The sequence below is a fragment of the Erigeron canadensis genome, chromosome 1 (genome assembly GCF_010389155.1).
Source record: "Erigeron canadensis isolate Cc75 chromosome 1, C_canadensis_v1, whole genome shotgun sequence".
NCBI lineage: Eukaryota > Viridiplantae > Streptophyta > Magnoliopsida > Asterales > Asteraceae > Erigeron > Erigeron canadensis.
The window spans coordinates 33072552-33133499 of NC_057761.1; the positions used below are offsets into that span (position 1 = coordinate 33072552).

The window sequence follows — 60948 nt, forward strand, 5'->3', positions numbered from 1 at the left end:
GAATGAATTCTGAGTGTTTACAAAGGTTTTTTGGAGTTTTAGAGAGAAGATGTGTGTGTTTTTTCTGTGGTAGAACCGAATTGTTCAACCTATTGATCACTTGCCCCTTTTATAGGGAAAAAGTACAACTAACTATCCTAAAAATCCGGGTTCTTGGCAGATTCTTCACTTGACTTGAAGACTTGGCTCTTGAACGTTAAAGGACCATTTTCACACGTTTTCCAGCAACTAACTCCGACTTTGGATGCAAGAAAACACTTTTGCACGTTCCTATATTACTAAGATAAAATAAATAACCGTTAGTAATCTCATAGCTCGTGATCCTGGACATATTTCGGATCTTGACCCATATCTTAATATCCTGACCATATGTTAACTATCTGAACACATCTTAGGATCTTAAGCACATTTTAGGATCCTAAGCATATTTTAAGCATATTTTAGGATTTTAAACATATTTTGGCCATATTTAAGGATTTTATACATATTTTAGGGTCTTAAGCATATTTAATGACCTTTCTCATTTTTCATATTTATGATCCTGAAGTACAAAGTTTAGTCATGAATAGCAGTTATGATCTTGATCCCCCATGATCTTAGATCTGAAAATCTCACCCCAAACAGGTTTCCTCTGAAATTAGAGTTGAGTATATGAAGATACATGTCACTAAGCCTAAATTTGTCGTTAAAAAAATTTAATAATAAAAGTAAAAATCATAAAAATAAAAAGATATTCAAAAGGATAACATTTGTAACCCACATATATACACCTTTTCGTCAAGTTCATTTAGTATGCGGCAAATAGTTGATATATCACGACACATGTCGCTATATCACATTATCAAACACATGATATTTGGGCCGTTACATATCAACCAGACAACAGCTACCTATTGGAGTTACTAGAGCCTAGAGGGCGAACTTTTAACATATCGTGAAGATGATGATTATAATTGCTATATATTAAACAGTGAAATTAAAAGGTTTTTATTTGGAGTAATTCTAAGTTTACAAACAAATCTTTACAAATGTAACTTTCACCAATCAAATCGTATTTTATCTTTTTTCTATCTCTTACTTGATTGGACCATTTTATAAGTTACCATGTTTGTAAAATGTTTATCACTTTAGCATAACTTTTTTATTTGTGATATTTAACATCATAGGTACAATTTAAATATTTATTAATATTTGCTAATAGTCGTTTAAAAAATTACATTTTTGGGATAAACAATTTACCAAATATACCTTTGATGATTTAATTTCACAATGAATTCATTATATTTTAAAATATCTCGACTAATATTTTGTATCAATTACTTTTACCGCTCGTCGCTACCATCACCATCGAAATTCGCCATCACTACTAGTAGTCGCTGCTATCGCATTGCGTTAATATTGTGTTAGTTTTTTTTCCCATTAAATTACAAGTTTAGAAAATCATTAATTACACCAAATTTAATACTATTTCTTAAACTATCCTAAATATGTATATATCAATGATTAAATCTTGACATTATATTATCCATACAATTAAGTGGTTAAATAAGCTAGAGATAAAGTTTTGATCTTTAGTTCTTTACTTATTGTGAGGTCGAAAGTCTTTATTAAGTGTCATATATAATCCGTAAAAAAAAAAGTACTTCTTCAGTCTGTGTGTCTTGTTATATATTTTTAAAGTTTTGTTTTTTGTTTTTATCAATTTTGACTTTAAATAATCTTTTTTGTGTTATATAATAAAGTTATATACATTCATTAAGATTTAGATTTAGATGTGTTTTTATCTTGTGTAATTTTCATTAAGTATTATATAATATACGTAAAAATATTTAAAGTTAAAGTTAATAAAGAAAGATTTTAAAAATATAAAACAAAACATATTTAGTGGGATCGAGAGTATTAACTTAACCGAGTAACATGCTTAAATGTAGATATAGTAGAAAATATAAAAGATAAATATCAATGCAAATACAAATATACAAGCACGTCACGTTATCACTTATATGACCACCGAGTGTCTTTGCCACCTTTTGGTTCACCACCATTTTTAGGAATTTCTCTTCAAATAAATTCACCACCACCCACTCTATTTTCAAATCTATCAATTTCATATTAATATTAATTTTTTTACAGCATTTTAAACCCCCCCCCCCCCCCCCCCCTCTCTTTTTTTTGTTTTTTCAAGATTTGTATATATTATGAAATTATCATATATCTTTACATATCTGGGTCATTGATAGTTTGTAATCGTCGGCGCCGAGATGGGTTCGAGTCCGGTGGTTGGAAACGTCGGCGGCGCGTCGGAGAAAGCGCGGTGGCGCGTGCATGATAATGGCGGTGGCGTGCATTATCTATTTGTTTCGTTTTTATTATGTAGCTCAGTTGGGGTTTTTTATATTTTTTATTTATTTAGTAATCCTAATTTAAATAATTATAATTATAATTATAATCATAATAATAATAATAATAATAATAAGAATTTGATTGGTTGTCAAGAAGATAATGAAGGTTCATGGGGAATTGGAGTTTATTATGGGGATTCACCTTTTTCTCTTAAACCCATTGAACATGTAAGTTTTTATTTTTATTATTTTTATTTAATTTAAATTTATATGTTAGTTTCTATGCAATTTTTTTTAATTTTTAGAATTTACATTGATTCAAAAACTCTCAAGGGTGGTTATTGTCAATTTGTCATGCACAATGCTTTTATGCGTAGTAAATTATTAAAAAATCTATATATATTATAGGTTTTTTGGATATTGGAGATGGGTGTTACTGTTTTATGATATTCTTAATTAGTTTTTTGAAAAAGTTTTGATTTTTATTGTGGTTGTTGTAAATAATCAAAGATATATGGTATTTTTCAACTGGAATTTGTGATATATGAAGTGGGTATTACTGTTCTAGGATATATATTTTAGAAAGTTTGAATTTTTATTCTGGGACTTACAGATAGCTAAAGAAAAAAGTTTTTTTTTTATTGCTTAATTTTGTGAAATATGTACTGTGTCTGTGTTTATGTACTACAGATAGCTAAAGAAAACAATTTTTTTTTTTACCATATATGTACTATGTTTATGGTTTGTTGTTTTGAATGCTTTAACTAATTTGTTAAAAATGGAAATAATGTGGGATCCTATGCCTGGAGTGGGTCATGAACTTTTTTTCTTTTGGGAATTAAATTAATCAAATAAAATTTGATTTTTGCTTGACTTTTATCTATCTATAAAAGAGGAGGTTGGGATACACTCGGCATCCCTAATCTCCTTCCTATATAATAAAAAATGGCTGGCCTGTAATAAAAAAAAAAAATATATATATCACCTAGAAAAAAAAATCTTTATATCTATACTATATTATAAAGCAGATTCCTTCCAGATTTTCAACATTGAGTTGAAATTTTCAATATTGATTTTAAGTACATCCCCAAAATACCCCTCTCATTTATCCTATATTTATCTAAAATAACCATAATACCCTTTCTCTCTCCTCAAATCTCAACCAATCATCTTTTTTCTACTATCCTCCATAAATCATTAATTTCTCCAATTCATTCAAAATCTTTTATCTCAAAAATCATACGTCGATAAATTATAAAAATTGTATGAGTGTTCTTAAAATTTCATGCTCTTTCATTAGAGATGTCATTCGATATACTTTCGACGAATTTTTAAATCCGAGGGCGGAGGCCAGAGGCATTTGACTATCACACTCTCTGACCTAGCTATCACCCCCACCATCTCACCGCCGCAACGCGCGGGTACTTACTCTCGTATATATATATATATCTCACCTAGAAAAACTCCTCACATATTCTCAATCGTAAAAAAAAATAAGAAAAACATACGGCAAAAAATGCTATGGGATTACTAAAACAGGGTATGTATTTTTATTTAACTAAAGTTGAAAAAAAAAGGTAAACTTGAATCAATATTTATATGAAGTTAATTTTCATATGTTTTTTTCATTAGCTTTCGTATTAATTTTTTCAAATTATATACTATACACTTTTTGTTTCTCTTTTTATGTAACTAAAGTTGAAAATAAAAGTAAACTGGAATCAATATTAATATGGAGTTAATTTTCATATTTTTTTCTTTAGCTTTCGTATTGATTAAATTGTTATATTGGTCATACACTTTTTGTTTCTGTTTTTATTTAACTAAAGTTGGAAAAAAAAAGGTAAACTGGAATTGATAATTATATGGAGTTACTTTTCATAGGTTACTTTTTTAGCTTTCGTATTTATTAAGTTGTGATATTGGTCATACACTTTTTGTTTCACAATTGTTATAAGATTTATAATTATATGGAGCACTTGTTTCTTATATACATATATGATAAAAATTTGGCCTTGCTTATTTATGAAGCTTATCGCTTATTCTTTTTGGCTTATTTTTAATGAGTCAAGTTTTTGTGTCATATCTTCTGGCTAATAAGCTTATTTTACACGTTTGTCTAGATACCGTGATACTTGATCACAGAACCTTTTGGTTGATGGACTCCTGATAACCATAATTTCATATTTAATAAACTTATAAACGAAAAAATAAGCCACATAAGCTACTCTTGTCGCTTAGAACAAACAAGCTAAAAATCTAAGCCATTAGCATCGAAAGACCAGGAGTGTGGTATAAGTGTATTATTATGTATGTAGTTGCTCCAACTAAATGTTTTTTTTTTTTATGTATTAATATAGTTGAAATTTGTTTTCTTTTTGCTTAGTTTTGTGATATACAATGTGGTGTACTAGTGGTGCTACTGTTCTATGACTTTTTATATGAATTCTTTGTTAAAATTTGAAAAAGATTTCAACTTTATCGTGGAGTTTCGACTAAATTAAGTGAGTTATGGCTTAAATTTGCAGATGAATATATGGGTCAATAGAAGTGCAGCATGGCCCGTCGCAAACCCAATTTTGACATGTGCTTCAGTTACGGATTCTGGGTTCCCAAGTAATTATGTTGCTGATCCTTTTCTTTATGTTAAGGTAATTTCTTTGTCATCTTTTGTTATAGCAAATTAATGCTGATCAAATTCATTGAATTTTGCTTCACCTATGGATTGTTTGCTATGCTAGCTGCTATAAAATGATCTTTAAGCATGTTAGGCATCTTCCAATTATAACCTCTTATTTCCTTCATCAGTTTTGCTATGTCAGCGTCACATCAAGTCATCAACATTTCTAAACTTGCAGATGATTTAGGAAACTATTTCTTAGTTTGTAGTGTGTATAGAACAATATTAATAGTTCATGTTAATTCTCATAGGCATTTGACCTTGTGTTACTTTTCATAGGCGTTTGACTGTTAAATAGGTTAACATGAACTACATACAACCATAAGAAGATATATTAATCCTCCATCCATACAGCTGAACAGATAGTCATTCGGATACTTGCAACTTATGACTGCTTCAGTCTCATTTTCTTCTTGCACTAATAAAATTGTTGTGGTTTTTATGAATAACATGTGAAAGCTTTGCATTTAACTTTCTTTCAGGATGATATTCTTTACATGTTTTTCGAAAGCAAGAATCCAGTTACAATGCAAGGAGATATTGGGGTTGCAAGAAGCATGGATAATGGTGTCACCTGGGAACAATTAGGAGTAGCTTTAGATAAAGACTGGCATCTTTCACATCCGTACGTGTTCAACTACAATCATCAAGTAAGTTTCTAAAGTGAATTCTTGTATCATATTTTAGTTATTAGTTTGTGTTTTCTATTTAGTAGTTCAACATAAACTTATACACTTGTACGTACAGTCATATTTGATACTTCTGTATAAATGTATTCTTATATATGTATTAACACTGTAAATAGTCAATGTCTTACTACTGATATATTTCTAATATTTTCTATGTTATTAAACATATTCATTATAGATATACATGATGCCTGATGGGAGAGGAAAAGGGGACGTTCGTCTTTACCGGGCAATAGAGTTTCCATTAAAGTGGAAACTTGAAAAGATCATCTTGGAGCGTCCTCTAGTTGATACATTTATCATACAACACAAAGAAATGTATTGGATTTTTGGTTCTTATGATAATGGGCTAGCCTACGAAGATCTCGAAATCTGGTATAGTAGTTCACCATACGGCCCATGGACTCCACACAACAAAAACCCCATTTCAGCACCTCGTAATGGAGGCAGACCCTTCGTTTACAATGGGAATCTTTATCGGTTAGCTCACGATAATGAACGTGTCCGCGTGTTCAAAATTGAAGTTCTTCAGTCTTACAATTACAAAGAAGTAGAAGTTGATTTTGGAATTGAACACCCGAAAAAAGGTAAGAACGCATGGAATGGGGCTCGGTCGCATCACCTTGATGTTCAACGGTTAAGGACCGGGCAGTGGGTTGCCGTTGCAGATGGTGATAGGACTCTCTTTGGAGATGTAACAAGCCGGCGCATGGTTGGGTGTGGTTTGTTTTTGGTTGGTGGTTTAATTGTTTTCCTTGTGTGTTGGCTACTCGGGTTTGTCAAGTGCTTTCTTCCTCTCAAACACAATATAAAGAAGAGAAATGATGTTTTGTTAGCTTTGGATAGGTTGAAAATGAGATTACGCTTGAATATTAACCCAGACACCTACATGGGTAAATTTGTTTTATCGTTCTTTTTGATAGTATCAGTTGTGATATTATGTGTTGGATTTGGATACATATATGGAGGAAATGGTGCAGAAAAACCGTATCCTGTCGATGGTCTTTATTCTCAGTTTACGTTATTAGCAATGACATACGATGCTCGAATATGGAACTTGAAAATGTATGTAAACCATTACTCTCAATGCGCTTCAGTCCGTGAAATACTGGTTGTTTGGAACAAAGGGAAGCCGCCTGATCCAAAGGAATTTGACTCGGCCGTTCCAGTCAGGATCCGGGTCGAGGAGCAAAACTCGTTGAACAACCGATTCAGGCCGGACCCATTGATAAAGACCAAAGCAATTCTTGAGTTGGACGATGATATCATGATGAACTGTGACGATCTTGAGCGTGGATTTAAAACTTGGAGGGAGAATCCCGAGCGGCTAGTCGGGTTTTATCCTCGGCTCGTTACTGGACCATCACCATTGCAGTATCGGCCTGAGAAACACGCTCGTAAACACAACGGTTATAACATGATTTTGACCGGGGCAGTGTTTATTGATCATGACGTGGCGTTTAAGAGGTATTGGAGTGACGAAGCAGAGTTAGGGCGGAAAACAGTGGACGAGGTTTTTAACTGTGAAGATGTTCTAATGAACTTCCTATATGCAAATGCCACACCTACTGGGCCGACAGTGGAGTATATAAAACCGGCTTGGGCAATCGATACATCAAAGTTTTCAGGTGTAGCAATTAGTGGGAATACACAAGCACATTATCAAGTGCGAAGCAAGTGCTTAGAAAAGTTTACGACGTTATATGGAGGATTAACTGATCGGAAAGTTGAGTTCAGACGTAGGAAGGATGGCTGGGATCTGTAGAATTACTGTATATATAAGTGTATAACATCTGGATTGGATGATGAAAGTGCTGCCTGCCATAGTGTTGGTTTTGTTGTCAAATATGATGCAAAATTTTTGGAATGTATTTTTGTACATCAAAGATGGTAGGGAATAAAATATATAATCATTTTAGTTTCCATACAAACTTCATCATCTACCATGAGTTTTCAGATTCTTTCATCGTAATTGAATGTTCCAACAAATAGCAACTATCAATTTGTATAGATTACGCATGCTAATGCTCGTCAATTACACATTTCTCTTTTGCAGTTGAACCCATCCCACTGCACCAGGTATGAGGTATCTCTTTGGCAGTCGAATGCTTATTATCTATTTTGCCATTTCCGTTACCGATTTACTTTTGACAACTATTCTGTACGATTTAACTTGTATCTTAAATTTCATAGCATATTGCGTTTGGTGGAGTTTTAGGAGGCTCTACAACTTTGTTGAAGAATTATTGTGTTGATGATTGACATAGTTTAGTTGCTATTTTTTTTTTTTTATATCTTAATACACTAGTAACCCACTGATATTCTATTCTTTATCAAAAAAAAAATTATAAGCTAAAAATGAAGTGAGCCGAAAGCTGTTATAGAATGCTTATAGAATAATGAGGTTGTAATCACCTCTCGATCTATGTTCACTATACATGTTCAAGATTCGTCTATTTCTTGACTGATTATTACAATATCATGCTGAGTACAATAATGTTTACATTATGTTTTAGGGAGCTTTTCTGGATTTAACTCACATCATTTAGAATTACAATTGTACAGCCATGCATGGCTGAGTATTTGACAAGGAGGCTTCGCAAAAGGATGTTGTCGAAAGAACTCGGCTATGTAATCAGGTGGTTTCAATCAAGATGAAAAATTCAAACAGAGCTATTTGTTCAAGGCTCACTATTGATGCAATTTGGTATGGTTTTATATTTAGCTAGTTTTTACTGCAATATTGGCCCATTTTGCCATGTGCCTTCCTATTGTATAGCTTGCTTTCTTTATATATGAATATTCAGTTAAAGTATTATGTATATCACTTTACTCATCATTTTCGGTCAAAGTATTTCTAGTCATAGGGTTGTAACATTATCTAGTATCTTAGTTATATAATATGTTTATCGTTCACCAGATAGTTTGTTAGAGAGATCGAAGAGTTCTCCTAGCCTGAAATTTGACAAAGAAAATGCCCAAATTCGGCGATACAAATTATTATCATGTGTATAATTTTTGTTTGAACCATTAGTTAGCTGTCCTAATTTCTTACCAGAATGATTAGTTGGCTTAGGTTATGACACACTAAATGTTTTTTGGATTTGTGTTTTACATTCATTATGATTATCAATTAGCAGTTTTTAGTCTTTATACAAACATAACTTACAATCTTACATTATATGTACAGTCCTTGCAATAACAATTGCTTGAAGCTAGAAACTAGATTAACTTATCAAGTTGAATTTCGACAGAGCGTTAGGAGGTTTTGCAAATGTAGCTTAACACCATGGCCAACATGAAGGACAAAATATGTGACAGAGTTTTGACCAAGACATAATGAATCTGTTTGATGCCGCATTCAAAACATACTCTTACTCGGGTCTGAAAGAGCATCAAAGAAAAGGACCTCATTATTATAATAAATGGTGATTTATTATTTATTATTATGTTTAGACTTTAGAGATACTTATTATTACTTACGATGCAATGTTGGTGTTGGTTAAGGTAATACATGTATGTAAGGTTGTGTTTGAAGAGTTAGAATGGTTTCAATTCTATAGAAAACATGTCGTTATTTAAATGGCATGTAACCGATTCTGGTATATGTCAATACTAAGAGTTGTCGTCCTCTTAATTGGTTGAGTTTGGTTGAATTGTATGTTTGTCAGACAAAATCAGGAAAAAAGCATGTGTAGTTGCCGTCTGTGCTTGCTGGGCTAATCAGGTCTCTCTTGCTACAACATGGTTTGGATCAGTGGTATAACTCTAGCCTCCCGAGTCAAAGGTTCGATCCTCATCTACCATGCAAAAGCCGGAGGTCCTTTTCTACTATTTAGATAAAATCTGGAAGCAGCATATCTACCTAGGTAGAGATAAGGTCAGTATATTTTAACCTCCTTACACCGTTGAGGTATTAGGGTCAAAAATCCGTAAAAAACAATAGTGGCAGCTCCATTGAGGAACCCGGTTTTTCATGGTCGAAGTAAGCATATAGACACAATATACCATTTCATTCGAGAATGTGTTGATCAAGGATTGATTCAAGTGGAACATGTTAGTGGTAAGAAGCAGAAAGCTGACATTCTCACGAAGCCTTTGCCAAGGTTAAAGTATGCTGAAATGAAGACTAGTTGGTATGCATGAAGCTGATGAGAAATATCCACATCAGGGGGAGTATGTAGGATGATGTGGTTATTCATGTTGCAAGTTTGACCGACACTTTAGGGGAATAAAACGTGCTTCAAAGACGTTGGAAGATATGACCGTGTATTAAGTTTAGTGGAGTCTTTTTAGAGAAGTTAGTTTCATTAGTTTATTATTTAAAGCATTGTTTGTTTACTTTCCAAAACTCACTCGTCGAAAAGTCTTTATCACTGTAAACATTTGGTTTCTACTTTATAAAATAAAGCAGTGACTTTAGACTACCTTTATCATGTTTACTCTTGTTTGCTTGATTTACCCAACAATGTTGCCGTACGCTAGTTGCGAGCACACATAGAGCACACGTGCACTTTTGAATTGGCAACCCTCTTGTACCTGCCGCATTCACTCCATCCCGAAACCATGTAAATCTTGCAGTGAGATCCTCGACGGCCGGAAACAAAGACTTCGACATACGATATCTCGAACGGAAAATCTCTTCATCATGCATTGGATCATCTATAAAGTACATTCACATCAATAAAAATATGAGATTAGTTTCCTCGAATGTAAGAAACTTTGAACGATTGTCTATAGTAGGAAATAACTAAAGTTGTGTGTATTGTATGTAAACAACTTTGAAATAATGTTTATTGTATGTAAGAATTTCGTTTCAACCAATTAAAATCTGACAAGTGGCACCTGTATATGGTTGTCACGTATGTTTTCTTACATACAATAAACATTTTTTCAAGTTGCTTACACACAATACACATAATTTTAGTTTTTTCCTACTATAGACATTCGGTCAAAGATAGTTACATTCCAGGAAACTTAACCTTTTTCATTGATAGTAGTAAAAATTCCAACCTCTTTTTCTTTTATATGTTTTTGGGATTCTCCTGTTGAATTTAATAATAGTAAAATAGTTGAAAGAATTGATGGTAATGTTTATAAAATGTGTTAATTCTCATAATTTTTGTTAAATCTGATATGGGTGTTGTGAATCTACATATTTGATCATTATTTTGATTTTTTTATAGATAGGAGTTTACATCAGAAGTATAGATCCAAAACAGCGCAAGATAATATAATAGCATTAAGGGATGTTGACTGTTATACACTAAGCAAGAAATTTGGTGATGCCATCAATAGGAGCAATAAAATAAAAAACAGAGACAAGTATTGGGGTGATGAAAAAAATACAAGAATGGTGGTAAAGCTAATACTCGTAAATAAATAATCAAAGAAAAAAATTGTTGATTAAATTTGGTTTAAATCATGATAAGGATTAAATTTGCTCATATGTTTGCTGTTTAAAATAAAAAAAAATGGTCAAATGTTTTGGAAACAATATATGTATGATACATGACATGATATTATTTGATAATTTCATTTCTTACCAAACAAGTTAGATAATAAGAAATGTTTGACCAAATAGATAAAAAATATCTATAAATTTTAGGTAAAATAAAATAAGTATTAAAGTAAAACAAATAAAATAATATGTTTCCCTTCACTAAAGATCACCGTGCATTATGAAAATTATCGCGCATCAATTGCTTCGTGAATCTTCGTTCATCAATTTAACTATGATCTAAGGGTCAAGATCTTATTTTATTTGTTTTATTTTAATATTTCCTTTACAATACCAGACCTCAATATCTATATGTATCTAAATCTAAATATAGACCTTCATTTTTAACCATTTTAATAATTTTTCTTTTGTTTAAATATAATTGATTTAATAAGTAAATGTTAAATATGTAATAAAATTAATATAAATATATAAATATATATATATATATATATATATATAGGATAAGGTTCAATTAAGAACCATTTAAATTAGAATAATCATGAGAACCATTATATTATAACTTGATGTTCATATGCGATAGGTATATGTGAACATATTCGTTCACGTAGGTTCTTTTGAGAACCATTCATATATAAACATAGGTAATATCAAGGTTGGGGAACTCGTGACTCGGACTCGTCTAGGTGAGGGGGTGAGTCAGGAGTTTTTGGAGAATCGGACTCGACTCGGGGAGAACTTGGATTGTAATTTTATATGGAAACATAAGTATTTTTGAATATATATATGTAATAAAACTTTAAAAATATATTTCAAACTTCAAATTTAAATATAATTGTTTAAAAACATTAACATAATAATTCAAACTTGAAAATTAAACGTTAGATTAATTGATAAGATCACACTTCATCATCATCTTGTCCGCATCAAAGTTGGAGAACTTGTGACTCAGACTCGACTCGACGAGGTGGGGAGTCAGGAGTTTATTTTGGAAACTCGGCTGACTCGGGGGAGTTTTACAACCTTGGGTAATATTAGTTATAACTTGACATGTTCATATGTGCATGAATTTGTTCACATAGACTATCCACATATGAACACCAAGTTATAATTAAAAGGTTCTTATGGTTTTTTCAATTCAAATGGTTTTCATTTGAACCTTTTCCTCTCTCTCTCTCTCTCTCTCTCTATATATATATATATATATATAGTTTTCTTATTTTAAGAACCATTTTTTTGTAAGAACCATGAGAACTCTTAGATAATATATTTGTTCACATGTTTTTTTTTTTTGTTTATTCACATGTGAAATTTTATAAAAAGGTATATTGTAGAAGAAACTTTTTTATGAAACCTTCAAAGTAGTTTTTTATGAACTTGTGAATGAATTTGTTCACATTTTCTGTTCACATGTGACAAACGGCTATATGTAAGGTTTTGAAAAAAAAAATTCTGCAACGGATATTTTTATAACGTTTCACATGTGAATGAACAAAAAAACATGTGATCCAATATAAATATTAGGAATTCTTACAAAAAAATGGGTTCTCAAAATAAGGCTCCCCTATATATATATATCTATATATATAGTGAAAAGTTATTTTAAGAACCTCTAAAAAGGCAAGAACTTTTAAGAATTTTTTTAATCAAGCTTAATCCTTAATTATTATTTACATGATAATTTTTTTTGATTATTTTTGAGTTATTTAGATGCAATTTTAGATTTTACAATTATGTAGAAACATAAATTATCATCCATTATGCTATTTTTGGAGACATGAATTTTATGATCACATGTGCAAGAATAACGTTATGATCACATGTATGCAGGTCGATCGTATGTATGCAAGTATTTTTGTAAAATAATATTTTCATGAGATTGGTAATGATCAAATGTATATAGATGGTTATATGAACATTTTTAAGCAATTATATAGCCATTTGAATATGTGTAAGCAATCATATAGTGAATAATTTGAATTTAAAAAGGGTTTTTAAAGATTCTTGCCTTTTTAGGGATTCTTAAAATAACCTTACCCTATATATATATATATATATATATATATATGTATAAAACTGTTCTTTTGAACTTAATATTTACATTTGACGTACTTAACTGTTACTAGCATTGTACCCGCGCGATGCGGCGGCCGTTTGGTGGTGATGATGATGGGTGGTAGTGACGGCGGTCGCGGTGGCGATGAATTGTTGGTGGTGGGTGTAAGTAATTGATGTAAAGGGTAATGGAGATATTTTAAAAGATAAAGAATTGATGATGTAAATTAATTTATCAGAGGTAAAGTGGTAATTTTGCATCTAACACTTTCATGAGAGAGAAAGTAATAATTATTATAAGATAGTATAGATAATAAAGAGATCAAAATTATAAAAATCAAGTTTGAATCCAGATATATTTATAATTTGTTCACATTAGGAGTGCTCTAATGAGTCCATAGATATACAGTAGCTTAGACTTATAGATGAGAAGATGAAGAGTGCTCCATAGTCCATGCCTCTACATATATTATTACGAGTAGGACTGTTTCGTCGGTGTGTAGGAAATGAGAAGGAAATTGGTTGAAAATTAAATTCAGGATGTGATGATATGCGTAGATATAATAATTACATTAGAAGAAAATTATGAGTCGTCGTAGTTGACTATAGCTAGCTTGCATTATATATTGATATATATTGACTTGGCGTGATCAATTTTCTCCGTTAACTATATTCTTCATCAATTATTCATTTATTGGTTGTAAAACTAAAAATTATTCTTGTTTAATTACTAGCTAGTAATTGCATCCTGCTCATATATGGATTAATAATGTTTGCTATAATTTTCTCTATCATTTTCTCTGCTTTCTACTCGCTACTCACATCCAATATATGCTGAATATCCTAATAGTAGTGCAAATCTTTCCACCACATGGACCCCCAATGACACTACTGCAGATTCCTACTATGCATTTAACATATATGGAGAAGCAAAAGGAATTTTCAACCTCATCCTCCTTACAGAAGGCAAGGTAATGAAAACTCGATTCGCACTTGGCTTCTTCTGTCAAGGAGGGGATTTTGAGTCATGTACCTCTCGCCACCTCCTTGCCATCTTCATTTTTATTGAAGGATATTACAGCTCCCCTTCTGCCTTAGTTTGGTCAGCCAACCGAGACTATCCGGTCAAGAACAAGACCGACTGTCTGTTACCTGGCCAAAAGCTGTATCAATTAAGGTCAACAGCTGATATCAACAAATAGTCAGAAGAAAGATATGTTCTCCCTTCAAGTCGCTGATGAAGGTTTGTTTGCTTATATTGAATCAAACCCACCTCAAGCCTACTTTAGTGTTCCTGATCAACAATCTAATGAAATAAAAATAAATAAAGGCAAAAAAAGTTATGTTGGATTTTTAAATGGGAATTTGTCTTTATTCATTCATTCTGCCGAGCCAAATTACCCCGACGGTGTGATGTACGTACATAACTCAAGCATCGTCGGCTCAGTTTATGAAACTGATGCCAGATGGGCATTTGAAATTGTTTGAGTGGCAACTTGACGATTGGAAAGAGGCTCATGATGTACTTACAATTAACCTATATTGGTGGAGAGTGTGGTTATCCTTTGGCTTGTGGGAGGAATTCCCTTTGCTTAAATGAGAAACAATGTATCTGTCCCGAATCAAATGACTCCCCTAGGATAGAATATTATTTCTGAAGAGTAAATGATCGAGAACCTAACCTCGGGTGCTCTGAAATTACTCCTATCACATGTAATGCTACCCATGATCAAGACTTTATTGCACTCAAGAATGTCACCCGCCACTTCACGGTTGTCGCCAACATGAAGAATGTGAATGTGGAGACATGCAAACAAGCATGTTTGAAAAATTGCTCCTGCAAAGCTGTTCTATATTGGTCTTATTACAGCAATTCAAGTGGGGATTGTTATCTACCTTCTGACCTATTTACAATGGCTAGTTTTCCGGATAATCGTAGGATGCATACTACAGCTTTTATAAAAGTCCAGAATGCAAGAGCACCTTCTTTGTCTGTGTCACAAAATAAGAGAAAAAACCTAGTTGCAAAAGTCCTAGGTCCCGCCATTGGAATTTCTCTTATTTTGGTGGTAGTTTTTGTTATGTTTATTGTCCACAAGAAAAGACTACATGCTAAAACGAAAGAAGAAGAAGAAGAGTATCTTCTTCAAGTACGAGGAATGCCCACTCGATTTTCTTATGGGCAGTTGAAAACAGCAACTGAGAATTTTAGTAGAAAGCTAGGTGAAGGAGGATTCGGAACAGTTTTTGAAGGGATCCTGGAAGATGGCTCCAAAATTGCAGTTAAATGTCTTGAGGGTCATGGGCAGGTCAACAAATCATTCCTGGCAGAGGTTGAATCAATTGGCAGCATTCACCATGTAAATTTAGTGAGGCTTAGAGGATACTCTGCATGGAAATCACAACGACTTCTCGTGTATGATTTCATGAGTAACGGGTCATTAGATAGTTGGATCTACCATGGATATCTGGGGCATGTGTTGGAATGGGAATGCAGGAAAAACATTATTCTTCATATTGCTAAAGGATTAGCATATCTTCATGAAGAGTGTAGGCAGCAAATCATCCACCTTGATATTAAGCCTCAAAACATACTACTAGACGACACCTTTCATGCCAAGGTATCTGATTTTGGGTTGTCTAAGCTCGTCAAAAAAAATCAAACCCAAGTGATGACTACTATAAAAGGAACCCCTGGGTATATCGCTCCAGAGTGCTGGAGCAGCTCAGTTATAACAGAAAAGGTGGATGTATATAGCTTTGGGATCGTTGTCTTAGAGATATTATGTGGGAGGAAAATTTTTGATAGATCTCTGCCAGAAGAAAGCTGGCACTTACTAGCCGTCTTTCAAAAAAGCTGGGAACAAGGAACGTTGTTAGATATGGTTGACAAGTACAGTGAAAATATGCAAGCAAATGGTGCAGAGGTGGTGGAGATGATGAAAGTAGCTTCGTGGTGTTTACAAACCGATTTTACAAGAAGGCCTTCGATGTCAATTATTGTTAAGGTCTTAGAAGACGGAATGAGTGTTGAATCGAACTTGGATTACAACTTCACGGATCTGAGAATGCAGAAAACAACAATTGCACAAGAGAAAGAACTGACACAGTTGATGCCTTCTATTCTTTCAGGGCCAAGGTAAGTAGCTAACTAGCTATGTTATTTTTATGCATCCTTTCAATGTTTGCCTATATTAATTTGTTTTGATCAATAAATATATGGGTATTGTAAAACAAGTATTAAAGTAAAACAAATAAGACAAGATCTTAACCCATAGATCATGGTTAAATTGATGCACAAAGATTTACAAAACAATTGATGTACGATGATTTTTATGATGCACGGTGGTTATCACTGTTGAAAAACCTATTGTAATATTTGTTTTACATTAATACTTGTTTTATTTTACCTAAAAGCTATATTGTTAATTGGTTCTAAATGTATAAGATATGTTGGCAATGGATATATGTTATTCTGGTTTTTAGTTTGAATTATCTCGCGGGTATAACAAATTAACAACACCAAATATTTCTTTAGTTAGATGGGTTACTCCCGCGATGCAGCTCTGACAATACACCGCATGTGAGATGTCGTGACGAGTTAATTTTAAACCAGACACTTGTGTAAGAAATTAATAGCATGTTACCTGCGTAAAGTATAGATGATAAATTCATGGGGATCGAGAGCATGCTCTAGATTGGAAATGCAGAAAGAATATTATTCTTCATACAGGTGTAGCTAAAAGTCTAATGGTAATAAATCGTGTTTGGATCAAGAAGGAATATACCTCGAACCCGATAAGAGAAATGGTATTTGAACCCGACCTGATATCGGGACATATGGTTGACCCAAAACCAACCCAATACGAGGTACACATTACCAAACCCGAATTTGAAAAAAAAAAAAAAATCATATCTTTTACATGTGGCTTCTGCTTAGTTATTTAGTGACTGGCAATTAAGTAACAGTTAAGGCTTTGGAGAATGACTGACAATCTGTTATCAACATATATATGAAATTTTTAATAATCAAACATGTAAAATTTTGATCTTCGTTTTTATTACATCTGACCCATTCAGAAGTCTTAAAATAGTAAAACAAAATGGAAATGGATGAAAAGAATGATTCAATATACATCTGCGTTTTGGAGGTAAACTTTATTTGTTTGGCGGGGTAAAAGTGTCGTGATTAGTGAATGTAATTAAAGATGAGGGCTACTAAATGAGTGGGTGGGATTTAGATGGAAGTCAAATAAGAAATAAAAACCTTTATTATCTTTAGTCAACATGCCATATAGCAGTGACGATATGCAAGCACACAACACAGAGGTTGTAGAAATGATTGAAAGTGGTTTCATGGTGTTTACAAATCGATTTTAAAACAAGGTCTTCAAAGTCGAACTAGACTTTCTCTAATGTTTTCGTATCCATAATCCATGTATAAAATGTTAACCACATACAAATGACCAAAGTTTAAAAAATGTTACATGGCTAATTATTTGTTTCACGCACTTCAGATACAGCAGTCCTTTGAAACAAGCCACCTATACGAGCCTCAACATCTTTAACATTGAATCTAACATGTTTCTCGATCGGCATACTTTCCAATATCTAGATTAATTTTAAGAAACCTATCTATAAAATTAAGTTCTTTATTGAGAGAGCAAAGTTGCGTCAATTCCATCGAATACTTAAATTGAGATTGAAATAGCTTAAGCTTCTCTTTGAGATCGAATACTACAAATCTCCTCAAATTGAAATTGAAATAGCTTAAGCTTCTCTTTGATGGCCTTATGCAACGTTTAGTTTTGTCCAGTTTGAGAAACAATTTATTTTTGTTTTTTTATTAACATATATAAGTTAGCCATTTTATGTCATTAATGCATATAATAGTATGAAATGTAGAAATGAATGTTTAAAATACTCGTAGGATATTTATGAGATGGGTGTTAAAAAAATAGGTTTTTGTTAATAAATTTTTAATGATACATTAATATTTATGTTTTGTTATACGAAAAGTCCAAAGAAAATTTTAAAATAATGCTATATTTTGAAAGAACTGGGATAAAAACATATTTTTTCAAGATTCAATTTTTAAAAATAGATATGCTAGAATGACTAACACTTATACAAAATATTTTATACTCTATTAACTTACATGGCACATGATGTGGGCTTCCATGTCATACAACTAACATTAATTAGATAACCATAGTTAAATCATTTCCTTTTAGTTTTACATTTCTTTGAATGACATCTGAACCCTTAACTCTTTCCGTCTTCCTTTTTTTCTTCTTACCATATATGAGCAGAGTTAATGATCAATTATCCCTCACATAATCAAGGATTATAAAAACCAATTATATGAGTATTAGTTACTAGTATTGCTCAGCCGAACAAAACAAGATAGAAAGCATGTATGTACAATCAAAAAATTCTACACCCAGTAACTTCTTCCCCATCAAAACTTTCTTTCCACAAACATATCCATACAATTTCAATATTACCATCATTGTCTCAGTTTAAAATGAATGAGACGAGAAGTACGACTAATTAGTATAAGAAAATCGTGACGGAATGTTAATCAACAAATCCCAACAAAATAAAGAAAATAGATTCATTAAAATTAGATTATAAGCATCAATGAAAATCTAAGAAATAAAAAACTTAAATCAGACAAAAATTATCTGATTCAGAAAAGTTATGTTATGGATGTAAATGTTTGGATTTTTGCCTTTTTGGTGAGCGAAAAGAATTATTAAACTAAAAGAAAAGAATAAATTGATAGATTGATGTATCTCTGATCGTTATTACAAATAAGCATTTAACATGGATTAATTTAATTGTGTTTATTTAATGAAGTTATGAAAGGGGTTAGACCTATGAATGGCTCAATGGAGTTATGACCATAGTTAGGGCAAATGTGTAGTACCAATCTTTTGATAAATTGAAAAATTTTGAGCCAATTACAAGCTGACACATAGCCAAGCAAAAAAAAGCCAAATTTAACCAAAAACTTGCCAAAGTTGAGGCTATAGTGCCGATATGCCGATTTTTTATTCTATTTTATATAAAAAACTAATAATAATTTCCACCCATATACCACTCCCCTTCTCTATCTCTCTCTGTCTGATCTTTTATATCTATATATCTATTTATTTCCAATTAAAATCAATATCTCCATCTAACTATCTATTTTATCTATCGATTATATATATATATGTATATAGGGTAACACTCCGGTGAGAACAGTCTTAAAATAAGAACGGTGAGAACACTTTAAAAATATCATTTTGATGCATTAAATGTCCATAAAACTAACATAGTGCAGAACTAATTATCATCATTTAAGTGTTTAACAACTTATTGATCCGTCAAAATCGAAAAAAATCACGTTTTTTGGTGGATGCTTCATTTTGAATAATATGCATCCAAGATGGATGCACAAAACAAAAAACATGATTTTCTTAATTTTGACAGGCCAATGTGTTGCTATACACTTAAATAATGATAATTATTTATGCACTATGTTAGTTTTATGGACTTTTAATGCATCAAAATGATGTTTTTTAAGTGTTTTCACCGTTCTTATTTTAAGATTGTTCTTATTTGTTTGTCCCCCTATGTATATATATATATATATATATCAAAATCTTCAAATCTATTTTCGTGAAATAGATCGGATCCAAAATTGGTTTGGTAGAAAAGGAGGTCAACGGTGGTGGTGACAGCTGAAAAGGGGTGGCACGCCGGATTTTATAGCCACTTCCGACAATGATGATGAAGACGGCGATGATGGTGGCACGCCGGAGTTTATCCATCTCTTCCCCCAGTTTGATATTCCTTTTTTATATTCCGATATGTGTATGTATGTGTGTGTATTGTGTGTATATATATATATGTACATTTATGATTTTTTTTTGTTGTTTACCTCGATTCACGCACACTCAACGTTCACTTACATCGGCCAAATGTGGCCGATTATATGTGTCGATGAGCCGAGCCGATAGTTGCTGATACATATGCTATAATTTTGCACTTTTGCCGATTGTTGCCGATGGACTTGCCGAAGCTTTTTACCGACTACACCCTTGCCCCTTAGGTTAAATGGAGAAGAAGAAACAGTGGAATGATAAAAAAATAAAATAAAATAAAGGATTGGGTTGAATAGGAATAACTGAATAATCAAAATTCTAAAATGCAAGTTTGCTATAAAGAGATAATGAATTAACTATGGTTAATTAATATATATTAGTTGTATGACATGGAGAGTCCACCTATTGTGCCATGTCAGTTAGTATATAATTTTTTTTTGTAAAATGTTAGTCATTTTAGCATTTTCTTTTAAAAAAACCAAAATGGATACATCTATACTATATTAGGGTCGACGGAGTGGGGCGGGGAGCAAATAGGTACCGTTCCGGTACCTAAGGGAACACCGCCCCGTGGTACTGGTACCTAGTAGGCGGGGAGGGCGGTCACCGGGTTCATCTACACCTAATGTTCCTTTTTCCATATTGTCTTTTGTTGTCTTTTGGCATTATGTGGGTTGGGAGGGGCGGGGAAGGACGGGTAAGCATTTCGTGCAATTAGGGAGCGAACGGGAAGGAGGAGAAAAACATGGGATAGGCGGGGAGGGGTGGTAAAGCACTCCCCTCACCCTTATAAAGCAAAAAGCTTCTAGATTTGCAACATTAAACTTAAATTTTCAATATTGATTTTAAGTATCTTCTTAAAATGACTTTCCATTTATTCTATATTTACCTAAAATAACTATAATACCCTTTTTCTCTCATCAAATTTCAACCAATCATTTTTTTTCTCTCTTCTATATAAATCATTTTATCCTTTTAATTCATTCAAAATCTTTTATCTCAAAAATCGTACATTGATAAATTATAAAAATTATATGCGTGTTCTTAAAATTTCATACTCTTTCATTATAGTAGTCATTCGATATACTTTCGACGAATTTTTAAATCAGAGAACGGATCCCTTACGGCTAAGGGTGGAGCCCATCAGGTAGATCACCCCATCATCACCACTCCCGCCGCCTGTATTACATTACCACCCTTTATCAATCAACTCCATCATCGCCGAAACATACGTGTACTATTCTCGTGTATTAAAAAACCAAAAGAAAAAAACCAATCTACACACACCTCCAAATTTTCATTACATTTTCCAACGTAATATTATTTATTATGATTATTTTTTTAGATTATGGATATGTATCATTTTTTTGTTTTTTAAATTATTCAATTCATGCTTTTGATGCATTTATACAAGCAACACGTGTCCATCTCTTTACTCTCTCTCTACCCCTACTTTCTCGGTCTAACTTTGTTCCCTCCATCTTTCCAAAAGAACAAAAACAAAAATAAACATAAATCACAAAAAAAAAAAAATTAAATAAAATTAAAAATACCTAATTCTTCAATCCCCAAATTTCCCCTTTAATTTCACTTTTCTAGGGTTTTAAATTCGTTAATTTCGAGACAGAAAACAAACAATTATACATACTGAACATATACATATATACATATACATACATATGATTGTATAGATACAGATATATATACATAGATACAGGTTGGTATGGGTATGGCAGGGTTTGAAATTGGGGGAAATTTATGATTTTGGAGAGAGGGAAAATGGAGAAAGATGTTGAATCAAAGCTAAATATTAATAAAAATGATGATAATAATAATAAAGGTAAAACCTTTAAATTTAGAGCACCACAAGAAAATTTCACAATTCAAGATTTTGAAATGGGCAAGATCTATGGTGTTGGTTCTTATTCAAAGGTTTCATCTTTTCCCTTTTTTTCCTATAAGTAGTTAGGATTTTTTTTTTTAATTTTATTTTTTAACTATGTAGTTGCATTATTATTGTTGCTTTATATGGTGATTTTGATAACAAAGAAAACAATGATACCGAATCGTGCCATGGGCGGGATATGGGGAGGTGGCATGTAGACAGTCGTAAATTATTATTTTTCCTTTTTATGTATTTTTGTTTAATTAATATGGTTTTTGAAGATGTAGTAGTTGAAATTGTTGTTTTTGCTTTATATGTTGATCTTGATTTGTTGATTGATATGTGAACTTGTAATGTAGTTTTTGTTAGTTGCAATGTTGTGCTCTTATGTTCTCATAAATGCTGTAATATGTTTTATATCACTATATTGTGATATCTTGGTTCATATGGGGATGTGGCAAAGGCTCAGTTTGGTTGGAGCTGTAAAACAAAGCTCGAGCTCCATAAAGTCTCCAAAAAAAGCTACTCCTAGTTTTCGAGGGATTTCTTGGCCAAAGAAGCTAGAGTTAGTAGTGAAGTTAATCTAGGGGTGGGAATTTCAATGTGTTTAGGTGATTATGTTTAAATGGGTTTAAAGTGGATCATGGCATAATCAAGTGCTTACAACCTTTTAAATTTTTAGATGATAAAAATGCTGGACTTTTATACTAGTTTATTTTCGTCCAGATTGCAAACTTTTTCATTTGACACTGTTCCTTTTCTTATTATTGGCGTTGCTTTAGTTCCTAACTTCTGTAACTTCAGGTTGTGAGGGCAAAGAAGAAAGACACAGGAAAAGTGTATGCTTTAAAGATTATGGATAAAAAATTCATAACGAAAGAAAACAAAACTGCTTATGTGAAGTTGGAGAGGATCGTGTTGGATCAGTTGAGTCATCCTGGAATAATCCAACTTTATTTTACATTCCAAGACACTTTTTCACTATGTAAGCACATTTGGCTTATAGTTCATAGATCTGTTAATCTTGTAAATTTGCTAAAGTTACTTCCTTTGTTTATTTTTGTTTCTGATCTTTTCCCTTTATGGTATATACATTAACCCATTTGTTTGGTTTTATGTTGAAGACATGGCTCTTGAGTCTTGTGAAGGTGGAGAACTTTTTGATCAAATAACCAGGGTAAGTGAAAGTCATTAATTTCATTTGTTTTGTATGACCCTTCAAATGATCTTCTACATTTGTTATGTGTGCATTCCGTTGAAGTTTTAATTTGGGTTTTTTGTAGTTGAATGTATGTCTTCTACATATTTAATGTCACAATTAAGTAACGCCCGTCCACCTGTTTATTACATAGGGTCAACGAACATTCCAGGTTTTGAGACATCACAATCTCATCGCAAAATTAATTCTAAGTTCTGCCCATTGATTTAGAATAGGTTGATTAACTGATTTAGGTTTTATTCCATCTCAAATAGGTCAATGAAAAATAGTAGTAACTAAGGGTGTGTTTGGTAACTAGAGAAATGGAAATGGTTTCATTTCCCATGTTTGGTTGGTCAAGGAGTTGGGACAAATGAGGATTTCATTTCTCTAAATTTCTCCTTACCAAACAGCCCTAAAGGCGGACAGGTCAAACTTTTTAAAGTCCGCCAAAGTGTGTTTATAACTTTCCAAAGAGCCCTTTTTCATGATTAAGTTTGTTATTGCAATGATATGGTTTTTATATGCATAATTGGCGCATTAGTTATGTATATAGAACTTTAAAAAATGTAAAAGAAGTACATGATGGTCAACCGGGCAAGCCTGTGCTATAAGGGTTCACTTTGGTATGAACGTAGCTTGATCCATCACATGACATGTCCATCACATAGCAGTTTTATGCTTCTTTCTTTACTACAAAATTTTATTAGACCACGAATATTTATTGACATAGTGTTCTATTATTTTGTATAAGTTGAATGTAAGATTTCTATTATATCTATGGAGTTGGCTTTTACAGAAAGGCCGTTTGACAGAGGATGAAGCTCGTTTTTATGCAGCTGAAGTCGTGGATGCTCTTGAATACATACATAAGCTGGGTTTGATACATCGAGACATCAAGGTATTGTAATGAATATTTTGGTTTCCCTGAGATGCAGCTATCCTGATTGATAATCACATACACAAAATAACATCTCATGAAAAGAATGTTGACCACAGTACTTATGTTATATAGCATTTGGCATATGCCACTTTGTCAATAGGATTTTATAATAGTGAATGATTTCCTCAAAATTTTCATAGAAGGAAGATAATCTCTATTATAACTTGTAAGAAGAATACTTTAACAAAAAAGGTTAAGACATGACAAGTGTCATCATAAAATCTTTTGATTAACATATTCTGACAGCATGTTAATGACAGCCAGAGAACCTGCTTCTTACATCAGATGGACATATTAAGATTGCTGATTTTGGTAGCGTAAAGCCCATGCAGGATAGCCAGATAACAGTTCTTCCAAATGCAGGATCAGGTGTGTTTTCTTTTTGTTTTTAGAACGGCATTCTAATCTACTCCTAGTCCTAAAGTGTTCTGGGATCCAATAACTGTGGCCTAAATCATGGCATTCTTCTTCAGATGACAAGGCATGCACGTTTGTGGGGACCGCAGCGTACGTCCCTCCAGAAGTATTAAATTCTTCGCCTGCAACTATTGGGTGAGCTAAGTTCAGTTTTCATGTAATATATTTCCATTTTATAGTTATTGTTTTTCATATTGTATAATGACTCATCTATGCACCTTCTTAAATAATTGTGGACAGAAATGATCTCTGGGCACTTGGATGCACCTTGTTTCAGATGTTGTCGGGAACTTCACCGTTCAAAGACGCAAGTGAGTGGCTCATTTTTCAAAGAATTATAGCACGAGATGTCAAATATCCGGATTACTTTTCTGATCATGCCAGGGATCTGATTGACAAATTATTGGTAAGCAGCATACCAGCATTTTATGCTTTTTACCATTCAACTGTTCATTTTTTCTTGTCTGTCTTTGCCATTCTTACTTATCATAACTAAAATAATGATGCAGGATATTGATCCTCAGAAAAGACCTGGTGCGGGACATGATGGATATGATGCACTCAAGAATCATCCTTTTTTCAAAGGAATTGATTGGTGTGATATAAGGTCAAAGAGCCCTCCTAGACTTGTATTAGAGAAGGTATATCTGTTGTGCTTTAGTAGGGAATTTTACTTGGTCATTTCACTTTCTCAGTAGCCTTTATCTCGTATGTTTTCTTTTATTCAGTTGTCTGCAACTAATTGTCTAACCTGCTCTCTCTAACTCATTAAAATTGTTGCTTTTGACTGAGCACATTGCACACGTTGATCAAATTGGGTTCGGGATGAGATGGCCCATAGTCACATAAAACGTGGTACGCTTCGGTACGGGTACGTAATTCGCTAGGTGTGACAAATCCGGTACGGAGGGGGTAGGCTCATTTCGGTACGAGGCGGTACGGTGTACCATGTATTTGGTACGATGTACCAAAAACATAAACAAACAAAACTTATAAATTTCATAAGATAAAGATAAAATAACATGATAAAATCCAATAGAATAATGAAACAACAATAAAGTTTCTATTCTACTCGTTTCTTTTTTCCTTTGTCATTGTGAACGCTTCCGTCATCAAGGTCTTCCCAAGCCATTTCTTCAAGACGAGCACTAGAACCTTCTATATACGCACTTTCAGGATTGATGTCCCATTTTTTGTGAGGGCCTGATTTATAGGACTCGGAAAAACGGGATTGAAGTCGTATATTTGTGTGAATAAACACAAGTCTGTCGGCTCTTTGTAAATTTAAGCGATTCCTCTTCACGTTATGGATATATAAGTTGGTGTCTTAGTGATATAAAACTCTATAAAGGTTAGTATATATAGAAGAAAGATATATACATGTATATCTAAATTTGTAATTAATCCGAGTATTAAATAAGTTATTTTGTTAACAAGATACGTGTTAATTCCAAAATATATTGGGAATTTAAATGATACACTCTTTTTGCCGCTTAAGTTCTGGAATCTTGGTTTGGAAGTTGGGAAGTCAAAACGGAAATGGATCGCGTACCAGTGGGAATGGGTCATGTTTTTTTGCTTTTTGGTCCGTCGTACCAGTGGGAATGGGTCGCGTTTATTTTTGCTTTTTGGTTCCCGTACCACCCTGATTTGGTTCACCGTACCACTAGCGATCGAAACGCTAGCGACTTCCGTTTCGGTACACTTCGTACCAATACGAGATGCACGGGTCTATGAGCGTTTTATGTGACTATGAGATGGCACATTTTCAGTACGGGTGGGCTGGGTCAGGTTGTTGTATAACACTCTCTAGTTCTTTTTGAATCAGTTTATTTGTTAATTTTTATTTATTATAATAACATAAATATTAACATGATGATATAAATCCTGTTTTTTATGTGCATAAAAATACACGTTGGATGGCTATCTGCACTTCAGCCTATGTGAGCCATTTGATCGGTTTCGTGTTAGCTAATTTTCTTATTTGTTTCATTTTAGAAATATCACAACCCAAATCAACCCATTTTTAAGTTAATAGGTCAAAGTTGCCACTTCTATTTCACATGATGATACTATCTTAATTATAACTACAGGGTCACACCAGTGGTCGCTCAAGTGAGGGTGATGACACTCCAGATTCATCATGGAACCCAACACATATTGGTGATGCCACAGGGACAGGAGATACTGTTTCTGATGTCACTTCTTCCTCTGATACGGGCAGTATAACTAAACTCGCGTCAATAGACTCCTTTGACTCAAAATGGTACCTTGTGTTGTTATGGATATTACTACACATCTAGTTTTGAATGAAGATTTTTTCGTATACTTTTCTTCTCTAGGATACCAAAATGGTGCTGTCCTTATGCCTCAGTTGGTCAAACCGCTGTACTTGACTTCTGTTGCAAGCAAATTTTATTTTTTATTCTGGTCAAAACGGTTTGGAGTTAGGTTAATTGACCCAAAACACTTTTTGTCCAATTTATTAAATCTTTATAACCAGGCAGTGTCCTAAATATGATGACAAAAACATATTAAAGATGTTATTCATTGAAACTACTCTTCAGTTGACTTTCGAACAGTTCAACGACAAATTCTTTGCCAATCCAACCCTCTAGTGATAAACACAGCCAGCTGTATCGGCTCATGTATCACGAAGTAGGTCAAAGTTCCACATCAACTTTAAAACTACTCAAATAAGAGGGTTTCACTAATATGCCATGTAGAATAAGACAATGGACCCATGGCCTGACCTTTTAACTTCTCTGACAGGCAACAGTTTTTGGATCCTGGTGAGTCCATTCTTATGATTTCAATGGTCAAGAAACTTCAGAAACTATCAAGTAAGAAAGTACAACTTATCCTAACCAACAAGCCAAAGCTGATATATGTGGACCCCTCAAAGCTAGCAGGTAAAGGGAACATGATTTGGTCCGATGATCCCAATGAGCTTAGCGTCCAAGTTAGCAGCCCATCAAATTTTAAAATTTGCCTGGTTAGTGCTTATCACCCCTGTTAAGTTTCTACTTTGGTTAATTTGACTTTATTCTTTTAAACAAAATGTTCGAGATAGTTACCAAAAAAAGGGTAATGGGGGGAACCATGGCTCTGGTATACCCCATATGGGCTTATGATGCCTATGAAATACCTTTGCCTAAATCCCACATGATATGGGCACCCTTTAAGATCGAACCCACGTCTCTCAGCTTCACATGTGGGCCTAGGTTTCATTGCTAACGGGTACCACTCCATCTATGATGGATTGGTGTTCGAGATAGTTACTCAACATGGTTTGCAAGATGAGTAGATTTGGGAGTTAAAAAGTGGTTGAGTTAAAAAGGGTCGTAACTAGTATGTGTTCAGGTTAGGCCGGGTGGACCCACAAACTTTATTTGTCTGTTTTTGTATTCTTTAAATAACTAAAAGTTGTTGTGAGTACATACTAAAATCTTAATTCAGATTTTTTGAATGAAACAATTTAAGAGGTTGTAAGCATGAAAAAATTGAAATTTAAGCCTTTCTACCTGTTTGCCCCATTCACCTTATAGTTAAATTCATCTATTTGACCTATGGTAGAAGAAGCAAAGCACAATCCAAACTGCCTGATCCCTAAGTAAATGGGTTAATCTGCCACCTCCACTCCGTTATTATATTTCCATCATCTTTTCTGATTTTATACATCATAATTCAGCCAAAGAAAGTTATGACGTTCGAGGATCCAAAACAGAGAGCATATCAGTGGAAAAAGGCAATCGAGACCCTTCAAAACCGGTGATACCTGTTTTTATATGATTTGTTTACACATTCTTTTCATGTAACATTAATGTCGGACCTGGGGAATCCCAAGAACAGTGGGATTCCCCTAAGGAATCTGTTATATTCAAAAACAAAAATACATTCATCTCAGGACCTCTTTTTTTCTTGGTTTGATTTGATTTTAATTTTTGTTTTTTTTTTTTTTTTTTTTTTTTTTTTTTCTTCATTAGGGTATTTAGCTATTTAATTCATTTTACTTTTATTGACATTTGCCAGCTGAGATTGTACTGACTATGTAAGTTGTGATTGATGTATATTTGTTCACACCGTCTGGAAATGATATGCTATCTTCAGGTTTCCTCAAATTGTATATGTTCTCGTTAAATTGAGTTTGCAAAGTCAAATCTGTTCTTATAATCCTAGAATAACATTGATTTCGTTGATTAAGTAGACAGTGTTGTGTATTGTGCTAATGCATCTTCTGAACTGAATCTGTTGATGCATGATGCATCTTCTAAAAAGTTATCTATGTACCTTCTGCTTAGCGTGTTCCTTGGCAAAGAAAAACACACAAGGCAAAGGCAAATCTGTCCAACTATCAGGTAGCTCCACTAGCAAGAAAGTAAGTGAGGAGAGGAGCCAATGGGGGCTTGGTCCGTTCAACGTACGTTGTCAAGCGCGTTCGTGTTTAATTAGACCTTTTGAAAAGAAAAACCCATTTTAGTGTCTTTTTATGCTATTATTAGATAATAAGGTAATGAACTATTCTTATTTTGTTTTGTTATGAACTATACACACCTATTTTCCAATTAACTGAGAAAAATGAAAGATGAGAGAGAAAATAAGCAAGTAAAAGAGGCATGAATATCACAATTTCCCTTTCCTCCCTTTGAGATACCCACTTTGAGAAATGGCGCTCCCTTGGGGTATCTTGTACCTCTTCGGCATTCAGCCCTCCTTAACAAATAATGTGTTAGATGGCGGATCCACACTTTTTGACAAGTGGTGGCTAAAACAAAAAAATGTCGTTGGGATATTTTTTCCTTTTAGGAATGAGTTCTTTCTTCAATTTTAGCCAGTATACAAAATATATCAAAATTCCATTGTTGAATTACAAGTCGTTAGAGTCGGTCTTCCATATGTCTAGTGCATTGGTTTGCCTATTAGATGGACTGGTTAGTGGCCATACTACATGAAGCCATTAGCGAGTTTCAATTGAACCACCTCCTCCCCTTATTTAACTTTGGTTTTTTTCGGATCGTTGGTAATTTCTACTCTTTCTTGTTCCCTTGGTCCCGTATTCAACTCTGCCTGGATGTGACATTTATAATATTGTCTCAAATGATTAGTAAAACGTTTGAGCCCACAAGTCGTAGAATTATGCTAGTTGTAGAATTCGTAACAACTTGTAAAGCTAGGATGCTCCATGCATGAACTCTCCTCCTTTTGCTTCCACAATGTGAGCCATGAACATGATATATATAGCAACTTGCCATTATTTCAAATATTCGATTCGTTGTCTATTCCTTTTATATAACTTTTTGCATAGATAATGGGATATGATGATGGTATATCTACATGTAGTTAATTAGTTTATCGTTTATTGGATCTGGTATCAAATCTTACTATATGTAGTTAGTAGTTAGTATGGTATATATATGTCCATGTAATTGAATCTTGATTTCCAATTTTCTAAACCAATATGAATCATTGTTAAGTTGTTTTAAATAAGTAGATACTGAATGCAAATAAGCATTACTACAAAACTACTACAATTACCAATTAAAAGTACTAAATTTATATGGTTAATGTTTACGGTGTATTTTTGTTTATCATATTGGACCAATTATATTGATCAAATTATAACCGGACAGTATTACATTATATGTTGACATATTGTCACTATTATTTTAAATCATTGATTAGAAATTATTTGGAAGCTAGGCATGATCATTTCAATTCTCACTCATGTCATAATTATTATTTCTCGGACCAAAATTCGTTCATCGTATGCATTCAAAATATGTCAAGCCTTTATAAGCTCAAGCTTGACTTAGCAATTAGATTATACTAAATTTGATTTATATGCTTTAAGTACAAGCTCGAGTTAATTGATAAAAACTCTAGCTAACAGCTCGAGTTAATTGATAAAAACTCTAGCTAACAGCTCGAGCTGTTTGAAAGATACAAATAGTACCGTGGCGCAACATAATTTATATGATCACTGTGTCGTTGCAGTTTCAATGGTTTGAGGTGATTCAGATGGAGGACTAATAGCCACAGAATGATGATTACTATCAGCTGGCAAATCACCGTGTATATCTCGATCATTTAGCGTTGCAGGCATAGAAATCATTGTTTTACTTTTGTTTAGGTTTGCTTTAGCCACAGGAATCATCGATTTATTTTTACTTAGTGTTGCACCACGTACCGGCATCAGTGATACACTTTTGTCTAGTTTTGAAGACACGGGAAGTGATGATTTACTTCTGTTTAGTGTAGGAATTTCAGCACAGATTAGAACTCCCATTGCGATACCGATCACTTTTACTTCTTTTTTCACTTCTTCTTCTGGGATCTTTTCGCCCTCATCGCTTCCCTCTTCAAGATTGTCAGTCATTTTATGCGTGGCTGATCGTTTCTTGTACTTGAATACGAAGTACAAGATCATTTGAACAACACCAAAGAGGAACCCAAGTATATTTGGAATCTGTAAAACAAGAGTATTCTCAATAAGTTATATATCTTATGTTAAATAAGTAAAACTTTGAAATTAAGTTGTTTTGTTTCATTAAATTACATACCGCAATATTGATATCACGGAGAAGATAACCATAACCGAACCATACAACGGCATTGACGGTGAGTGCAACTGTCAATAGAATTGGCATGAATTCTACACTCTTTGATTGAATAACTATTTTCTGCAACAACAAAAAAACCAATATTGCTTATATAGAAATACATAAATGGTCTTATGTGAATACGTAGTTGTTTATCATTCAAATTAATATATATTGTAAAAAAAAGGTAAATGGATGGGAACCCTCTGGTCTCATGTATCGTATTGGTACCCAGAGTGCACATCATCCTAATTATATATTGTATATGTATATACTTACCAAAACCCCCAAAGGTGCAAGAAAAACACACAAGGAAAACACAAGGCAAATCCATCCAACTACCACGCCACGGGTAGCTCCATGAGCAAGAAAGTAAGTGAGCACAACTATCAATCCGAACCCAACAATTATCAACGACACAAAGACTATCAAGCACCTCATCTGCATATACATAATCATTTAAGTTGTTTTAATAAATTAGACTTATCTCCTTACTGTAATAAAAATAAACACAACGATGCAAATGTACGTACTCTAGCCTTCTTTGGAGCGTAAAAGAGAAAGATGCAAATGTAGAAGGATTGAATGAAGCATCCAACAGAGTTAATTGTGATTAAAAGCATGGCATTAGTCTTGAGCAGCGCATAATATATCCAAAGCATCGCACTGAACAAGCCAACGATGTAAGGTGTTGCTTGAAATCCGGAGGTTGATTTCTTCTTGTACACTTTGTAGAATGTTGGTCTGCAGATTATATATCAAATGTTATGTGTTAGCAAAATTTAACTCAATAAATCAGTGAAAGAAAACTAATTTGCCACAAAAATTAAGTACTTCAATAATATAATTGATGTCTAAATATTATGGGACTTACAATGGAGAAAGAAATACCAACAATGAAATAACATTGCCTACAAGTATTAGCAAAATCAAAAATTAGCAACACATATATATTCCCAAAAAATGTATGTATATATGCTTTAGTCGATCTTAATAGCATGCAATGGTAATAACATGCTTGAAGATGTTACTGATACGTACGGTTCAAACCACTAACAAACTATCACGTCATTCTATTTAAAAAAATAATAAAATGAAGGGATATATATTACCAACAAGGCCAACTGCAAATGTGAGAGTAGCCGAGTTCCCAGCTGCCATCTTAATTTCTTAAAATGATTACTACAACTAACTATGTGTATATTCTTTCCTTTTTTTTTTATATTTTTTTCTCACACACTATGTATAGTATGTGTTGATTCAATAGATGTATCTATCACTATCACTATATATATGATGCCTGAGATGATGAGTGGGTATTGCATAAAATGTAAGAGTATTGATTCCTTATATAGGGAGAAATTGGTAGAGTGTGAATGGTCGAACGTATAGTAATGGCCAGGTCGATCTAAGGCCAAACATAATATCTCTCGTTAGCCTAGCAATGGCTAGCACGTGTATTATTCCCTTTTTATTTTTTTTATATAGTTTTCTAAGAGGCAAAATCAAACACTGTAAATCCTACACCATATCTTTGTGTTTAGTGGAACTTGTGAACTTGCCCTCCCATCAGCCGTTCAGGTAGTGTTTTTGTTAGTTCAATACCTAGCTTATAATATATATGTTCATTTTCGTACGTTTACGATACATGTTCATTTGTTTGTGTTGATGAATAAAGACAAATGAACGAGACAAACAAATGAACATATAATTAAATACACTAACCTCAAATTCAATTTTACAAAACATCGATTTTATATATAAAAATTATTATCCAAAGCCGCCGGTTGTTAAAAGGCGTTGTGGACACCGTAAAAGTTGCGTTCATCTTGGACGCTACTGCTATGTTCTTGAGTTTTTTTAAGAGATGAAAAGAAAGGAATCCAAATGATCTTAAAACAATTTGTGTTCTTGAGTTTTTTTTAAGGATGGAAGAGAAATGAAAGGGTAGGAAGTGGAGTGATAATCTAGTTGATTTTGTTCCTTAAATCTTCCTCCCACTTTTGATATGATTTGAAAGGATTCAATATCTTCTAATCTAATCTTATCTCATCACTTCTTTTCTTTTAATTAGGAACTCAAGAACCTAACATACGAGAACGCATTCTTGATGTAGGCGTCGAGTTGTTTGCTCATGTTTTAGACGCTGACAAAATTTATTTTGAAAATATAAATTTAATTATTTCGAAATTATTGGCAAGCTGTCGGCTAGGAGCGTGTGTGTTTTGTTTTTTTTATAAAATTTTTTTCCAGTATTCTTATTTTTATAAAAAAAATTTCTATAAAATACAACCATTTCACCACACTTCACTCTAATTTTTTACATTTCTTTTTATACATTTCATACATGTCAAAAAAAAAAAACAATAAGAAAATTTTATCTTAATGTCAGCTTGATCCCTATTTTGAAAACTACTACTCGACATATTGTTACTGAAAATGTCGTGTTCAAATGCGGCGGGTTAAATAAAAAAAAGTTGAAAAATTGTATAAAGACAAATACAATAGCTATATTAATGTTTTAAATGTTATTACATATACATAAGATGTAACGATGATAAAAGTTATTATATATTAAAAATGTTATTTGATGAAAATAATCAAAACCATATGTTTATTTTAAAACCGTAACCATATGAAAGTTGTTTTATGCAAACACGAGAACCCAAAAAATTTAATGTCAAGAAAATGAAAATAGAAACTTTAATATTGGGCAAAAGTTAAAAGATAAAAATTTTAAAAGTTTAAATTAAGATTGGTAAAAACTATTATGTGCTATAAGAAATTATACATTACACGCATAAATCACTTGTACAATCATATAACTTTTTACTTATAATTTAAATTAAAGTGTTTATTTAATTTTGTGTTAAAAAGTTAAGAAGTACTCGTAATAATATATTTGAGAATGAAGTGGAGAAACGGTCCTATTGGAAAGAGTAATTTTGGATAGGGAAAAGTTGATGTAACACTAATATGACGTTGTGAAATATAAAGAAAAGATCTTTCCTATAAGACTATCAAGTGTAGCTCTTTAAAGAGTATTCTCTCTCCAAAAAGTGCTTGAGAATGCCCCTGAATGCCACCAGGGGCGTTCATAACCATAAAAATGGCTTGCCCCTTCCATTTTGAACGCCTTTGCCCTTGAGTGTGATTTAATATTAATTATCCGATTCTTCAAGCAAGTTAGAAAAGAAGGTGGAATTGGTCATTGTCTTAAAAACTTTTGATCTTAAATAAACGGTTAAACAAGAATGGCTAGACGGTAGCTGAAAGATTAGCTTTGTGAAGGAGATTTAAGTGGGTTTAAAAGCTACAAAAATATCTATAAATATATTTCTATCAACTAAATATAAGGGGGAGAGGAGTGGTCATCGGCATGGTTGCGGCATGCCTAGCCCGCTGAACAAATACCGCCGCCATCAAGACGGCATTCCGACGGCATGGAGGTCGACGGGCTTTAAGCCCTGCGAGGGTTAAGAAGAAAAGAGACGTTGAGGAGAGTGGGGGAGCGTGCAGGTGGTGGGGTCCAGCCATTCTAGTAATCGTTTTCAACATAAAAAATAATAATAATAATAATCTCTCAGCTTTTTATATATACATGGCCGACCATATATGTATATATATTTTTCATATGGATTTTTGGGGAAGATGAACATAGTCAAAAGCAAGTTTTAAATTTGCATCTTAAGTCCCTGAGCTTATATATGCTTATATAATAGTTCTTCTAGTTTTGAACAGTTTAAGTTTAGAACTTAATTTTATAGTATAAAAATTACATTTTGTTTAAGATTGTAGATGTTTATTGTTATTATGAATAAAGTTTAAAGTTATTGTATTTTTGTTATAAATGTTTAATTAAATTAAATGAAAACAAAGTAATAAAAAATTTGAGAGGGTTGAGAAGGTCATGAATGCCATTGAAAATGGTTGGGAGGGTTGAAAAGGAAAATTAAGTTGAAGGTATTTAATTGGTGGAATTTAAGAGGAATGATTCTTCTCCCCCTAATTATAGAATGATATTTATAAACACAATCACCATCGAAGACTATATATTATATTTATATAAAAATATAGATAAACGACCATATACAAACAATCATAAATGAACTAACATGTATGAATGAAAGTTCGAATATAATTTAAGGATCAAAAGCTATGTTCATTAACGAATAATTTTTTTATTTTATGTTCGTCCATTTAATCAAATGAACGAACACGAACAATTTTTCCACATACCAAATTATGAACGGTTCGTTTAACATTAATTGATTACTTCCTTTAGCACATGTATATTCCTTTTTCTTTTTTTATAATCGTTTTCTAAAATGAAAAATCGAACACCATAAATCGTAAATCATATATTTGTATTTAGTGGAATTATAGCTTGCACTCTAACAGCAGTATGGTTGGATCAGTGGTAAACACTCTTGCCTCTGGAGACAGAGGTCATGGGTTCGATCCTCATCCCATGCAAAGGTTGGAGGGTCTTTTCTATCATTTAGGTAGAAACTGAAAGCAGCCTCTCTACTTAGGTAGAGGTAAAGTCTGCCTACATCTTAACCTCCCCCATACACCGTCGAGGTATTGAGGCTCAAAACCCACAGAAAGCGACACTGAACAGTTACTTACTTTTTATAGCTTGCACTCTAAACAGCAAACTTAATTGCTAAGTGGAATTGGAGTAAGATAAAAAAAAAAATTCAAAAAAAAATGTTGAAACTCTTTCAAATATGTGAAAGTATTCATTAAACATATTAGTAATTAAATGTATTGTACGACACACGTAGAAATTGTTACTTAAACTAGTAGGGAGTTTTCTCCCTATCAGGTATTTTAAATAGGCATTTCTATTTCAAGGGTACCCTCTAACGCGGATCCGATTAAAACAACGTATGCTAGACCCCTCGTTGTCGAATCGCGACATGAAGTTTCAAATGAAATTCAACTTTAAAAAAAAAAAACAAAAAACCATCCATCATTTCTAAAACTTGTGTATTTGATACATAATTATTATATCTCAAAAGAAAAATAAACCTTTTTTTACACAGTACTCTATGCCTATTGGTGAAAAGTTCTCGAGACTTTACACAACTGAAGGGGTGAGTGTGAATGCGGGTAACGCAGCGGGTATCTCATTACTCTTGTGGGTACCCGTTAGCACCCCTTTCTGTAAATAAGGGTAAAGGATGCAACGTAAAGAAGTCGAAATTTTACCGTGTTTTTTTTGTTTTTTTCATTCCAAGACACAGGGTAAATCCTAAATGAACAACCGTGATTTTGATATCACTATTATGAGTTGAACCATGACATATTATACTTAGCTTAACAAAGACTTGATATCTGTTTTATGTATCTTCGTTACGTAGTGGTTACAACGTGTCAAGTTTTAAAACATTATTAATAAACAAATGAAAAAGTAAATTACGGAGATTAAATCGTTAACTGTCTTTGTTTTGACACGTGTACGTACGCGGGGAAATTTTTTTTTTTTTAAATCGACCTGACGAATAACAGGACAACAACATTAATTAAGAAAACCGTTGATATATATTGAGGTTGTGTACGAAATCTGAATTGAAAGTATATATGGTATTACATTACATGCGACATCAACTTTAGCAATTTGTTTTTTTCCCATCAATATTTTGGTATCTGTCAGAAGATTTGTTTTTTGCAACAACCTCTTTTTCAAGAGGCCCTAGCTAGTAGCTACAGCCACAATTTTCATGATTGGAGAAAAAGGAAATTTGCTTTAATTGTTACAGAGAATTAAACAAGTCGACATGATATAATTTTTTTTTTTCTAAAGTATTTTTTCATCCCTGCAGTTATTGGAATAAGCACTTTTCAAGTTTTCATCCTCACCGTTATAAAAAAACTTTAAAAAATTCAAAAAATAAAAAATGAAAATACCGAAAATACCGAAACGGTAATAACAAAAATACCATAAATAGTTGTACCGGAGTACCCTCCAATACCGGTATTACGAGTAATACTACGAGTATTTAAAACATTGTATGTACGTGTTTGCATTTGAAAGTGATTGACTAAATTCTCAAATGTATGTGTATATGTTTTTTGTTTTATTTGGATTAAATTGTTACCGGCAATTTTATTTTGTTTTGTTTTGTTTTGTTTTGTTTGAAAAGTTCTCCTGAATTTGTTAATGATGAGGATGAAAAATGCAAAAAAAACAAACCACAGGGACGATTTTTGCACTTAGTTCTATAAAGATGAAAATGCCCTCACGTGACTTGCATGTGAGGGGGTTAATGACAAAGTTATAACGGCAGGGACGAAATGCAAAACACGAGGATGATTTTAGTCAAAAGTTGAAGGCGAGGATGAAAAGTGCTTATTCGAAAAACCACATGGACGAAAAAAGTACTTTGGGCTTGTTTTTTTACATCGAAGAAAATGGGTCGATTATTAATTTTAGTATCGTGAAGCTAATTGCTAATGGTTTTTTTTTTTTACATATTATTATTAGAGAAAATTACATTTTTGGTCCCTTAAGTTGGCAGGATTTCCAGTTATTGCCCTTAAGTGAATTAATTATAGAAAAAACCCTAAAGTTGGTCAAAATTTTCACTTTTCACTCTGTGACTAACAGTCGTCTATTAGCTCCGTTAAGTGAGAAGCAGATTCGTCAGTTCACCATGATCCCTTCTTTTTATTCTCCCCAACTCAAACACAAACCCAAATTTTGAAAATTACAACGATCGAAAAACGAAACGTAAACTGAAAAAAACACACCAAGCACACACACACTTCACACACACACATCTGAGATCGGAAACAAGGGTTTTTGGATTCGGAATTGCTTGGATCGGGATCAGTTTTGGCTAGATTTGGTTGGATTTGAAGTGCAATTGCTTTGTTTTGGCTTTCTTTTCGATTCAACCAAGTTTTTCTGGCGAAGTCTAGATAGGATTTATTTTGGCTAGGGTTCGTTCGCGATTGATTTCCGAGTCCATTGCAACATGTTTCATGTTCTGATTCAGAGCTAACAAGAGATAAATCTAAATTTTAAATTTTCGATTGTAATTTTCAAATTTTTGGGCGTCGTGAGTTCAGTGGACATTTCGTTTTCAGCAAAACCTAACGAATCCGGTTTGCGTGTGAAAAGAAGGGATCATAGTGAAATAACGAATTTGTCATTCACTTAACGGACCTAATAGACGGTTGTTAGTCACTGAGTTAAAAGTGAAAAATTTGACCAACTTTAGGGGTTTTTCTGTCATTAATTCACTTAAAGGCAATAACTGAAAATCCTGTCAACTTAAGGGACAAAAAATATAATTTTCTCTTATTATTATCATGTATTTAGCGCGAGTATATATAGTTTCATAATTAGATTAGTATTTTTAAATTTTTCTAATTAATAGATGTTACTCGCATATATCAAGCTTGTAAACTTATGAAAAATATCTTAAAAACAATAAATAAAAAAGAAATAGATTATATAATTAGTACTGTACATCATTCAATCGAGCTTTGTTTCCTTTTTAATTTCATCCGTAGCTCATATGTTTTTTACTTCAATTCCTTTTCTTTTTTCATTTTTTTTTTTTTCTTTTTTTTGTAATGTGTGATACTTCAAAAATAAAATTATGTAAATAACGTGATTTTCTATATTAACCTATTAATTTCATATGTTCTAAAATAAACCTATTAATTTCAAGTCTCAAATATAATCACATATATATATAAATATTCAAGAGGAAAGAAGAAGAAAAAAAGTTGTAGTCTAAATTACTTGAGACAATTGCTATAAATATTAGGTGATTAATATGTTATTAATCCTTTGCCTTTTCAAAATAAATAACTAAAAAAATCGCTTGTACGTACATAGCATCCATTTGACTGCTAGTTGACAATAAGCCTGGGAAATGATCTAAGAGGATACGTGTACGCGAGCTAACTAATCAACAACGCTAAGTCACACATCGTACGTGTTTTGTCCATTTAACTAAGAGTGACTCAATGCCGTCTCTGAGAAATTATAGACCTCGGTCGAGAAAAGAAAAAAGGGGGTCCAGAGGATAGGTGCAATAATTATAATTATGTAAACTAAGATATAAAAACGATGATAAATATTATAACAAATTGGTACGTGAGTTTTTTTTTTCTTGTTAAGTACTATTGTTTAATTTTTGGATAATTATTAAAATTTATAACGGGCTTAATTAATAACATATATTTTTATATAAATACATAAAAAAAATAAAAAATTAGACCACTTTAGAAATCGGACCTCGGTTGATCGTCCACTTCGTCCTATGCTTAAGCCCCCAATGGAGTGACCGCATATCTAGTTGGACACAATACTACCCATGGCTGGAGTACATCAACTATCAACCATCCTCAGTTGACTAATTTCAAATCATGCTAATTGTCACAACTTTATGCAAAGTAATTTTATAAGTAAAAACTATTACTATTATAATTAATTAATCAACTATGTTTTATTTTTACCATTTGGATATTAATTTCTTTTTTTTAGCCACCTTACAATGAGCAAAACTATTAAGCTCGTTTCCTAAATTTAGATATTATCACATATTGGATATCTAGTCATATGAGATGAAGACGACTTTAATCTTCTAAGAAGAATAATGTTCTTTGTAGAAAACCTTTTTTAGTTTTTATGCAATTATTGGAATTAATTAATTCCATTTCACAGATCCACTTCCATTTACAACGATGGACCATTGTTGGACCCTCTTGAGCTTTATTTCCATTACTATCAAAAGGTGATTGTACAGTAAACTTGCTCTAACAGTCCAAGCCCAGGTGTGGCCCTATATATTCATTAAATCTAAGTATATTGGTCCTTTTCTCATATCTAAATTAGGGATGGCAAAAAAAAACCCGACCAGGTGGGGAAACCCGAAATCCGATAGGAAACCTGATACCCAAACCCGTTCGGGGCAGAGACTCGGGCATGTCTAGCCCGACCCGACCCGACCTGATATCAATACATATATCTATATATTTATAAGTAATTAGTTTTGAATCTATATTCCACACTAATATCAACAAAACTTGTATCTATGTTCAATAACTTACACATCCATTTCTCAAAACATCATGAATAAGTAGTATCCTTTCTCAAATCATACAAGTTTTAGTAAATACTTTTGAAAAATACTATCCTTATCGGGTCAGGTTTCGGGCTTGATTTTATCCCCAATGGGGTCCCCGATAAGGTACCCGATGGGTATCGGGTCGGGTTTGATCGTATGTTCCTTATCGGGTTCGGGTTCGGGTTTAGTACTACCCGCCCCGAACCCAACCCATTGCCGTTCCTAATCTAAATGTCTAATTGGGATCGGCCCTATTTATGGATCAACAAGGTCCGGGCGTCGCCCCATTGCATTATCATATTACGATAATACGATTACATGTAAAACGTGATATTGACTTTTCTAAATTCTAACACTCCCTATATTAAGATCTCCATCTCCTAATTAACCAAAGACTATGCATGAACATTATACAAATTGATAAAAATCAATATTCATTTAAAGAAAATAACACATAGATAAATATATAATGTAAAATATATTATTAATGTGTGTTAAAAAAAATATGTATAAATAATAAAAACCAAAAGAAATAATTCAACACATATTGAGTGTGCGTATATTACTAATCAGTAAAAGAAAACAAAAGCAAACAAAATTGTGATGGATATGTCGTAAACGTCAAAGGGTTCACCCCAAGTGTAAAGAAACAACTAAGGGGCGTTTGGTATTGCGATTTTAAAACAAAATCTGCGTTTTCAAAATAGATTATGCATTTTCAAAACTGCATTTTGAAAAACATGTAGGTACATGCTTTTCAAAAACTGCATTTTCATAGCCAATAATCACTTTATAACGCAATTACAAACACCCTCTAAAAGAAAAATGGATCTATAAATTGGACCATGGTTGCAAAAGTTTCAGATCTAAGGACTAATGATGCTAAGAAACTTGAAAACAATTGAATTTAAAAAGTGTAAAAATCACATGGACCATTCATGTAAAGGGCTAAAAATCATAGGGACCATACGTAGAATAAAATAAAACAAAAACTATATAAAACGCATATCTTTATCTTTACAATATTATAAACTCTTTTGGCTCTTTTAGTTATGGTATATCTTAAAATCCAATTTTTGAAATGTCGAAAATAAATACATTATCCTATTTTACATCAATAATCTACATCTCTCATTGCCGCCACCACCACATCGCAACCACTATATCGCGCACACATCAATCTAGTAGTTATAAAATGTGTAATGTTAGTTTATTTTTAATAAGAATTTAAACTTAGTTGTGGGACAAATTTAAATTCAATTCTCCAATATAGAAAAACAAATACCTTAAAAGACAAGAATTTTAATTAACTTGATAACCAAGGAATATAACTAACTAACATAGCTAGCTTCCTTATTAACTGGTATGTATTTTAAGTATTTTTAATGTTAAAATGATTACTTAATACTTGCATAAGCTTTTATGTATGTAGTAGGTATTTTGAGTCATCATGCCAATTTAAAGCTAAACCAAATGTCTATTAATAAGAACAAACTAAGGTTTTGGACATTGTATGTTAACAACTTGATAAACTGTCCAAATTATTTAATATGATATACGTGACAACCCATATGAGACGCCACGCAGGTCCGGCCCTGGTCATGGGCGGGCTGGGCGACAATCCTGAGCAACAAACAACAAGGGGCAGAAATTTTTTTGAGTTTATCTAATCTAGATCTGAGCATGTTTCGAATCTATCGTGGTTATTATACAGATTTTGGATGATTCGTAAACTAAACAGTGTTTTTTAGTGAAGGAAGTATCTTTTATTTAGTTATGAAGAAGTTGAATGTGAAAATAAAACTAAAGGCATGTTTAAATGGAGTTTGTTGGGTGGGTTTGCTCGAAGAAGAAAGAGATAAAACATTTTTGCTTTTTAATTTATTTTTCTAAAACCCTTATAATATGCAGCACTTTGACAGTTTGACCGGCCTATCTTTGACTGCCCACATTTTCAATGAAATAATTTTACAGATGTATTTTCTTAATAGTTTGACTAGTTTTTATTTTTAGATGTTATAGTGGGTTTTCCAATAAGATTCTAAAAAGATAATTGGTTGTGTTTATTTGTAATTAAAAGATCTGTTACATGTTTAAATTTAAATTAATCAAAAGATATTTTATGTAATTTTTTCTCTTTACCTTTTTTTTTATAGAAAAAATATAGTTGATTATCCAAAAAGTGCTAATAAAATATGTTGCTGTCGTTGAAAACTATTACAATTTATATAGAGTAAAAAAAAGTTGAATGTATCATAAATTTGTATCTAATGAAAGTGTTTAACTAATATTGATTACTATAATCTATTTAATATTTTTACTCAAATTCTCACAAATACATCATTTGAGGTGATAGGTAATATAGAAATTTCAACTAGAAGTTCATTTCTTCAACTTACAAATATGTAACTGTTATTTATTTAAAAAGGAATAAATTATCACTTTACAATGTTGTACGCTCTTAAGTAGTTTGATTACAAAATTTTAGTACGGGGCAATTTCTGGCTACTAGCCCTGAGCATCACATAAATCAAGACCGGTCTGACGCCGCATGCAAGTTTTTAATTGGTTGGCTCATGATTTGAACATTTTTACTAAGTTCTTAACATACAATATCCAATCTAATAGTTGGTTCCCACTATAAACATTTGATCATAGTTATTTATATTTCGGCGCACTTAACCCAAAAAAATATTATTGTTGGTGTTGAAACACTCAACATACTCCTGCGAGCCAAGTCCTTCAACCCTTTTAGAATTGATGGTGAGTCTAAACAAAAATAAACCCAGCTAGCCTTGCACCTCACATTAGGCATGTGCACAAATCAAACCCCGTCCCGACCCGTGCAAACTCGAAACCCTTTAATGCAACAAAATTGTTGATCCGTGACCCGGTCTGTTACCCTATTGGGTGGGTCAGTTCGGTTCAGGTTTAGACGGGTTCGATTCTCGGGTTTAAGGGACATTTGTTCATCAACTGTCAAAAGTCGGTCCGGACCAACCCAAGCAGAGACTTGACAAGCCGACAGTGCAACAAAATCGAATTCGTGACCCAGACCGTTAACCTATAAGACGGGTCAAATCGGTTATAGATGGATCTGAACCGCATCTCAGATTTTGGTCATATGCTCACAGCTCACCCCATTTCAGCTATTTGTGATTTCGGGGAAGTCTAAATTGTGACCCACAAAGAACTTATATCCTTCCAGCGGCCCACGTCTAGTCTATTTTTCAAGATATGAGCTTTTTGTTGTGATTAATTTAATTTGACTAGCCAAAGCCAACCACATGATGACAAATCCCAATTATAATTTGACTCTTCATTTTATTTTGTTGGCTGGGGACACGCTCAATAGCCACATCACATGCCCCGTTTTTTCTTTGGGCTTTATTTGGTCTAGCCAAGTCAACAGTCCAACACACCCATTTCATTTTTCACTTTCGGCGGCGGTTAATAAGCCCAGGAGCCCACGAACCATACCCTCATTATTTAGTGTAAAAGTTTTTTTATTATGGGTTTTCCAACTAATATGTATCCTAAGTATCCACATGAGGTAAACCTTACTAGTATCCGAGTCCTCCTATGAAGGTTTTAGAAGTTGGGCATGGGGTGATCATGTTCGAATCATGAGGGGACAAGGTTTATTTTTATTAACTGTCGTGCCATTTGCTGGATTAATAGTAGGTTTTTCTCCGTCCGTGATTCTCTGAAAATTTAAATGACATCCTGTTCGAAGGACATAAGGGCCGATAAGTGGAACGAACGAACTCTGACCATTTGAACGTTAAAAAAAACAAGATTTTCTGGAAAAAAAAAAAGAAATTTCTTAACTCATCTTGTCATCTTTATCATCTTTGTTATATATAAATATAAATGCAATACTTAAAAAGTCAAAAACCTTATTTTCAATCTTTAAAAGAAGATTTTCAATTTCATCAATTATTTTTGATTAAGCTTGGTTTGTAAACTAAACTTTTTTACTTTCATTTGTCTTGTAAATATTGAATGATTTATTTGATTTATTTGTGTTTGTTTGATTTATTTGATTATAGTAAATAATTTGTTTGGGTGTTTGTCTAAGCACAAGTATGAACCACATTTAATAACGACTTATTTAATTATTGTTTTTTAATTATCAGGTTTTTTTTTATTTATTGGTTGATTGTTGGTTAATTTTAATTTCAAGGTCAAACTTTAGCTAGTCAAAGGATTGGGATACTATGGTGAGTTTGATCTTATTCCCGACCGATTGGTTGAGATTAGATTAATCGGTTGTTAATTGTTTATATGATTGACGATCATGGAGTTAGTTTCCACTAATCCGTATTACTTTGGTTAGTTAAATAAGATTTTTTTTTTCACTAATAAGTAGCTAAGATTCTATGTCACTAAAAGTTTAAAAAGCAAAAGAAAAAGAAAGAGTTAAATAAGATTTCTTAATTTGTCACTAGAGAAAGCCGCTGCTCGTTGGATCAACATGGTTTGAGATGAGGTGCTCGTTAATTATAAGTTATTTTCCTTCCGATAATTTTGGAAAGCCATTATCATTTTCCACTCAGGCTTTACTGTACAATAAAACCTCTATAAATTAATAATGTTGGGACCAAAATATTTTATTAAATTATCGAGATATTATTATATCAATAAATTAATAAATTATTAATTTAAAGAGGTTCATATATCAATTTTAAAATTTTCATATCCAATGTACATTCACACATTAAATGAAATAAGAGTCCAAAGCAAATTGCTTTTGACAAGATCTAATTCATGCAATCAATTCATTTGGCTCAAGTAATTTAAACGATGTAAACTATAGACAAGACATATGCATGTGAGTTTGAAAGATTGATTACGGGTAAACGTTATTAGCACAAAACGGATGTGAATGAGTTGCGGGATTATCCTGGCGAAAGTAATGAATGTTATGAGGTTTAAAGCATTGAAGAAATTGTGATGGATATTGTTTAAAATCTAGTTTAGGATGATACAATAATTTTGAAATCGATCATTCGGAAAGAAGCATTGCAAGCGGCAAACAACTCTTCACAACTTTTTGTTGCGACAATGTCTCAACTCTTAAGTGCAATGTAGAAATTTAAAGATATATTTAGCATAGATTTAAACTTTAAAAAAAAAACAAGTGACTATAATTTAATTTTTACTAAACAATATTAAATTTTAGAATATTTAATTAATTTATGGTTTTGATAGGACCTATATATTTATCTTGGGTTTCAAAAAAGTATTATCTTATTATTAGTTTTATCAAGATTATTAATTTATCGAGTATTAATTTGTAGAGGTTCTAATGTACTTTTGTTTTCTCGCTCCTTTACTAGAGAAAGAGGTTGGTTCAAAGAGAAAAAGTTTTAGGCAATTTATCGGTGGGGATGGGTGGGTGTACTCTTTATACCAATAATAACAATAATAAGATTTGTTTTTTTTTTTTTCTAAAATATAATAAAACATTTTAAGAAAATGAAAGGAAAAATATGATTATTAGTGACATTTTTAAATATGAAAATGAAAAAATGATGGTAGAAAAAAAATACTCCGTATTTGGGTTGGGTATCGCCTATATGACTAAATTCATTCATAAATTGTATCCATTCGATCAAAACATTAATTTTCGTTTCGACTAATTAATTTATTCACTTCCGGACACACGTTAATTAACGTTTATATAATGCTTGAGTGCAAGCTAAAGTTTCGCGATAAAAAACTGTAGCTCGAGCTGTTTGACACGTACAATCCCAATTTGTTTACTCTACATTAAACGTGAAAGATACATATATAATTTATATATATATATATATATAATAAGTTCTCGATGATCATGCACTTTGTAGCCTCAATGGTTTGAAGTGGTTCAAATCGATCGACAAATTAACTTGCATTGAGGATATAGCCACCACAGAATAATGATCAGCTTCGTATCGCGAATGACTTTAGTGATGCAAACACGGGAAGCGATTTGCTTTTGTTTAGTATCTTTTTAATAACGGGAAGCGAATCACTTTTGTTTAGTTTTGGAACCACAGGAATTTCAGCACAGATTAAAACTCCCATCGCGATACCGATCACTTTCTGTTCTATAACTAGCACATCTTCAGCTGGGATTTTTTGCTCCTCCAAATTACCGATTTCCTCTTCAAGATTGCCGACAATTACTTTAGACATGGCTCGGTGTTTGTTCTTGAATACGCAGTAGAGGATCATTTGAACAACACCGAAAGTGAACCCAAGTACATTTGGAATCTGTAAAACAAACAATATATAATAATAATGCATTTACAATTAGAAGTTAGATTTGGAGTTATAATTTGAAAAATAAAACAAGAATAATAATTAGTACTACTAAGTTTATTCTTTTCCTTTTCATTACATACCGCGATATTGAAATCACGGAGAAGAAGCCCATAAAAGAACCATACAACGGCATTGATGGTCAGTGCAACTGTCAATAGAATTGGCATGAACTCCACACTCTTTGATTTAAAAACTTTTTTCTGTAAACAAGAAAAAGAAAGCAATTAATACTTAGAAATATATGAATTGTTCTATGTTAATATATACGAGTAGTTGTTTAAGGAACATCTCGTTGTCTAGGGTGCGTGCAAAGCTTCACCATTATACGGTGAGGTTTCCCTGATGTCGTGTTCTAACTGAATGTTCGAAAAAAAATTATATAGTAGTTTAGTATTCATTTATATATGTGTATATAGATACTAGCTTACCAAAACCCCCAAAGGTGCAAGGAAAACACACAAGGAAAACACAAGGCAAATCCATCCAACTATCACGCCACGGGTAGCTCCATGAGCAAGAAAGTAAGTGAGCACAACTATTAATCCGAATCCAACAACTATCAACAACACGATGACTATCAAGCACTCCATCTGCACATATATCATGAAGTTAATTTAATTAGACTTAAATATTGTATCTAGCTAGCTCCTTAATGATAATAAACGTAAACACAACGATGATATGATGTGATAGTACGTACTCTAGCTCTTTTTGGGGCGTAAAAGAGAAAAAAGCAAATGTAGAAGGTTTGGATGAAGCATCCAACAGAGTTAATAGTGATTAAAAGCATGGCATCAGTCTTAAGCAGCGCGTAATATATCCAAAGCATCGCACTGAACAAGCCAACGACGTAAGGTGTTGATTGAAATCCTTCGGTCGATTTCTTCTTGTACACTTTATAATATGTTGGTCTGGATTAATATTAACTCAAAAAGGTTAGTAAAATGTTACTAACTCAACAAATTAATCAATGAAATTAAGTAAATGTACCACAAAAATTAAAGTACTTCAACATATAATTGATGTTTATCTATGGGACTACTTACAATGGAGAAAGAAACACGAAGAATGAAATAACATTGCCTACAAGTATTGCAAAATTAGCAAAAGTTAGCAACACTACTACAATATAACCGATATAATGTACGTATGTGTGAACATATATTAATATGTGCTTTTGACTTAATTTATAGCATGCATGGTAACATATATATTTTTTGTAATATGAAAGTATATATAAGAATGTGAACGAGATAAATATTTATATACCAACAAGGCCGATTGCAAATGTGAGAGTAGCCGATGAGTTCCCAGCTGCCATTTTATATATAAATTTCTTAACAAAATTGATGATTACTATAACGCTATTTTTTCCTTCTTTTCTTTTTTCTCACAAGCAAACTATAATGTGTTGTTTCAATAGATGTATATAGGTGTATATAAATGTATATAAGAATATTGAGTCCTTTATATAGAGAAAATATGGTTGAGTGTGATTGGTCGAACTCAAGCCAGCTCGGAGAGGTCAAACATAAAATTTTTTTTTATAATTAACCAGCTAAGCAATTGCTAGCACGTGTATAGTACTTTTTAGTATTTTATTATTTTCTGAAAGGTAAAATCAAACACCGTCAATCCTACATCACATAATCTTTGTGTTCAGTGGAACTTCATAACTGTGCATGCACTCCAACTAGGATATATATGTAAACAAATACGGAGTACTAATGGAGTCTTGGTTTCCTTTCTTAATTCATTTACTTTGAAAAACTAGATACTGTATTAAACAATGTTTGTTTTAAAAATATTGATTTGTTTAATCTATTTGTCATTTGAAGTATTGTATGTGTTGATGAATAATTTATGCATACGAACGAATATTAAGATCGTGTTTGGTTCACAGAATTTGATGGAATCTGATGGAATTGAAATTGAAATTTCATTTCTTAGTGTGTTTGGTTGATTAAAGATGGAGGAATCACATTCCATTGGAATGTTAACATTCCCTCATTTGATGGAATCTCCATTCATTGGGGATGGGGGAAGGAATCTCATTCCGTCCATCACTTGAATCTTCAAAAAATCAAAAACATTCCGTCAAATTCCATTCCTTCATATTCCAATTCCTTTGAAAGATTCCATTCCTTCCAAAAACATTCCGTGAACCAAACGCGCCCTAAGATTCAAGTAATTCCACGTTGGGGATATATGACAAAACCAACAAAAACTGGATATTATTTTCAATATGGCCTATAATACTTTCAAATTGAATCAATTCGATGATTCATTTTAAAATATTCAATCGGATACATCTAGAGAATTTTGGGGGAAAAAAAAGAGACCAAAGAAAATTCGTAATATCAGAATAAATACGCATAAGGCCTTAAGTTGGCAAATTCAATGCCTTAAGTTATAAAAATTAAGTGAAATTATTACATATCGTCCATGTGGGTTGCTCGATTCTCATTTTCATCCCTGTGTTTTTTCTTTTTATCATTAGGTGTTCCTGTACTTTTCATTTTCATTAGGTGGTTCTCGACTTTCAGCGACTTTTTCGGCGTTGGCAAGCGGTGACCGGCCGGTCAGAGATAGTAACATAAATTGTAGGGAAAGATGATGAAGTATGTAAACCTAAAAGTGTTAGTTTTATCACAAATAGTCCATGTGATTATAAACTGAAAGAAATGGGCTCATGTGCATTGCATATGAGGGGTTTAACGGATGAAAACTAACAGTTGTTAATGTCAGGGACGACTGACAATGAAAATAAAAAATACATGGACACCTAATGATAAAAAAAAACATAGGAATGAAAATGAGAATCGAGCAAACTACATGGACGATTTGTGATAATTTCTCAAAAATTAAGTTTCTGAGGCGTTTTTACATACGAGCCACGGGCTCCGTCCCTTAGACCCCACCAGGGGATGTCCCGGACCCTCGTCCGTAAAAGTAATCGCCTCTAAAATCACAATAAATACATATAAGCGTGCACTCCACACCACCAAACTCATTTGATCAAACAAGTTAATTTAATTACATCGATTTTTGAAAATAATAGTAATATGATATGCTTAATTGTGATTTTTAACATTTAATATCAAACTCTTCAAGTAAGTTAAAAAAATCTTTTCCAAAATAAACGATTAAACGGAAGGTTAATGGGAAGCAAACGGTCCACGAAAGATTATCTGTTGGAATAAACATGGTTTGATTCAAGGAACAATACTCATTAGATGATTATGTGGAACCTGTAAAGTCATTAAACATGTTTGCCATTGATTTCGGGTTCCCAAAACAATGTGATTGAGTTAGGATGAGATGGGTAATTTGGCTGTGATGTTATGCACAAATTTGAGAGGAGTAAACACATGAATTTGTGCGGGATTATGTGTGTGTCATTCACCTTAACTTAGGGTTAATTACCCTCTATTTATAATGAGAGTAATTACACTTACCAACTTTTAGTAATTACACATTCAACCCCTGTGGTGTTTAATTAATGTGCATACCATTAGTCCTCTTATTTACAATCACCTAATGGAAAACCCCATTCAACGTCTCTAAGAGTAAATATGCTCATCATATATTTACCTAGACATAGGGATTTCATTATCGTCAATTATCATATCAGAAATGATACATGATCGGTGACGGTCACACTAACGTGGTTCCAACATTATTTTGGTAATTGATAAAGTTGTAACAGTTTAAAAATTACAGTATAAAAGTATTTATTTATATATTTCCATTAGATTAGATATAAATTTGGATTTCAAATACAACTTAGACTATATATTGGGGTTGGTTGTTATAGTATAAGTATATAAAGTAAAATTAAATAAGTAAGACGAAGATTTTAACTCTTAGATTATGATAATATTGATAAAGGAAAAATCACGAAACACAAGTTTATATATTGTTGCACAATGATTTTCATGATACACCGTGATTTTCAGTAAAGATAATCTTATTTCTCTTTTTTTTTTGTTCTATTGGAAAGCGAAATGAATAAATTTTAGTTTGTTTATTTTCGTTCATTTATTTACACATATATATGACCATGAAGTCATGAACAATCATCCCGCTTAATACATGTTTTGAAAGTTCATTAATTTCTTTTACGATTGTATACTACATCTTTGTTATTATTATCGATCATTTCATGAAAGGCAAAATCAAACACCGTAAATCCTACATCATATGTTTAGTGGAACTGGCACTGTAAAAAACAAACGTGCTGATTAAGTGGACACCTAAGTTTTTCCTACATAAAATTAAATGCGCTTTTAATTAAATTTCTACTTTTTTTTTCTTTCTTTTATTACTAAACGTCATCATTTCTTAAGGAGTCACAATGAGCATCAATGCATCATATGTAGCTCAAAAGAAAATTATGTATTACGAAAGTAATTACAATCCATTTGTAGCATTTTGTCTGATGAAAAGCTCGTACGTTAGTTGTAAACTGCAGCAAGTTTCTAATTAATTTATATTTATAAATAAATGATATTCTATAGTTTGTTATTGTTTGCAATGAATTTTTGCCATAGAAATGAGGCATTATCCCGTTCAATTACAATTAGGACACCTTAAAGTTTCAGTTCGATCTCTTCTTTTCACTCATCAATTTATAGCTTTCATTGTCACCACACCAATAGATGATATACGAGATAGGTAAAAACAGTGTGAATAATTTCTTTTTGGTAGAGGGAAATAGTGTGAGAATTTTGAAAAAAAGTAATGAGGTACTAAGTGTATCAATATACCAAGGTAAGGCTGTCTACATCTTAACCTACTTCATACATCGTCGATGTATTGGAACCTAAAACTCATGAAAGACGGCGTTGAGTGCTTATAATTATATATATATTGTCTTAACTGGTCCCCGCTAGATAGTCTCCTCCAGATTAAATTCTTAGTTCAAATCACTCAATGTCAAATGGAAAGTTCATCCAAATCCGTATAAGGATCCTTTAAAGCTATACCAATTCTAAAGTTATACCGATATAGATAAAGTTATATCAACCTTTGGATTAAAATCAAAGGTTAAGATTCAAACTTGATTATTAAATCTTAACCCTATTGATTTCACTTTAAAGGTTAAAAATTGTCCAACTTTACCTCTATAGTTGATAACAACTTTAAAGGATCTCTATCCTCTAAACCAACCTGAAATTAAATAACGTATAACTATGGATAACTCACAATACATAATTAAATAAAATACACCAAATAAAATGATACAGAAATTGACAAAACTATCAAAGTATCAATCATCTATAAAATTGTTTGTTTGATAGATAATTGTAATATCTCGAAACTAAATAACCATGTTTTTTCTTGTAATATTTGGTGAAAAATATTATTTAAATAGAGATACTCATATATAATAGAATTTTTTATTATTTTCTTTATGAAAATTAAATACCCATACCCATGTTTCTATATAACTAAGTGAGAATATGTTTTTTCCTACGATGGAAAGTGTCGCGCATTGCGGCGGTGAGATGGTAGGGGTGATGGTCATAGAAGGTGATAAGTTATAGAGTGTGATAGCTAAATGCTTTATCCGTACGGGCTCCGCCCTCACATTTAAAAATTCATCGAAAGTATTTCGAATGACATATCTAATGAAAGAGCATGAAATTTTAAGAACACCCATATAATTTTTATAATTTATCGTTATACGGTTTTTGAGATAACAATTTTTAAATGAATAAGATGAATAAAATGATTTATGGAAGAGAAAAAAAAATTGAGTGGTTGAGATTTAAGGAGAGTGAAAAAAATGAGTGGTTGAGATTTAAGGGTATTATAGGTATATTAGCTAATTATGATTTGAGATTTTCAAAAAGGACAAAATGCTTTATAAGATAGTATAGATGTGTCACTCCTCTTTTCGTTCCAATTAGGCTTTTTGCTTAGGTGATAATTTCTGATAATTTTAATATTTTTTAGATGTATTGACATTTAAATTTATATTTTTAAGTGCTCATGTAGCACTTCATTTGCTACGTCACTATTTGCCTACGTGGACTTTTTTTTTTTTTTATCAATTTTAAATAACAAATAAAAACCAAATACAAGATTAAACTTATGACCTAAAACTTTTAATATTATGCACATACCATTTGATCTAACTTAATATTTGTTTATTTTTTTTACAAAGTACGATAAATATTCATTGGAAAATAAAGCTAAAAAAAAAAAGACATTGATAATCTATTGTCGATCTTTGTAACTTCTCTCTTTCTATTTTTCTTTGTATTTAATTATATTTGTACATGGAATATATATAATTTACTTTAATATAATATAAAACTAGAGTATATTGATAATTACATCTAATATTTTACTAACCGATTATATTATCAATGTTAAATTAGATATTTATTTTATTAATTTCACACACATATTTTTGATATTTAAATCTACATTTGTAATTTATCTCTATATAACTAAGATTTCGTACTTTGATAATATATGAGCACAAAGATGTTTATATGCTATAGACCGCATCTTTTTATTAATTCAATGATAATCACCATTTTTTCAAATAAGACTGTTTATTATATTATATTTAATAATTATAGATAACAAACAAAGAATTTTATGATTTATAAATAATTACGTCATGCTTTAACATATTTTATATATATTATATGTTTATATATTAGAATTTTATTATTTGCATCAGTTGTAAATTGACTTTTTTTATACTATCATAAATTATGAATAATAATATAATGTTCAATTAATTTTAGTTTACATTTTCAGTCAGCCTCGCACAATGTTGAGGTTTAATCTAGTAGTAATACATATCTAAAGTTTGAAATTATGATATGATGTATCTGTCTTATCAAAACTAGAATCAGAACTGTATCACTGTATGATACACGACTGTGAAATATGATATATCATTTTGATTGCAACGGTCTTTGAGCTCAAAGTTGATAAGACATGTATTTATTCTTTTTGTGTGCTAAACTTCTAAAAGTGTAATCCACCTTGAAAAGGGAATACTAGAAAGATGTATACGTATTTGATTTTTTTTTTTTAAAAAAGTACATTTGAAATGAAACAACATGTTTAAGTGTGAACAACAAATCAAAGTTTATTTGGTGTAAGAATTTCCGAAAAAGTTATTAGGGGTATTTTTATCTATAGAGTTAATTTCATGGATCGTCTCTATGGTTTAACCAAAAATCACGTTTTATTCTTATAGTTTAATATCAACACGGATAATCCTTAAGGAGAGAGAACTGAAAAGAGGTAAAAGGAATTTCAAAAAATTATCAAGTTTAGTCCTTCACGGAGGGAGAAAAAGTAATTACCCTCACATGGTAAGTATGTGCGTGAAAAAACGGAGTCCATTTAACGGTCGTTAAAATAAAGAACCGAGCTAGAGTGTAATCCTTCTATAAAGGATAATACATATATATATATATGGGGATGGTAATATAAGGCTGTCGGGTATCTAAGCTTAGGTGTGGAACACTGACATATTATTTTTTTAATCCATAAAAATCATGGGGCCCATGCATTTATTCATTAAACAATAAATAGTAAAATATTAGTATGTGAGGGGTTCCACACCTAAGCTTAGGTGTCGGACAACCTTATATTCCTTTTTCCCTATATATATATATATATAGAGAGAGAGAGAGGAGATATATAAGAACCTTTAAAAAAAAGAACGTGTGAACAATTTTCAATTACATATTCTTTCATATTATTTTCCTTTCTCCCCTTACACATGTGTAAGTGACGTGGTAACATTTTCGTAAATATTGACTTTTTTTAATATAGATTAAAAGGACACTTGTTTAAATGTTGTGTCACGTGTCGATTAAATGTTGTTTCAATCCAATTTTAATATATTGATAGATATTTTTTGGTTATAACCGTGAAAACCATTAAAACTTTAACAAATGCATAAATTTTGCACAATTTAACATATAAAGTAAAATGTGACAAATTATAACAATTAGATTTTTGTTTGTTTTCTTTTTATAATTTTTTTACCTTTTCATGTTTCAATTAACCAAAAACTCTTATAACATGTCATTTTTTACTATCTCGTAACTCGAATATCTAAGTTGCTGAAATTTTGTTAAATATAGTATAGTTTACAAGGATGATCCAATATAATTTGTATTTTAATAACTTGCATTTAGATTTTCAAGACATTATACAACTGAAGTCCAAATGATATGCACATACATCACTATCACAAGTTTACTAGTTAAACGATGACTATCATACTTCACAAAAATTTTACAATCTATTAGTATCCCGTTTCGTTGGTTACCATAAAATATAAAGATATTAAGGGAAAATTCAAGGCTCTTTTTCTATCACACAACTAAATTAATGGATCGAATATATCCTTAGGGGGGTGGGAGTGGATACCCCAACCCCAATCTTCCCCAAATTTCCACATCACTATTTTCCAATAAAAATCTTTCACCTCAAACTTCCCCAATTCACCCCAAATCATCTCAAAATGGTGGCGCCACTCACCTCAACCCCAATTTCCACATCATCTTTTTTATTTCCATTTATTTTTACTCTATAAATTTAAAACATTAAAAAACATTTATTAATAAATAAAAAAGTACATAATAATACTTAAAAAAAAAAATACGACAAAACTAAAAACAAGTCCAACAATTATTCAAATGAAAACATTACACGAACGAAACTAAAAAGGGCATTGCCATCCATGTCTTGCGGCAATTTCGCGTTTCTCGCTAAGAACGATTTCCAACATCACGGGATCGGTTATATGAGCATGCGAGTTGGTGAAAAACAAGATGTCCCGCTGTCTTGCGCGCCTCTCATCCGTCTCGTGTTTTTCATCCAAGTATCTCGTCTTCCTTTTGGCGTACTCACTAATGTCATCCGCCACAGTTGAGGAGGCGGATCCGGATGCGGATGCCTTCTTTTTTCCCTTTTTTGCTGCCGCTTCCAATGGAGGGTTTGGGTCTTCATTCATGTCGGGAATGAAGTGTCCGGTGTTGGCCGTCTCATATTCTCCAGATTTCCTTTTTGAAGAGTCGCTACGTGAAGGTCCCATGTCTTGGTATATTTGGAAACATTCTTGCTCAGCCCATTTGTCGTGTATCTTCACAACATCCCATGCGGCATGGTGAGGAAATTCCTTCTTGGTGCGGGTCTTGAAATCCGCCATAGCGACTCTCATAATATCCAAGTCATTGCACCCGCTTCCCTTGGCTTGTTTCTACAAAAAAAGAATACCATATTACATAATAATAATTATTAACAACTACGAACAAAACTATATAATTATTAACAACTACGAACAAAATTATATAAGTATTAACAACTACGAACAAAACTATATAATTATTAACAACTACGAACAAAACTATATAATTATTAACAACTACGAACAAAACTATATAATTATTAACAACTACGAACAAAACTATATAATTATTAACAACTACGAACAAAACTATATAATTATTAACAATTACGAACAAAACTATATAATTACTAAAAACTAAGCAAAAACTATATAATTATTAATAATTAAGCAAAAACTATATAATTACTAAAAACTAAGCAAAAAATATATAATTATTAATAACTAAGCAAAAACTATATAATTACTAAAAACTAAGCAAAAACTATATAAGTAAGAGTACCGCTTGATTGTATAGCCCGTTGAAGAGACCCATGGTGGCGTTCATTTGTTTCCACTTTGGCGTTAACCCATGAATGGTCCGTGTGGTCGGGCCGACAAGTGAGGTGTAATGCTCAAGTACACGACGCCAAAAACCATCCGCTTTTTGTTCATTTCCATATTTTTTGCATTCGGAAATTTGAACCCAAGCTTGTGTCAAAGCAACCTCTTGTGCCGGCGACCAATTTTCACGCTTTGTCTTCGTCTTTTTCCCGCAATCTTGGACTTCTTGCACGTCATCATCTTTTTGAACATCGTCTTGTTGGGTTTCCGCTACAATTTCAACTTCTTCGTCATCTTGATGAACATCTTCCTCGATCGGAATAAAATCGTTCATTCTAGCCATGTTTAAAAAACACTTTAAAAAACACTCTAAACCACGCGTTATTCTGGGAGGAGTACGCATCTCTTCAACCTGGTGACGTTGTCGGGTCTCCTGAACCATATCGATACATTCATCGCAACGACGGTGACAGTACGTTGGACTTAGACTATTCCGAGTGTTAGTGTTATGTTAGTCTTATTAGTTTATTAATAATCTAGTATGTATGTTTTAGTGTTATGTGTTTTATTGTTATGTGTTAGTGTTATGTGTTTTATTATTTATTAATAATTTAGTATGTATGTTTTAGTTTGTAATATAAATAAAGTATGTGTGTTTATTAGATTTTGTTATTTTAATGAAGTATGTGTTTTCTATAGATAACTAACTCCACTTAGGTGGGTTGGCTATGGTTATCTTCTAAATCCACTATGTGGGTTCGAAGGTGAGTTTTTCCCAAGGTTTCGGGTTCGAGTCTTGGGTTTCTCATCTCAATGTATTTTTCATGAGGAGGGGGTTGAAGGTCCAACAAATCGCTGATTAAAATTGCCTCCAGCACGTCTGAACCGAAACTAACTTAACAAAAAAAAATGTGTTTTATATAGATTTTGTTATAACTTTAGAGGGTTAAAAGTGTAAAGTTTAGATAAAAGAGTAAAGTTAAATCATTGTTGAGTCCAAGACTAATCATTAAGGGATGAGTGTATTGGTGTTTTGAAAAGATTAGTACTTGAAGTGGTTTTTGCTGATATAACGTTACATGAACTAGTCATTTAAGGATGAGTAATGGGCATTGGGTAACCTCTACCATGTCTACATGTAAATTATCTCTGTTGCAGTGACAGCACATCGAATCGACATAACGAATAAGAACTGTTGGTATGTATTTTGAGGCTGCGAATGACATGTGACTATATATGGTCTATATTACATGCGACGTCAACTTTTAGCATTTGTTTTTTTTCCTCAGAGTTTTGCTATTGACAGAACATTTGTCTTTTGCACCAACTTTTTTATCAAGAGGCCCTAGCTACATTAAATTTTTCATTATTGGAGATAAAGAAAAATTGCTTTAACTGTTACCGATTCGGAGTCGGCATGATATGATGACATTGAGGAAAGTGGATCAATTATTAAGTTTGAAGTATCTTGAAGCTAATTAATGGTGTTTTACATAATATTATCATTTATTTAGTGCGGGCGGAGTCATTAGTTTTTTTATATTCTTTAATAATTAGATGTTACTAGTTTTTTGAAAAAAATATCTCCAAAAAGTTATAGTAGTTTAGTACATTATTACATCGAGCTTGTTTGTTTCTATATATGTAAGTCATATATTTTTTACTTTTTTTCTTATGAAGTTGATACTTAAAGTATAATAATAAGTCACATGTGATTTACTACTAACTATGAATTTCAAGTTGCAAATATATAATCATATCATATATCATACATAGTTATATAAATATAAATATTGGGTGATTAATATATGTGTCTAATTTTCTGCCTAGCAATTCATCAATAAAAATACCTCTTTGGTGATTAATATGTGTCTAATCCTCTGCCTTTCAAAGAAAACTAAAAAATTAAATCAAGACAAAAAAAACATGTTTGTTTAGCTCTATGCTAATGTTATAATCAATATGATTATCAACCCAAATTATCATCATTCGTGAATAAACATCAAATAGACAAATATATACATGAGCATTTATCAAGGTGAAAAAGAAAAACACTATTAATTATGCGTGTTATCATGTCATCGATCAGTTAACACATAATATTCTAATGCTAATGCTATAATAAATGTGATTATCAACCCAAATCATCATCATTCGTAAATAAACACTAGACGAAAGCCCATGCGATGCGGCGGGAACAGTGGTAGCGTTGTGATATTGGCGAGGACGGGTAGTGGTGGCGGTGTGGTAATTGATATAAAGGTAATTAATATAAAAATGGTAGTATTTTTTTTTCTAGAGTTAATAAATTTAATAAATTACTTAAGGAAAATGTTAAATAAAGCCCTTAGAGCTTTACTTAACGTGCATATAAAGTTGTACATTTCCATGTTAAATGTCGGCCCCTGAATTTTATGGTAAGTGTACAACTAATTAATGCACCTTAACGAAAGCCCTTAGGGCTTTGTTTAGCAAAACCCATTATTTAATTAAGTGTATCTTAGGTATATAGGTTAATTATAAAAGAAAGCTATTCAAAAAGCAGGTGTATTATAGGTATTTTTTTAAAGACTTGGTATTATAGGTATTTTAAAGGCTTAATTAAAAGTTTATAAAAAAAAAATGGTTTGTTTGTTTTATCAAGTAGTATAGATATTGATGAATAGATTTAGTAAATTATTTAATTAAGCGTATTTTAGGTATAAAGATTAACTATAAAATAAAGTTTTTCAAAATGTAGGGGTATTATAGGTATTTTAAAGTTATAAAAGTTTATAGAAAAAAAATGAAGGAAGAAAAACTACACCATTAATTACGAGAGAAAGGTACCCGAGTAATGTAGGTTATGATATGGATATGGTGTATATTGTTAAATGTTGAAATGTTGAATGTTGAAAAATTGAAAAATAGACTTGCTTTATAATCTCTACTACATTATAAAGCATTTGTTCTCGCCAAATTTTTTCAACTTTCAACTTTTCGAGTTTTCAACTACTCATTTTCATCTCTCTGCTCAAATCTCAACCACTCATTTTTTTTTCTCCTCCATAAATCATTTAATTCATATAATAATTCATTCAAAATTTTTTATCTTAAAAATCGTACATCGATAAATGATAAAAGTTATATGGGTGTTTTTAAAATTTCATGCTCTTTCATTAAAAAATTTGAGATACTTTCGACGAATTTTTAAATCCAAGGGCGGAGCCCATACGGCTAAGGCATTTGGCAATCACACTCTATGACCTATCACCTCCTATGACTTATCACACTTTATGACCTATCAACCTCACCATCTCACCGCAACGCGCGGGAACCAGCCAAGGTTTATGGGGTCTCACCGCCAAGCAGTGTTGCATGGTCGTTAACTTGAGAGGAAAAATACCTCTATGGGACTAAGGGGTTCCTAGGCATTTACCTTTTTTTTAGATGGTGTATATTGTTAAATGTTGAATTGTTGAATGTTGAAAAGTTAAAATTGAATGTTGAAAAGTAAATTTACTTTATAATATAGTATAAATATAGATATGTGTAATATGTCATCATTTAACAATTTAAATTTTAATGCACATATTATACCACATTATCTATACTATATTATAAAGCGGATTTCCCCTGTCTAACATTTTAAGTTTCAGCGTTTACTTCCTCAAAATGTCCCTTCTATCAATTATATATTTACCAAACACTCTTAATTTCTCCTCAAATCTCAACCAATTATCTTTTTTCTCTCTCCTCCATAAATCATTTATTCCCCCGATTCATTCAAAATCTTTGATCTCACAAACCGTACATCGATCAATTATAAAAATTATATGGGTGTTTTTAAATTTTCATGCTCTTTCATTATAGATGTCATTCGAGATACTTTTGACGAATTTTTAAATCCGGTGGCGAAATTCGTACGGTTAAGGCATTTGACAATCATGCTCTATGACCTATCACACTTTATGACTTATCACCCCCACCATCTCACTGCCGCAACACCCGGATACTTACTCTCGTTATCATAAAAAGTATGACTTTGAAAGGATATATCTGAATCTAAGTATCACTCTCTACATTAGTTTAAGACGATGGTGTCCTATAATTTAGGTTCTCTAATAATTTCTATTTGCAGACTCCAGCATTATGTAATGTTAAATACAAATGGATAAATTTTGTCATTCTTTCTGGATTTTATGGTGTAAAAGATAACTTATCCTGTTAAAGTAAACTATTAGTTTAGATAATGAATCATTTTACCATTTGGAGATTAACAATTTTTTATTTTATTTCTATTCTAGCCACCTTATAACGAGCAAATATATAAAGCTCGTTTCTTAAGTTAAAGCTCGTTTCTTAAGTTTTATCACATATTATATATATTGGACATTGGACATCTAGTCATATGAGATGAAGACGATTTTTATTTTCTAAGGAGAGTAATCGTCTTTGTAGAAAGCATTTTTTTTTTGCAATTATTGGGATTAATTTATTCTATTTCACGATCCACTTCCATTAACGATGGACCATTGGACCCTCGTGACCTTTATTTCCATTTTCATTATTATCATAAGATGATTGAACATTAAACTGGCTTTAACCGTCCAAGCCCATCTGTGGCCCAATTGGCCCTATCTACGTATATCTAATTGGCCCTATTCGCATGTGTAAAATATCTGATTGGGCCCTATGCCCCT

At 32.2% G+C, this 60948-nt stretch overlaps 5 protein-coding genes and 1 long non-coding RNA gene across 7 annotated transcripts; 4 read left to right on the forward strand and 2 right to left on the reverse strand.

Moving 5' to 3' along the window:
* Nucleotides 1-2193: 2193 nt before the first annotated feature.
* LOC122585423 (glucosamine inositolphosphorylceramide transferase 1) lies at nt 2194-7636 on the forward strand. The gene is made up of 4 exons (XM_043757556.1): nt 2194-2570; nt 4871-4993; nt 5505-5672; nt 5890-7636. Exons 1-4 carry the CDS (start codon nt 2262-2264, stop codon nt 7474-7476), a joined length of 2187 nt encoding a protein of 728 aa, XP_043613491.1. The 5' UTR covers nt 2194-2261; the 3' UTR covers nt 7477-7636.
* Nucleotides 7637-7871: 235 nt separating this feature from the next.
* On the forward strand, nt 7872-9367 carry LOC122585424. Its single transcript, XR_006321704.1, has 2 exons — nt 7872-8418; nt 8966-9367. It is a non-coding gene; the product is annotated as an uncharacterized LOC122585424 (long non-coding RNA).
* Nucleotides 9368-13907: 4540 nt separating this feature from the next.
* Nucleotides 13908-19976, forward strand: LOC122604812 (G-type lectin S-receptor-like serine/threonine-protein kinase SD2-5). Of its 2 annotated transcripts, none has more exons than XM_043777683.1 (2): nt 13908-16366; nt 19906-19976. In XM_043777683.1, the coding sequence occupies exons 1-2, from the start codon at nt 15012-15014 to the stop codon at nt 19928-19930; spliced, it is 1380 nt and encodes a 459-aa protein (XP_043633618.1). In that variant the 5' UTR covers nt 13908-15011; the 3' UTR covers nt 19931-19976. The 2 variants fall into 2 exon arrangements, with proteins under 2 accessions (XP_043633618.1, XP_043633614.1); XM_043777679.1 differs by lacking the exon at nt 19906-19976 and adding an exon at nt 16770-16804.
* Nucleotides 19977-21614: 1638 nt separating this feature from the next.
* On the forward strand, nt 21615-28451 carry LOC122604804 (3-phosphoinositide-dependent protein kinase 2). The gene is made up of 11 exons (XM_043777669.1): nt 21615-22034; nt 22792-22972; nt 23112-23164; nt 23985-24086; nt 24389-24497; nt 24602-24680; nt 24786-24951; nt 25055-25186; nt 26639-26811; nt 27318-27540; nt 28237-28451. The coding sequence occupies exons 1-11, from the start codon at nt 21861-21863 to the stop codon at nt 28318-28320; spliced, it is 1476 nt and encodes a 491-aa protein (XP_043633604.1). The 5' UTR covers nt 21615-21860; the 3' UTR covers nt 28321-28451.
* A 1861-nt stretch (nt 28452-30312) lies between these two features.
* On the reverse strand, nt 30313-32454 carry LOC122578803 (bidirectional sugar transporter N3-like). The gene is made up of 6 exons (XM_043750848.1): nt 32257-32454; nt 32019-32055; nt 31678-31888; nt 31424-31585; nt 31106-31225; nt 30313-31011 (listed from the first exon to the last, which is right to left on the reverse strand). Exons 1-6 carry the CDS (start codon nt 32303-32305, stop codon nt 30523-30525), a joined length of 1068 nt encoding a protein of 355 aa, XP_043606783.1. The 5' UTR covers nt 32306-32454; the 3' UTR covers nt 30313-30522.
* Nucleotides 32455-45918: 13464 nt separating this feature from the next.
* LOC122582231 (bidirectional sugar transporter SWEET10-like) lies at nt 45919-47968 on the reverse strand. Its single transcript, XM_043754600.1, has 6 exons — nt 47818-47968; nt 47595-47631; nt 47249-47459; nt 46977-47138; nt 46629-46748; nt 45919-46497 (listed from the first exon to the last, which is right to left on the reverse strand). The coding sequence occupies exons 1-6, from the start codon at nt 47867-47869 to the stop codon at nt 46165-46167; spliced, it is 915 nt and encodes a 304-aa protein (XP_043610535.1). The 5' UTR covers nt 47870-47968; the 3' UTR covers nt 45919-46164.
* Nucleotides 47969-60948: the final 12980 nt, after the last annotated feature.

Coding starts and splice junctions, on each gene's coding strand:
- LOC122585423 (XM_043757556.1), top strand. CDS start 2,262: ATGGGTTCGAGTCCGGTGGTTGGAAACGTCGGCGGCGCGTCGGAGAAA. Junction 4,994..5,504: donor ATCCTTTTCTTTATGTTAAG/GTAATTTCTTTG, acceptor ACTTTCTTTCAG/GATGATATTCTTTACATGTT. Junction 5,673..5,889: donor TGTTCAACTACAATCATCAA/GTAAGTTTCTAA, acceptor TATTCATTATAG/ATATACATGATGCCTGATGG.
- LOC122604812 (XM_043777679.1), top strand. CDS start 15,012: ATGAAGAATGTGAATGTGGAGACATGCAAACAAGCATGTTTGAAAAAT. Junction 16,367..16,769: donor TCTATTCTTTCAGGGCCAAG/GTAAGTAGCTAA, acceptor TTCTTTAGTTAG/ATGGGTTACTCCCGCGATGC.
- LOC122604804 (XM_043777669.1), top strand. CDS start 21,861: ATGATTTTGGAGAGAGGGAAAATGGAGAAAGATGTTGAATCAAAGCTA. Junction 23,165..23,984: donor TTTTTGATCAAATAACCAGG/GTAAGTGAAAGT, acceptor TGGCTTTTACAG/AAAGGCCGTTTGACAGAGGA. Junction 25,187..26,638: donor CTAGACTTGTATTAGAGAAG/GTATATCTGTTG, acceptor TTATAACTACAG/GGTCACACCAGTGGTCGCTC.
- LOC122578803 (XM_043750848.1), bottom strand. CDS start 32,305: ATGGCAGCTGGGAACTCGGCTACTCTCACATTTGCAGTTGGCCTTGTT. Junction 32,056..32,256: donor ATTTGCAGTTGGCCTTGTTG/GTAATATATATC, acceptor TAATACTTGTAG/GCAATGTTATTTCATTGTTG. Junction 31,586..31,677: donor ACGCTCCAAAGAAGGCTAGA/GTACGTACATTT, acceptor ATGTATATGCAG/ATGAGGTGCTTGATAGTCTT.
- LOC122582231 (XM_043754600.1), bottom strand. CDS start 47,869: ATGGCAGCTGGGAACTCATCGGCTACTCTCACATTTGCAATCGGCCTT. Junction 47,632..47,817: donor ATTTGCAATCGGCCTTGTTG/GTATATAAATAT, acceptor CAATACTTGTAG/GCAATGTTATTTCATTCTTC. Junction 47,139..47,248: donor ACGCCCCAAAAAGAGCTAGA/GTACGTACTATC, acceptor ATATATGTGCAG/ATGGAGTGCTTGATAGTCAT.